General features: G+C 43.9%; 6 protein-coding genes and 2 long non-coding RNA genes across 12 annotated transcripts; 5 read left to right on the top strand and 3 right to left on the bottom strand.

The window, feature by feature from the left end:
* The first annotated feature begins 9,358 nt into the window (after positions 1-9,358).
* LOC127344120 (metacaspase-4) lies at positions 9,359-11,785 on the top strand. Its single transcript, XM_051370338.2, has 2 exons — positions 9,359-9,857; positions 10,713-11,785. The coding sequence occupies exons 1-2, from the start codon at positions 9,509-9,511 to the stop codon at positions 11,597-11,599; spliced, it is 1,236 nt and encodes a 411-aa protein (XP_051226298.1). The 5' UTR covers positions 9,359-9,508; the 3' UTR covers positions 11,600-11,785.
* A 5,936-nt stretch (positions 11,786-17,721) lies between these two features.
* LOC127344122 (uncharacterized) lies at positions 17,722-19,123 on the bottom strand. The gene has a single exon (XM_051370341.1). The coding sequence runs from the start codon at positions 18,941-18,943 to the stop codon at positions 17,960-17,962; it is 984 nt and encodes a 327-aa protein (XP_051226301.1). The 5' UTR covers positions 18,944-19,123; the 3' UTR covers positions 17,722-17,959.
* Positions 19,124-21,389: 2,266 nt separating this feature from the next.
* LOC127344121 (protein MICRORCHIDIA 6) lies at positions 21,390-25,956 on the bottom strand. Of its 2 annotated transcripts, XM_051370340.2 has the most exons (18): positions 25,871-25,956; positions 25,362-25,727; positions 25,185-25,259; positions 25,054-25,088; positions 24,876-24,954; positions 24,673-24,762; positions 24,497-24,572; positions 24,319-24,397; positions 24,090-24,224; positions 23,704-23,802; positions 23,500-23,601; positions 23,280-23,429; positions 23,075-23,167; positions 22,773-22,936; positions 22,260-22,671; positions 21,974-22,050; positions 21,857-21,899; positions 21,390-21,755 (listed from the first exon to the last, which is right to left on the bottom strand). In XM_051370340.2, exons 2-18 carry the CDS (start codon positions 25,684-25,686, stop codon positions 21,651-21,653), a joined length of 2,139 nt encoding a protein of 712 aa, XP_051226300.1. In that variant the 5' UTR covers positions 25,687-25,727; positions 25,871-25,956; the 3' UTR covers positions 21,390-21,650. The 2 variants fall into 2 exon arrangements, with proteins under 2 accessions (XP_051226300.1, XP_071684570.1); XM_071828469.1 differs by lacking the exon at positions 25,871-25,956 and having other exon boundaries at positions 25,362-25,842.
* Positions 25,957-30,495: 4,539 nt separating this feature from the next.
* Positions 30,496-32,526, top strand: LOC127344124 (pentatricopeptide repeat-containing protein At1g33350). Its single transcript, XM_051370345.2, has 2 exons — positions 30,496-32,117; positions 32,303-32,526. The coding sequence occupies exon 1, from the start codon at positions 30,573-30,575 to the stop codon at positions 31,923-31,925; it is 1,353 nt and encodes a 450-aa protein (XP_051226305.1). The 5' UTR covers positions 30,496-30,572; the 3' UTR covers positions 31,926-32,117; positions 32,303-32,526.
* Positions 32,527-34,825: 2,299 nt separating this feature from the next.
* On the top strand, positions 34,826-37,134 carry LOC127344123 (beta-1,2-xylosyltransferease XAX1). Its single transcript, XM_051370342.2, has 3 exons — positions 34,826-35,115; positions 35,198-35,446; positions 35,717-37,134. Exons 1-3 carry the CDS (start codon positions 34,914-34,916, stop codon positions 36,925-36,927), a joined length of 1,662 nt encoding a protein of 553 aa, XP_051226302.1. The 5' UTR covers positions 34,826-34,913; the 3' UTR covers positions 36,928-37,134.
* Positions 37,135-47,015: 9,881 nt separating this feature from the next.
* On the top strand, positions 47,016-47,739 carry LOC139837651 (beta-1,2-xylosyltransferease XAX1-like). Its single transcript, XM_071826986.1, has one exon. The coding sequence runs from the start codon at positions 47,024-47,026 to the stop codon at positions 47,531-47,533; it is 510 nt and encodes a 169-aa protein (XP_071683087.1). The 5' UTR covers positions 47,016-47,023; the 3' UTR covers positions 47,534-47,739.
* A 2,566-nt stretch (positions 47,740-50,305) lies between these two features.
* Positions 50,306-52,479, top strand: LOC127344125 (uncharacterized). Its single transcript, XR_007877756.2, has 4 exons — positions 50,306-50,979; positions 51,164-51,286; positions 52,016-52,248; positions 52,392-52,479. It is a non-coding gene; the product is annotated as an uncharacterized lncRNA (long non-coding RNA).
* A 6,869-nt stretch (positions 52,480-59,348) lies between these two features.
* LOC127344126 (uncharacterized) lies at positions 59,349-64,339 on the bottom strand. 4 transcript variants are annotated; one of them, XR_011755982.1, is made up of 4 exons: positions 62,817-64,339; positions 62,023-62,101; positions 61,821-61,930; positions 59,349-59,369 (listed from the first exon to the last, which is right to left on the bottom strand). It is a non-coding gene; the product is annotated as an uncharacterized lncRNA (long non-coding RNA). The 4 variants fall into 4 exon arrangements; XR_011755983.1 differs by lacking the exon at positions 59,349-59,369 and adding an exon at positions 60,288-60,377; XR_007877760.2 differs by lacking the exon at positions 59,349-59,369 and having other exon boundaries at positions 61,480-61,930; positions 62,817-62,943; positions 63,061-64,339.
* Positions 64,340-70,409: the final 6,070 nt, after the last annotated feature.

Genomic DNA, 70,409 nt, shown 5'->3' with positions numbered 1-70,409 from the left:
GATGAATACTTGAAGGAAGTCAAACTATATTGAGGATCAAAGATTGCATAAAGATAATATGGTGAAGTGAGCTTCAACAAATAAAGGCAAGCAATCAAGGATCCAATTGGACAAACAAAGATATCATGATAAGAGAGATATGGTGCTCTAAAGAAGATAAGAAATCTCCCCAAGGTTCATGCACAATTTATAATGGTTGCATTTGAATACAATATGCACAAACATGGAATCCTCACTCCCTATATATCATTTAGAACACGACTAAGATAAAGAGAATATGCTTATCAAGAACAACTTGAGTCCAACAATTACGAGATATGAGTGCATGAAGAAAAACAAATAAACCAAGCACTCATAAATCTTCTTTACCAACAACACTAAAATCAAAAGGATAAGAAGATGGTTGGCAAAGAACAAAGATATCAAGGTGATGGATTAGCGCTCTCATGTATGTGAGTTTCTAAAGTGGACAAGATAATCGATAAAGAAACATGCACACACACAGGAGATTAATAAAATAAATAAGACAAGATATCCAAGATGAAGTCATAAAATATACCAAAGGATGTTTGCTTAAGAAGCATATATAGCCTATGGCGCCAATTTTCACTTATGGTATATGAATGAGCTTCAACCAAGAAAATCTCAAAAACATCACAACTAACGATAAGGGAAGTAAAGCTAGTTGGAATGTTTTGAGATAGGCAACAAGTATCACAAATAGGGATTTATTTCGCAATTTTTATCAAAATTGCACATAAGAATTCTTTGAGTAATTGATATGCAATAAATTGCTAGAGGGCATATTTGGGTAGGTGAATCATAACCATGATTTATATATATTCCCAACATATGCATCTTCTCAAATTACTCAAATGTACAATAAGAAGTTTTCTTTACAAAGGATTTTTCAAGAACCGCAATATTTTCTAAATAAATAATTCCATGCCAAGATGCAACCTACAAGAGGTTGGATGCTATATGAGTATGCATGAATAAGATACTTGTTACCGAGATAGCAATGGCATGATGTAATAGATAAGAGTTCATCGATCATCCTAGCTTGACTCCAATTCTCATATGGTGACAACACCTTCCTTATAGATGAGACAAGCCTTCATTGCATCTCCAATGTACCTAAAACATCATTCAAGTACATCTTGGTTCCCAAACTTATTGGGTCCAACATGGTTAGACTAACCACAATATATAGGACACACTCCATATAAATATGTGCATATTTGGATGGAATTTGAATTTCATGCACATCTTAGCCATTTAGGATTTGATGGAGTATATCCTATATAATGGATCAAAGAAAGCAAGCATGCTACAAATATAAACAAATTACATATAAGCACACATAAAGACTTTAAAGATCCAAGAAAGATATACTTTGGACAAAACACCAAATGAATTGAAGAAGGCATAAAGATGTGACAAAACAAATTTGTTGTCCAAATTATATCAAAGACGCAAATCACAAAAGATTTGTTCAACAAAGTTCAACCAATGAACTAAGAAGAAGCCATCGAGCATAAAAGATGAAATAAAGCAAACATGCTCAAAGATTTATCTCATTCAAGCAAATAAAATATGTAAGAAGGAATGAGATAGCAAACTCCCCAAAAGAGCAAGGTTCAAACAAATAAACCAAACCCTCTACACTTTTCACAATGGCACAATGTACCGTAAGGAAAAGGTTTGTCTTCCAAAACAAACACTTGATATGAATTAATAGAATTTATCAAAGGGACAAGGAAGACACATGGGAGCAACAAAGATTTCTTGGAAATAATATAAGGAAATAAGAAACAATCCAAGGTGAAGGTGATCCATAGATTCAACCACATATAAGATTATCAATTGTCAAAGATAATGAGTATATTGGAATTAATTTCCGGTGGAGTATTAACAATGGTGGTAAGGATCAACTTCACAATAAAAGGCATAGGATAAGTATATAGAATTAAGCACTATGCATGGATGAAGATTCTTGATAGCTTCAATTAGTCAAACAATCACGCACGGCAATGATTAGAATAACTTGAAGCAAACGGTGTCCCAAATAAGATATAGAGATATGTATTTGAGGAAAACCGTACCAAGAATTTCTTACTCAAACAAGAACCCATAAGATGAGTAATAAAAGATTTTTAATAAGAATGGAGCTTGTTTGAGCAAACATGCCACCTAGGATCAAGATAATTACGTGTATCAACACTAAGTGGCATAACCTCATATATTCACATTTTCTAGGCTTGTGATATGTACAAAACATATTACTCCCCCATAATGTGATAAGTCATTTCTTCTAAAACAAGAGGCAACTAAAATTCGACTAGATATGATTAATGTACATTAGAATTTGAATTTCTCATGAGTATGACACACCACATAGTGACTAGATAATCTTGCAATATCAATACTAAGTGGTGGTACCCATGTACACATATTTTAAAGAAAGAGAGATGCACAAAGCATATCACTCCCCCAAAATGGGATGTTCCATTAATCACTTCAAAGAGAGCCAAATAAGATATCATCAAGATGCATTAGGCTCAAAACAATACACAAGTATATGATGAGTCAAACACACATACTTGAATACTCAAGATAGGCAAGTAAGACACAACACATACAAACACATATTTGGTACAAAACCAAACATGCAAAGGGGCAAGTAACTTACAATAAATATGAGGAGTTGAAGTATAAGTTACCGCAAGGAGGAACAATGGATATAAGATATAGATGATAATCCATACAACTTGGCTTGGTAAAAATATAATATATGAAGATCCCTTAATTCTTCATGAAGTAGCCAAGTCTCCAATTACCTCCACATGCACCTATTGATCAAGTTTGAGATTGTTGGTCCCCAACCAAGTTGGGTCCTAAGAGGTTAGTCACAATAGGCTTGGCAACCCAAATGGTCCTTTTCTTGAGACCACTTTGAGTTCCAACAAACTTGGCAAACACATTGCCATTCTTATCCTTCCCTAGAGAATAATAATCATCAACAATTATAGGGTTAGATAAGGTACCACCTAAGCAAGAAGAAGCAAAGTGCCCCTTCTTACGACATAAGTAGCAAGTGTCCCCTTTTTCTTCTTTATTGATTTCTTCTCTTGGGGAACAATATCTTGATTCTTCTTGGGAAGTGGCCTATCTTCAACTTGAGGTCGAGCTTGACCTTGACCTTGACCTTGTGGCCGTTTCCCTTGTTGTTTCTCACTTAAGTGCTTCTTCTTCTTCAATGGGCATGATTTAACATGGTGCCCTTCAACTTTGCACTTGAAGCAAACAATCTTGGCCGAATCCTTGACTTTTTCTTGGCCCTTCTTCTTGTTGTTCTTGCTCTTGGACTTGTTCTTGTTATTGGAGTTGAATCCAAGTCCACTCTTGTCATTGGGGGATTGTTGCACACTTAGCATCTTGTCAAGTGCGGATCTCCCTTCATGACGCTTTTCCAAGTCTTTCTTTAAAGAAAGGACTTGAGCCTCGAGCTCTTTTATTTCCTCTACATGGTTAGTAGAAATACAAGTACTAGAGGAAGTAGAAGCTTCATTATTAGAGCAACAAGGCAAAGTGAGTAATCCAACACAAGGTGTATCACTAGTTTGACTAGATGGATTACAAGGACTAGCACATGGCAATATAGCATTTGTAGTAGAGATTGTGCTAATGTCCATATGAGGCTCACAAGATGTTACCTTAGTGATACTAGCCTCATGAGCTAACTTTAGCTCATCGTAGGAAGTTAGAAGATCCTCAAGAGAGTGTGAGAGCGTTTTATTGCTTTCTTCCAATTCCCTACAATTGCTAGTTAGCCAATCAAGTTGAGCCCTTAGCTCAACATTCTCCTTTAAGATAGATGCTTCACAAGAAGTAGAGTTAGTAGCACAAGCATCATCAATAGATTTTTCTTTTTCAAGCTCATAGGATTCAATTTTTTGTGTGAACATAGAATTAGTATGCTTCTCATCTTTTAGCTCTTGCTTGAGGAGATTGAATCTCATTCTCCCATTTTCAACATGGGACTCCAACTCCACTATGGTTTCCCTATATTTATTCAAGGTATCCATAGAGTGTTCGAGATAAGCACGAGCTTCTTTATCACCACGAAGAGAAGCATATACCATTGCCATATCATGCACCAAGGTATTATGTTCTTCATCATTATCATCATCATCACTCTCATCATTAGAGGATGTGTTAGGAGTCAAAGTAGGAGATACCTTTGATCCATTTGCCATAAGGCACATGTGCATACCGGAGGATGAAGATGAAGGTATTATTGAATCCTCATTTGAAATCATGTCTTGATCCATAGAGTGTTCGGTTTCCTCTACATTGTTAGTCAACAAGCAACTAGAGGAAATAGAAGCATTTTGATTATGGGAGCAAGACAAGGCAAGCATATCCTCATGAGATCTATGTAAGCAATTTACACAAGATATGCAAGGACTATCAACACAAGCATGTAGATTATTTTCAATGCTAGATGTGTTTAAGTCCAAAGAAGAAACATTGCAATGAGATAGAGATGAAGAGTCATCACTATTGAGCACAATATAAACATTGCAATTTCCTTCACCACTCACCATATCATTACCTTGTGTCTTGCAACACGTTGGTGTAGTGGAAAAAGATGATGACTCATCACGGCCGGAGGTGGAAGCAACTTGGAACTCTTCATGATGTGAAGGGGAAGAGAGCTCCTCGGAGTCACCACCGACCAAATGAGAAGTGGATCCACCAAACATTTCCTGAAGCTTGATCCACATCTCATGAGACGACTTTCGCTTTATATATATCAAGAACCTACGAAAATCGGGTCTCAAAGAGAATAAAAGCTCATTAGATACTTGAGCTTCAAGATGTAAGTTTTTCTCATCCTCTAAAGATAGATTTTGAGGATCCATCGGAGGAGAAAAACCTACATCTAGAAATTGCTCAATGTTTGGACACAAGGTCCGAAGTTTACAAAGCAAGCAATTTCGCCACAAATGATAATTTGTGCCAACAAAGATAATTGTGTCATTGTGCACTAAATTACTAGCCGACATCTTTACTCTCAAGGCGGTGAAGCCTTAAACAAGGAGAGACCTTGCTCTGATACCAATTGAAAGATCGAGATGTCGCCTAGAGGGGGGGGGGTGAATAGGCAATTAAAAACTCTTGCGGATTTGTCTTGTAAGAATGCGGAATTAAACTATCGTTTAGTCTACAAGCACAAACCCTAAATATGCTAAGCTCAACTAAGTGTAACAATAGCAACTAGAGCTAAGCAAGATAGGCACAAGATATATGTAGCACAAGTGATAGCAAGATATATGTACTTCAAGCACGATGGCTATCACAAGGAAAGAGAGCTCGGGTATAGAAATAACCGAGGCACGCGGAGACGAGGATGTATTCCCGTGTTCCCTTCCTTTGCAAGAAGGTACGTCACGTTTGGAGGAGTGGAGATCCCACGAAGGATTCCCCGCGCCACGAAGGCTCACCCTATTCTCCGAACCACACCCACGAAGGATAATGGCCCTTTCCTTATGGTTAGCTTTTCCTCCGCTCCGGAGATGGCAAGCTCCACAACCACTTCACAAGCTCCACGAAGGAGAAGCCCGGGGCCCCTTCACAATCTTCCACGAAGAGATCACCGGGACACCAACCAAGCCAACTAGGAGGTCACCCTCCAAGAGTAACAAGCTCACGGTCTCTCACTCGAACAAATCGTAGTGGAGAGCTCAACACTATGCAATGATGCAAAGCAAGAACACCGGAGGTGTTCAAGTCCTTCACACTCAAATCCCACCAAAGCAACGAATGCTAGGATGAGATTGGAGAGGAAGAACAAGGGGAAAAGTCAACCAAAGACTTCAAGATCTAGATCCCAAGAGATTCCCTCACTTAGAGAAGAAATGGATTGGTGGAAGTGTAGATCTAGATCCCCTCTCTCAAATCCTCAAATATGAGCAAGAAAGGTTGGAGGAATCAAGAGGGAGAGCAAGTTCTTCAAATAGCAACAATGGAGGTGAGAGAATGAGAAGAACTAACTTGCTCAAGGTGGAAGAAAAGGCTATTTATAGCTAGGAGGAAGAAATAACCGTTGGGGAGAAAAAGACAAAGAAAACGCAAGAAAAACAGGCTGAAAATCGCCCTAGCCGGCCTGGCGAGCGGCTGACCGGATCTGTGGCCGGACAGGCCGGTCTGGGGTCCGGCCCAACCGGACCAGCAGCCGGGCGGGGCGCGCGCTGCTCACGGGCGGCGGATAGCGCAAGGCCGCGCGGGGGGAGCAGGGCTGGCGCGGGGCGAGTGAGGCCCGGCCCGGCCAGGAGGCCGGTCGGCCGGCAGGAGCCGAGCAGCCGGCGGGCGCCGGCGCCGGGCCGGGTGAGGCGGCAGTCGGTTGGCTGGCCGGGTGGGCCGGCGCCTAGCCCGGTCCGGTTGGCGCCCGGTCATGGCCGGGTGGGCCGGCGCATGGCCCGGCAGGCTGGGTGGCCGACCGGCTGCCCCTCCTCCTTTTTTTCCTTTTCCTTTTTATTCTTTTCCCTTTTTCCTTTTTCTTTAATAACTAATGCTCCCGAACTCCGATTCGAATGAAACCAATTTTGTTGGAAAGATAACGACGAATAGAACCCCAACAAAAACTGGAAATATGGAGACTCCTCACTAAACATTTTTAGTAGAGAGGAAGTCTCCCACCGTCAAGAAACGGTGAAGACGTCCAAACTCGAAAACGCAATGAAAGATGCTTGCAGATTCCGTTTTCGATGAACTTGGGCTTGTTGTAAAGCTAGCAACAATCTCAAGAACCTCACACAGAGAAACACCAAGAAGCAATAAGGATATGCAAAGTATGCAAAGGATTGAGCTCCCTAAGACGATGTGATCAAGTTACCCAACCGAAAGCCCCTCTTGATAGTGCGGCTATCTATCCTATAATCCGGTCTCCCAACAACCACCTTGAGACCGGTAAAAGGAAAACCTAGCAAGGCCATACCTTTGCCTTGCGCATCCCGCTTGATCTTCATGATAGCTCTTCACGCTCCACTCAAGCCGGAATGCCTCACTTGATCATTGTTGCTTTGTGAAGACTCCCAAATGCTCCCCCATACACTATGATGGGAAAGCTTCATTGATGCGCATCTTCACAAGTCCATTATCACCAAATGGACGGCAAGCTTCAAGCATGTGATTCACTTGAGATGCTCATCTTGAACTTGCCCAACCCAACCTTGTATCTTCACATACTCACTTAAGATAGAGCATGGCTAATATTGAGTTCCACATAAGAACTCCATCTTCATTTCTTCTTCTTGATCATATCACATATATATATCTTTAAATCGATGATCTTGATGCCAATACACAAGGTGTATCTTTTATCCTCATGGCATCCATACTTGAATCCAACACACGGAATACAAAACCTATGGAATATTCCTTCATATAAACTCAATGAAAACATTAGTCCATAGGGGTTGTCATTGATTACCAAAACCACACATAGGGGCAATATACCCTTACAGTCTTCTTGGGAGGACAAGGGAGGACGCACGAATTATTCGACCCAACGCATCCGTGTCCCAAAGAAGCGGATGGATCGGTCCACGCGAGTCGATCTGTTTGCGTCGTCCCGACGAGTTAATCCATTTGCGTCGTCTCGCCGAAAAGTGCACGGGCTGTCCGGCGTGGACAGTTTAGTTGGCAAGATGGCCTAGCCATCCATCCTCACATTGGTTCTCAGGGCATCTCCAGCGGCGTGATGCAAACGGACGCTGAGCGACCGTTTTCGTCCATCGTGACCGAAAATGCGTCTGGGCCCTCCTCCAGCGGGGCGACGCAAAGTGACCGGGCCGCCCGCGGCAACGCAAACCTGGCCCAAATATGTGCCTCGGATGTGTCTCCGCGGACGCCGAAAGTGTCCGCTCGCGTCTGGCGGACGTTTCATCGGGCCCGCCTGGCAGCGACCCTGCGTCGATGCGTCTTCTCAGGCACGCCAGCGACTAGTGCCTCTGCGTCGCTTCGGCAGTCTGCGCCACGTTAATGGCGATGCCTCGGCTGCCGAGCGGCCGCCGCCCACCTCCGCCAACGAAGTTAATGGCGACGACACACGTCCCGTCGCCGTCTCCTACCTCCGGCCTATATAAAGAGGACGCACGTTCTTCTTCCTCATCCACTCCTCCAAGCAAACCCTAGCCACCACAAGCTCCACCGTAGCGCCACCTAGCTCTTCCTGCGACGCAGCCAGACCCACGAGGAAATCCATGGCGGGACCTGGTGGCCAGCGAGGCGGTCGAGGCCGCGGCCCTAGGCACCCCCGGAGCCATGGCCAGGGCAGGGGCCGCCGTGGTGGAGCATCTACGACACCACAGTCGCCGTCGCATGCGCCCTCCTCGTCTTCGCAGGAGGCCCGCTGCTTCGAGTTCCTCCTCCGCATCGACGACGATCCACTCGGCATCAAGCGGCTCCCGGACAAGTTCGCCGAGTTCGTCGATCACGTCGAGCCGGCGCAGTTGCAGCTACGGGAGGCCAGCTGCAACTTCTGTCGGTGGAATGTGGAGGTCTTGTTCGACGGGTAGGACAAGATGTACCAGCACACGGGGTGGGACAAGTTCGCCCGCGACCTCGAGCTCGAGCCCGGCTGCCAGCTCACCTTCCTCTACGAGGGTGATGGCGAGATGCTCGTCAAGGTGTTCGACGACACAGCGTGCCGAAGGCACTACCACACCGGCGAATCCGGCTCACATACCGATAGTTAGATCTTAGAATGTTCTTTCTTTGCAGCGAATATGGCTACGGGCTAGACGAAGCCAGTAGTCAAGGTTTCTGGATGTTCTTCCTCGAAAGAACCAACATGGCCACCGTTACCAGCTGGATTTTCCAGTTTGGGTGACTGGGTGTGCCCTCGAATGTTTTTTCTTGGCAGCGAACATACGGAAATCAACACAACTGGTTTCTTTTTTAAAATGTTTTATTTGTGTCAACTATGGTTCAAACTATGTATTAGTTTGTGTAAACCATGTTCCAAACTATGTATTAGCTTGTTTAAAATTATTTTTCAATATATAATATTTGGAACGATGTTTAAATGAAGAAGAGAAAAAATAATAAGTAAAAAAAATGCGTGGTTCCGCCAGACGCGAACGAACGAGGGGATAAAAAAATCCGCGGTGCGACGCAATAAAATACGCGGCTGCGCTGAAGATGCCCTCGGTGTATACAGATCTTGATCAACAACCTACACATCACGAGGAAATGTGTCGTCGTGTCATTCCTAGACGACGCACGTCGGCCAATCGTTCCGTTACCTCCTTCCAGGATTGCACATCTGCTCCAATCCAGACCCGGAGTCCCCACCAGTCAGATCCGAAACTCCAATAAACGCAGAGCACCTCCGAAACCTTCCCCCGGCCACCACCAGCAAGCAGCAACCGACGAAACCCGCACCCACTCCACCTCCCCCGGCCATCCGACCTCCGCCGCAGCCGGCGCATCCGCCGCGATGGGCCGCAAGCTCGCGCTCCTGGTCGGCATCAACTACCCGGGGACCAAGGCGGAGCTCAAGGGCTGCCACAACGACGTTGACCGCATGCACAAGTGCCTCGTCGACCGGTTCGGCTTCGACGAGGAAGACATCACCGTCCTCGTCGACCGCGACTCCTCCGGCCCGCAGCCCACCGGCGCCAACATCCGCCACGCGCTAGCGAAGCTCGTCGGGGACGCGCGCCCCGGGGACTTCCTCTTCTTCCACTACAGCGGCCACGGCACGCGCCTGCCGGCCGAGACCGGCCAGGACGACGACACCGGCTACGACGAGTGCATCGTGCCCAGCGACATGAATCTCATCACAGGTGCGATTGGGGGAAAAACTCAGATTTGCTTGCTCCCCCTTGTGTATTTCACTCCCTTTTCACTCAAGTAATCGCGAAACGGTAGGATTAGCAATCCTTCAGATGTGAAACTGATTTTGGAAGCGTCATCAACGCCTACGCGATGTGGATCTGATCCAGGATTGAGTGGAGACCTGTCCAAAAAATTTATGAACCATTATACTCAGGAACTCCAAATTAATTGGGCATTTTACTGCTCGTCGATTCATTTGTTTTGCACTGCAGTTACTTTAAAATGATATTGTTCCCGAAAAAAGTCGGGTTTCTTATTGTACTAGAATAATTTTGAGTTGCAGTTCAACTGCCGAAATTGGTTTGGGTAGGGAGGGGATAAATTGATGTAAAGAACAGCAACCATTTGCATGGAGTCAATAATGTGCACATGTTTTGCACAGAATTCTGGTTGTAGAAATCCCCAAGATCTTGGAGCTTAGTAAACTTAGCTCTTTCAGATTTGTTTTCTTTTAGGCAACATTGCAAACAACGCGGGCAGGATATTATTTTAGTTAAATTATCATTTCTACTCAACATTAATTAACTAGTATTTCTTATCACAAACATCATCTATCCTAACAGAAAAATGAGAAAATGCTTAAGGCATAGTATGCTAATCTGCTTGTTCTGCATTTCTGATTCACTATTTTATCTAGCTACTGCGCTGTTATTTTCTAGCTAGCGTAAGATTCATTGTTGCAAGTTTGATAGAGCAAACATTTTTACCCCTTTGCACTCTAGTTTCATACGCATTCCTGAACCATCAATGTGTCCAATCAATGACTGTCTCCTGACCAAGCCTAACGTTGTTGTTATCTGCAGACCAAGATTTCAGAGATCTCGTTATGAAGGTCCCTGATGGTTGCATATTTACCATCGTCTCTGATTCATGCCACAGTGGTGGCCTACTGGACCAGGCAAAGGAGCAGATAGGCAATAGCTATCAGACCCAGACCCAGTCCCGTGAACCCGAAGAACGATCTGAATCAGGCTCCGGCTTCCGGTCCTTTCTCAAAGAGACCGCTCGGGATATGTTCGATACTCATGTCCGCCATGGCAGAAGCCAGCATGGAGGCGAGGACCAGGATGAGGCAGACGAACAACCTACAGGGGATGGCCACACCAAGAACCGGTCCCTGCCACTCTCAACATTTATTGAGATGCTCAAGGATCAAACTGGGAAGGATGACATTGAGGAGGGCTCGATCCGGCTGACGCTGTTCAACGTGTTTGGGGAGGATTCCAGCCCAAAGATCAAGAAGTTCATGAAAGTCATGCTCGGTAAGTTCCATGAAGGAGGATCAGGTGAGCAGGGTGGTCTCATGGGCATGGTTGGTTCCCTTGCTCACGAGTTCCTAAAGGCTAAGCTTGAAGGTAACGAGGAAGAAACTTTCAAGCCAGCCTTAGAACAAAATGTTGGCAGCGTTGACGAGGTGTATGCTGGGACCAAGTCATGGGCACCTAACAACGGCATCCTCATTAGTGGGTGCCAAACTAACCAGACATCAGCAGATGCAACCACAGCGCAGGGATCTTCGTTTGGCGCTCTGAGCAATGCCATCCAGACCATTCTTGCAGGTAAGCACGGAAAGGTGACGAACAAGGATCTCGTTATGAAAGCGCGTGAGTCGCTGGCCAAGCAAGGATACACTCAGCAGCCTGGGCTTTACTGCAGCGATGAGAATGTTCATGTGGCCTTCATTTGCTGAAACATGGATTGCTATTGTGATTTGTTTCTTTTTGTGTTTTGCTGTGCACGAGAGACTGAAGTTTTCCCTTCTTCCCTGGTTTGCTGTGGTTATGTACTTATGTCAAAAATATGACTCGGACTATACCAATACTGAAATAAGGATTGCCTGATCCAAACTGCATACATAATAGATATACTTGCTTCATGAGTTCCGTCCAATTTCTCTTTTATGTTGTCTTTCCATATTCACCGTTCTGATCCTAATAGTCTTATTTATTTTATTTTTGAAACAGTTATCCCGGTAGCGTTATTTGCACAAATAACTGATGTTGGTTCAAGTTTTGCTTGTCAACATGCATTTCCATTTGTGCAAGCAAGATTGGTTGGATTGGCTCATTTTTCTGTGGCTTGTCATCCCCTGTAAGAATTCAACATATATCAAGAAGTTGAACATACAAGGAGTATACAAACCAAAGCTCTTTGGGACAGCTGAAATCAATCTCCTGGCATTTTATTTTATGACTAGATAACTGAGTACAATACCATGCCATAACCTTCCAGTCCATGTTAATGTTGGAAGCGCGAACTTGCACATCAGGCGACGCCCTAGACTAATGCATGCCTTGGTGTGTATCTGGGCCGCACAAAAATGAACGTGGCCTATGTGTCCGAGACTCCGAATCGTGCCTCATTGTCGGAAATCAGCAGATTCCTTGTTTCTGGTTTTGAACAAGGGGACTGAGAACATAAGGGCAAAACATTAGATGACTCGCTGCTTGCCCAGTTGTCCTATAATGAAATATTTACACCGATTGCACCGTGGTGCGGTTGTGTAAGCTTCAGTTGTTTTTTCGCTTCTCTCGCGTAGAATTAGCAATAGGCATAATCCTATTTGTTTTTTTTTTTGTTATTCCAGAGGAGCTCTCATATATATCTGATGTTGACCGTTCTAGTTTTGTTTGTAGATGCATGTCCTCATAAAATTTGAATACATCAGTTATGGTACCTGAAGATCTTGGCGAAATCTGAAAAAATCTCCTCCCTTTTTATTTAATTGAGTAATGAAGTACAATATAGCACATACATAAACACACAACATTACAAAGCTTCAGAATTAACACACTTATAACGAAACAAAGACAGATCTAGGAAAAGACACATAGGTGAACACTTGCTCTATGATGGCAAATTACTAGACGGGAGGAGACCAGCACAGGCCACCTACATGTGGCACTACCCATGCATGGGTTAGGGTTTCAATGGTATGTTGGGGCCAGAGGCCACACAACACTCGAGGGACCGAGGGCAGCAATAAGCCGGAGGAGGAGGATATGTACTCATAGGCCTGCCTTGCACTATCCATGGAGTTGCCATCATCCCCAGTATGCACACTTGGACAATAAGGAAGACCATGGCTACGCGAAGACTATCGGTCAACATCACTTCAGTATTGGAAGAGATCTAGAATACCAATGTAGTTCTACCTCAAATATACTTTTTGTGGTAGTAGCGGAACATCATATATATACAACATTGGTGTATGTCAATCTCACGTGAAACCATACCCACACTGAAGAATGGCAGGCACGCAATTAATGTTGTTTCCACAAGTGGCCGTTCCAGCAACACAAGTGGCATGCATGCCATGTTAAGTGTCAGTTCAAACAAAACAGGTGTCAGCTCAAGCAACACAGGTGGCATGCATGCCATGTTAAGTGGCAGTTCAAGCAACACAAGTGGCAGTTCAAATAGCACAAGTGGCGTGCATGCCATGTTAACTGTTAAGTGGTAGAATAAGGATTGAATATAATTAATACACCCTCTGTTAGATGGCACTCCCTCTTTTCCATAACAGGATGAATATAGTTTTTAGGAAAAGTCGAATTACTTGAAGTTTGACTAACTATATAGAAAAAATATGAACATTTACCATACGCAATACACACAATATGAAAGTATATTTCACGATAATTCTAAGAATATTGGTTCAAGATTAAACTCACACCCATTCGTGTCTGTATAAAATCCATTCGCTGACATGGAGATACTTTTGTACTTAAAACTTCAAAAAACTTTAGTTTGACTCATACTTTAAAAAGTTTAACTTTAATATAAAAACTATGCGTCCTATTATGGGAAGGAGGGGGTAGAAATTAATTAAAGGGCATCACAAGCATAGCTAAGTGATATATCAGGATTGGAGATTATTAATATACTCCTTCTGGTTCAAAATAATTGCTTAAAACATAATGTATCTACACACTAAAAAAATATCTAGATACATCTATTTTTATGCATCTATTTTAAACCGGAGGGAGTACATGATTTTAGTTGGTAGAAATTAATTAAAGGGTATCAAAAGAATAACAGACGACAGAGCCAACAAGAAACTTATGCCACCACCACTGGTTCGCATGGTTAAGAGGCATGAAACCTGGATGAAATATATAAAAAATAATGGAACTTTACACATCTTATATCATTACCTGTTCTATATACACTAATTTTGGATATACATAGGAAAATGATGTGTTCAACACCTGGTCTACTAGAGTTTCGACAACAGACTAGAGAATGGAAACTTCACAATTTCTATAACATTACAGGTCATTAGTTTGGAGCAGTACATACACAGGGACAAGTAATATTCAACAATTTGGCCAAAAAAATGTTAGAGAGTAGCACTAACAACATAATGTGATTACCATGATGATGTCGCAACCCTGAATTGCATCTCACAAAGAAAAATAGAAACAGAATAGACCGTTTGTTGACAAGGTTCATTGTGATCACTGACTTTATGCCTGACGCAGGACTACAAGCACATATCTCATATATTGTGGAAGGCAAGACGTCAGCAAGCTTACCCGATCAATCTAGCCACCCTCCACTCTCGTGTTCCGCCTCAGGATCCTTGTATCTGCTAACAATATTCCAATCAACATATAAGCTGTGTTGTTCTACTCTTCTTTATAGCACCAGAAAAAAGAGCAACAACGTACGTACGCTCTCACTCACTTGGCTCGCCACACAACACGCACGCCATGTTTCATGAATTGAGTTGGAAGAGCTTGAGTTGGAGAGTGTTTTATGCAAGTTTTATTTTTTACCTACTTGCACAAAATCTGTATGTACGTGTCGAAACGTTAGCGTGTGTTTGACACGTTCTCTGTTTGCAGAAACTTGTTCCACTGCCTGACTGCGTGAGATGCACCTGGGCATAGAAACGCATTCCTAAGCAGTAATTGCATAAAATAAAGTATAGATATAGCTCAAACTAAAAAGATGCCATAAAAAATGATCAGCAATTTATCTCTACTGTGACATGTAGAGGCACACACCATTTACATGTGCCAACCTTAATAAAAGTTCTATTTTCTGCTCGCGTCGATAGATTCTGCTTGCTTCTATGTATATCTGTATCGCGGTGCAAGAACTGTGTTCTAACATAAAACAATTCAGAGAACATGAATCACTTTGTATGGAACTTGACTAGCTTGAATTCATGGCACAAATTGCTAGTCCTGAAACAGCAAAAGTTGGTACAACAAAAACGCAGCGCCCCAATCCTTGTCAGTTGCTCTAGCTCATCGTCCTGCATGTTCTTTGCTTCAGCCAACTTAAATATTGGCCGTTGGAGGGTAGTAGTTGAATCTGGTTCAGACCATATAATACGGCAGTAAATGAGGCCCTCCCAAAATGTATTAACGAGTACTAGTAGTTTGCACTTGGGTTTGAGCAGTCGGTTCGAGACGCTAGCTCCAGTGAGCTCCTCAGCATTCCCCACCAACAGCGGCAGTATACAAGTGACTAACAATATAATGAATTTATTCAAATAGAAGCAGAAATAATTAAACATAGCCATTCACAAATCCTTCATAGCAAAGAAAATAACGCTTCATCATAGACATATATTGTAAAATGCCATTTATTAAAATAGAGAAGTTAACTAACACAGAGGAAATGCATGATTCACATAACAAATTCTACCATCAAACGGTGCCCATGTTGCTAAAAAGGTACATTTCGAGAAAAAATACCTGCAATATGTATCTACAATCTTGCAATGCATAAAAATCAGAACATATACAGCATGGGCATACACTAAACTCCAGCACCATCATGATTGAGAATCAAGTTTACAAACCACTCTCCAATGTGCACACTTTATGGAATGGAGTTTGAAGCTCCCACAGGGAGCGTAAGTTCAATCATTCTAATAAAACGAAACAAATATGAAGAACAAAAGGAAAGCACAATAAACCATTATCGGTTTCATCAAATTCAGTGGCAAACTGGCAATTGAGCGCAATTACAACTTTCCAGGACCCTGCCGTGTACTTGTGTAAGCCACTGATATCCCATTCGGCCATTGGGCAATGAAAATGACAGGAAACCCAAATGATGCATATAGATGTTGAAAAATTATAGAATTTTGACAATCATGTACTACTAATCAAGTAAATTTCTTCAACGAAAGATAAGGCATCAAAACCTTGTCAAATTGAGGTTTCTTCAGATATTTCAGCATACCAAAACAATCCTAGCAATTATACATATCAAGTACAAGGCATAATTGATTCAACACAATCAAGTAAGCAGCAGAGTGGCAATATTACATATACTTCACAAGGAGCAGTAACTATAGATTCTATTTTTCATTGCAACAAGCTTTGTTTCGCAACAAAGTGATAGAGAAAACATTATAACGAGGATGGCTTTCTATTGTTGCAATTTGCAAAAGTATATCAAATTAAAACAACAAGATCACTGTAATAAGGTTTTTGGCAAAACCGAAAGATGCTGATTTTCACCACTCCTTTAGAAACGTATTCCAACACAATTAAGTATATGAACTGGAGGTATTGCTTTCACACTCCATCATGGTGTCATCAAATTCAGTGTCAAACTGCCAATTAAGCGTAATTACAACTTCCCAATACCCTGTTATAAAATTGCGTAAGCCATGCTCACTCATTCCTAAATACCAGTCTATACTCAATTTGTTCCATTGCCATCACATTCAGCCATTGAGTAATGAAAATCACAAGAAAGCCCTAGTGATACCTATAGAGCTTGTAAAATTATAGAAATTTAAGAATCATGCAATCAAATATATTGTGCAATAAAAGTGTACTCCCTCCGACCCATATACTTGATGCTAAAATGGATGTATCTACAACTAAAATGTGTCTAGATACAACTATATTAAAATCAAAGTAATATGAATCGGAGGGAGTACAACATCAACTTGAGATTTCTTCAGGAATCCAAAACAATCATAGCCATAACACATAGATCAATTGCAACATTGCATATTTTACTAAGGGCCGGGCAAAAACAATAGATCCTACTTTTCATTTCAAACAAAGCTTTCCTCCGCAGGAAAGTGATAGAAAAAGCAGTACTATGAGGACGCCTTTGGAAGAAGTATAACCAATTAAAACAACAAGAACACTGATAAAAGATTAAGACAAATTGTGTAAGGTTTGGCAGTACAGAAAGGTGCTGATTTTCACCACTCCTTCCGAAACGTATTCCAACACAATAAGTACAGAAACTGGAAGTATTGCTTTTGTACTGGTCTCGCTCTACATTATTCCTCAAATTTTGTCCCTCTGCCCTCCTCTCTAAAAACCGAACTCACTGTGTTGTCTGTCCATAAAGAATACTAGTAGAGAATTCTCTTTCCAAATTAAAACTTTCTAATAGTGACCAATTCTTTTTTGACATAAATATAATAATGCAATTTACCTCCCCAGTCCTCTAAAGAAAATCTGATAATGTCCAACCCCCTTCTCAAGAGAATTGGTTTTGAATTCTGAGATGATCCGCAAGTGTGCATAGTATATTGAAGAACAAGCTCACACAACGATCACATCAATTTTTACATGAAAATCATCATCAGTTTTACACTATTGCATTTTCTAAGTGTCGCTAAACCCCCTCGCGTTAATATTTTTGGAAGAGCAAGAATACGAGCAGCACCCATCGCTAACTCCTTCTCACACTACAACACCAGTAACGAATACATTGATCAATCAATGCCAACTTCCACTAAATCACTAATCATATGCAGATGTGCCCATAATCATAACATGGAACCCACAACGCAGAAAGGCAAGGAAAACAAGAACAGGATTTTGCAAAAAGAAAGATAACTCTCTTTATTTTCCATACAACAGATCAGTTCATACCGCGCATTATTATTAGATACAGATTGCAACAGAGCAGTACATTATACTAGGAGAAGACAAAGGTAAATCCTAGTAGCACCATCCATACTCAGATACTCTTCTTTTAGAGCAAGTTCCAACAACAACACAGCTACTAGTAAGGGGCGAGCGAGTTTACCCTCTCCACCATGAATGCGGCAATCTCAGAGGTTCTCCATCTGGACGTTGCTCTTGAGCGGCACATACTCGCCAAGGTATCCGCCGAGGTGCTCGTAGAGCGCGGTCCTGTCGATCTCCTGGTTGTGGTAGGCCTTGCAGGCGTAGTAGAATACGCTCTGCACTAGGAGACCCAGCAGATTGACAATGACGAGAAGCGAGACCATCACTGCGCCGACAAGTATCTTGACAGGCAAGGTGAGGCCGAGGCTGCCCTCCTCGCCCCGGCCCTTGACGACGGCTGAATGGAAGAGACCGGCTGTGACGCCGCAGGCGGCGAAGTAGGAGACAACGAGCACGGCGGCGGTGCGGGTGCGGCCCTTGAGGAGCTGCCTGCTCTTGGACATGGCGGCGAGGCCGCAGACGGGCTCGAGCACGGAGAGGACGCTGGCGAGGTGCCAGAGCGCGGAGATGTAGACGTGGACGGCGAGGAAGCCGAAGACGAAGAGGAGGGCGAAGAAGAGGAAGGAGAGGGCCATGAGCGTGGAGCGGGCGGGGTCGGGCGCGTAGGCGGTGAGGAGGAGGAGGAGGGTGAGGACGAAGAGGGCGTGGTAGGCGAGCATGAGGAGCGAGACCCAGAGGAAGGTCCGGAGGAGGCGCGGGAGGATGGTGGGGAGAGCCGAGAGCGAGGCGGCGATGGAGGCCGGCTTGGCGGCGTAGAGCGAGGCGACGGTGAAGACGGCGGCGGCGGTGGAGAGGAGCGAGAAGGTGAAGAGGAAGATGAGGTAGAGGAACTGGTAGGCGAAGAGGGTCACCCACTGCCCGGCGCCGGCGGTGTAGGCGGAGGCCTTGAGGCGGAGCAGGATGGGGTGGGTGAAGAGGGAGTGCGCGAGGACCGCGAAGGAGAGCGGGAAGACGAGGCAGGCCGTGAGCAGCGCGAAGGTGCGCGGCGCGGCGCGCGGGATCGTGGCGGAGACCCGGATTAGGTCGCCGGCGCCCAGCGCGGCCAGGTCGTGCGTGGCCAGCTCCATCGGGGATTTGCCGGGGCGGCGGCGGCGGTGTGGTAGGGGTGAGCGGCGAGGAAGGCCGGTGCCGGGAATCAGATCGGAGAAGGGAAAAGCTCTGCGATGTGAGAATGAGATGGGGATGGCAGTGGCACGCGTGTCAGGCGCAGGAGGTCCGACGATGTCATGTGGCAATCGTGACGCAGCACGGGGAGGGAGGAAGAGGCCGCGGCCCGCGGCGGATGACTTCGAACCGAAGTAATCCAGTTTGATCAATCCCAATTCAATGATCAATCTGGTACAATTGCAGCTCAGATAGACAACTCGTGTGACATACACTTGTATTTTTGTTTCAAGTTCAAAATCGGTTCAAAACATCGCAAAAAGGAAACCAGTAAACCAGATATATCTCAAACACCAATCTCCTAACTTTTCTAGATCAAACTGAAATGTCATCCAGCAAAACCTTGTCCATTTTTTTTTGTTTCATGTTCAAAATAACAAAATGTTGAACTGAACCGGGGATTCAAAATTCAGACTGCAACTACGGTAAATCAAGCACAACTCGTTGACTAATCTGGCAAAATTAGAGTTCAAGTTGAAGAACGGTTGGAGAGAGACGGCAACTGCACTTTTAGCTACAAGGAGAAAGAGAGTGAGAGAGAAACTATGATGTGGTAGGTAGGGGAGAGATGAATTGGTGTAGCATTAATGAATACGATGAAACTAGTGCAAAATCAGACTAAAGATGTTTAGGCGAGAATGGTTTTTTATGGCTGAGGGTGGTGTTGGGGATAAATTCAGAGTTTAAGGGTGAAACTTGAACGGAACGAGAGCTCAGCTCGGGCTAGTGAGGTGAACTTTGAGACAGGCTCAAGGAGGAGCAGGTATTGAGTTCTCTCAAATTACACACCTTCATGGCCATGCTTCATGTGCATATACAAAATTTCATCAAAGAACACATTTATGATCACCTTGTTACGGTGTGACGGTTAATGCAGTCAAGGCAGCCTCCGGTCATAGTGATTAGACATGATCTCACGGTCTAAGGAGTAGGTTACTACGCTTTCATAATTATAGCAACGATGAACTTTATGACTTGCTCGTGTTGCAATACTTATATTGGATACGTCCATCATATCATTCATCTAATGATATGATCTCATTGTCAATTGGCACAACTGTCCATGATCGGGAAACATCGATCATCGGATGACCAACCAGTGTCAATTGACAATTTGGAATGTTGGTAGGTTTTGTCTGAAGAAATGCTAGAAAGTGGCACGTTTCTGCTAATTAAAATATTGTGGCAATTTTCAATTTTTAGATTGTTTTTTGATATATGTAATTCTTCCAAAAATTACTTGATACATTTATATTATAAAACATGTTTTCCTAATTCACATCAGTTGCATCAAGGGCTTAATATTTTATTTCGCACAGGACCTCCATTTTCTCAGGTAGGCCTCTGACCTAGAAGACCAAAACCTGGAGCACCTTGACCAATAACTTATGCACAATCGGCTAACGCATGATCTGTCGATCCAACTAAAAAGGGACCTGCACAACGTCGTCGAGCTGCGTGCCCATTGGCTCGCACGCCTACTTCATAGCGCTTGCACAACCTAACGATGTTGTGTTGCCTCCGCTCGCGCTCCGCCGCCGCGAAGTAACATCAGAGGAGTCGCCATACGCTAGGTTGCTACGCTACGGATCCATTGCCGTAATGCCGAGGAGCTTATGCGTCTCCATCCGCCACACATCCTCAGGTCATCACCACATGGCCCACTCTATGTGGTGGTGGTGGTGGGGCCGGGGGGGCATGGGCAAATTTAGCATGCCTATTGCTCGGATAATCGCCCAATCTTCCCAATGATGCCTTTGCTTGCTTCATATGACTATCCACACCAATTTTCCCGAAAACTGGCATCTTAAGCCTGTTTACGTAGGTTTTGAAAAATTTCAAGGTTCGCTATTTGCTCCCAGGTAACTCGAGAGCTGTGACCTTGTATATATTGTCTTTTCTTTGTGGAACTTTACAGTCCATAAAAGACCGTAAAAGACGCAAATATATGTGTTTTGTCGTCTATAAAAAAATAGACTTTTTAATTTTTCAGATAGTCTCTCCAAATTCAGCCTCATCTGACATAAAGAAGCTTGTGAAAGAGTGGTGTGGTTCTCGAGGATGGGGATCTTCGGATTATCATGGAGCTTCATCAACAATTGTTTCTTCTTGCTCAGAGATGGATGTAGATCTTTTTACCTGTTCGATAAGTTTCCATTCGCATACAAACAATATCAGGCTGGCTCAGCGAGAAGCGGCAGCGGCGACACAGTTTGCAAGGTTGAAGACAAATGGCATCTTAAGAATTTTTATTGTAACTTCCCTTTTCTGTTTGGGTGCTTTGCTTTGTACTTTTCGTAATCTTAGTACTTCACTGTTCACTGTGCATCAGCGAGCAAATCCAAAACATCATCTACCAACATACTCCGCACTCTAAATTCAATCAATTAAACACATGTATACATTATACACGGGTACACATTACAAAACCCAATGTTGTCTGCAAATGACAACAGGGGAGATGAAACATCGTCCGACCTATCTATCTTTACGGCGCTCCTCGTGACGGGTAAATTCGTTTCGCTCCGTCCTTCAAGGTCACTCTTGCACACCCAACTCTTTGGAATGTTGCACCTATGTCCTCGTTTGTGAAGAAAGCTAAGGCCCACATCAAGGCCGTCTCTGTGTCCTCACGGGAGTAGCCGAAATGTATTCGTTCAGCAAGCTCTTGTATTGTGCCTCCGCCTGCTGAATTTCGAGCCTTAACTTCTCTTCCTGTACATACAAGAAATTATTTTCGAATTTCCATCTGCTAAGTGAGCAAAATGCAATGAACTATTGTAACTGATGATCATCGGTCATGCCACCAAAATTACCTTGAGTAAAAGCTCCTTCTCGGCCATCTCGAATTCCAAGCACCTGCAAATAAAACAAAATTAGAGTTCTTCAAATATAGGAAAGAAATAACTGAGAAAAGTTGGTGTCGGACTTACTCTTCGCGGAGCTGTTCATTCTCTAGCTTCAAATGGGAAAATTCATTCAGATCTCGTTCTGTCATATATTGGTAGACCTGTGGCATTGAAAGGCAGCTACACTCAATACAAAGCTCAGATTATCCATTAGAAAATGATTGTGGAATTATGGATGCATGCATCACGCTCCACATGTTAAGTTACATCAACTGCTATTGTAGTTGTAGGTGGTGAACATCTCTGTCGAGATTGATCATCCACTGAGGCACAAGGTGCAGTAAGGCAGTAACAATGCAACAAGACTAACCTGATTATTGCCCTCAAAATTGTGTGCAGCCTGCCTCTTGCATGAATCCATCTGAATAGCGTCCTCGTTTTTCCTCTTTCTTGTCTCTGCTAAATCAGTGTTGGGTGCCATATGATGCGAACTTGTCATGCCGGTCTGTACAATCTGTGTACCTGGCATGCAGTAGGATGTGGGCACTCTGGTTCTGGCAGGCACCGATGGATGAGGACGAGCAAAAGCTATAGGAATAGCACTTGTGGGGTTATCGCTTGTGCCGTGTCTCCCATGCGCCACCGAGAGAGCAGAAGAAACCGCATTGCTCCCGGATGGTTCAGCGATGGTGTGTTGTTCTGGAAGCATTGCAGGAGGGGTGAGGGAAACAGAAGATGCACGGGGCATTTTCTGGTATCCAATCAGGTGACTGTGCAAATCCCTATAAGCAAGTGGACCATTACATACCGAGTAAAGAACAGAAGCAAACTTGCTATACCAGGTAATGAACTTGGATGGAATAGAAAAGGAAACAGGACTTACCAGTACTCAGTTGTCATATCTTTCAGGCGGGTGATCAGCTTCTGATAGAGCTGCGACTTCTCAAAGTCCTGCTTGTCATGAGTAGGTTTGATAAAGTTCGCCTCTAGGACCCCGACGATGGCTCTGCCTTTACTACTCGCGGAACTCAAAACTCGATGAAAAGGCTGAAAGGCGTTCATGTTACAAACAAAGTTGAGTAATATTAAGATAAGAAGGATGTGACTGGGTTGAGCTTTGTTCTGCTATTTATGCCTATTGACCATCCTCAAAGAAAGTAAACACAGAGGTAATGGGAGGCTCACCAATATAAGGCGATTCCTGTAGTAGATATTAAATCCATGCACACTGATTGTTGGGGCACCTTTTATGAATCCGATACTCGTAAGAACCTCACCCTGAATGGAGCAAAGTGGATGTAAGAGGCTGCGGTTTCAGCATGTGGATGCAAAAAGGAGTAAGTTCAGAAATTTGATTATACGCAAAAATAATTTTGTGTTAAACACGGACCTCCTTTGTTCTCAAGAGTTGTTGAGGCGTATAACTAATACATTGCCGATATATGAGGTCAGAGGCAATGCTGTGGCGCTTCACTTCTTGTCCCCGAAGAACGATCTTGAAGTACTCGGGCAACTGCAAATATAAGACAGAAGTGTACACCTGCAACACGCTAATTCAGCAACCTTTATAAGAGTTATAGAAGATAAATGGTTAGCCATGTGTCACTCACCCTAAGAGAATAGCGCAGTTGATTTGCCATATGGTTTTCGTTCATTCTCTTGACATCATTTTTTGTTTCTGCCGGATTTGGCGCACCACTAATCATAATATCCTGGTTAAAGGAAAATAAAATTTCATTATTATGAATGCTACTTCAACAAGTCGAACAATTACACAAAGTAGTTGAAGAAATATATAAGCAGCTGATGCTTACTTCCTCCCTGGAGTCAAAATCGAGCTCGAGAACACCATTGTCATTAGACCACAGATTGAACACTATAATCTTTGTGCCATGTGGACCAATGTCACTGAACTGTTCCTCAACCATACAAGTAAAACAATCATTAGTCTACTGAATTAGCAATAAGCTAGTAGTAACTACTAAAATGAAACATACAATATATAATTTTTGATTGAGCTTGATGGTTTCACACCTTGGCAACTAATTGCTACATCTAAATGGTGATACTTGTCTCAAAGACAAGCAGATGATTCTAATGCCTTTGAAAGGTCTAACTTTTGCAGAAAATGGTAAGACTACTGTCTTCTTTCAAGGGTGTGATGTAAAGACAGTATCTATAGGAAGCAGATCTAACTTACGTTTTCCATAAGCTCTTCTTCTGTTGCAAAAGGGGACCATTTTAACATCACTGAAAGATTTGAGCGGAACTGATGTGCGCCATGTCGCCCATCTGGTATAGCTTCCCCTGTCAATAAATTGTACTTGTAGTCGACCTAACGATAGCAACACATGTCATCAGAATCATCAAAGTACAATACAATTTCCATCAGTGGTCTGCCAAAGGAAACAACAGTTCACATAGCATACCACAGGAACTACGACATCCTTTTGACCCGTTTCCGCCAAGAAAGTGTAAGAGAGAAGACCAACTGATTGTGTAGGTCCGCTGGAAACCAGAAGTAGTTTGGTGTTAATTCAACATAAAGTAAATTAGAAAGATAACATGTTGTTAGACCGACGAAACAAATTAGAAGCGAGTCGAGACCTGCTCTTCATGCAGCGACTGAAGACGATAGCATCTGCCCCTAGCCGCATTGTGCTAGTCTTGAATCCGTTGCCATCTGTCAAATAGTCAAACGCCAATATATATTAGACAGAATGTACTTTGGGGTACACGATAAAGAATATGTGAAACTAAGTTGGTGACACACTGGCACATACATTGTCCAATTGAAGTTCCTGATTGCTTATCAGAAAACCCGAAGCTCATGCAACACCTCATGGAGTCAGGATCCATGCCTCCACCGTCATCTTTAAGACAAGCAAATACAGTTTTGTAAGAAATCTCATAAGATTGTGCTGCATGTCATTTCTCGTGCTGAAACAAAAGAAGAAACAGCAACATGGGTAATAGCAATCAGAACCTTGAACAAGTAAAGCTGGCGACCCGTTCCGCTTGTCAACGATTTTGTCTACCACGATTCTAGTAGCACCAGTTTTTATCTGTTTCGCATCAAAAAGTTTCAGTCAGATATACGACCATAACTCCAAACGGTGCTGCAATGCATCCCTGAAATGTGACTGAAAGTTGTTGGTTTTTACCTCGTCGACCGCATTATCGAGTAACTCTGCCAGGGCTGCAAAGTAGGCGAAAAGGAAGTGTAAAGACGCGAAGGATTAAGCAGTTTCTCATGGCAGCAAGAAGAAATTACGGCAACCACGTAACCGCTTACCTCCGAAAGGCCATTTATGCGAGGTCGCATTCGAGTGGAGGAATTTGGGATGGACGCACATGCGATTTCCCACATCTGCCGAGTAGTAAATTGAAGGCAAAAACCAGGGTAAGAATCAAGCAAATTCAGCCAGCAGAATCGGCAGGCAAAAAAGTCATTAGGCAAATTCTTGCGTACTTCGAGGCGGTTGCGCGGGCTTCTCGCTGGATGCTTCGTAGTCGCCGGCGCTCCAGAACTTCCTGCTAATCTGCACGGCGGAGACGGGAGCGGGACGATAGCTCGTGACGCCCTCGGGCCCGACCCTCTCACGGCCGCAACTCCGGCCGTCTTCCGGCACCTCGGACGAGGCTCGATTCAGCACGCAGGCGGCCTGCTGCGGTGCCGCGACTCGCGCGCTGCGCCCCAACGGCGTCGGCGCCGCCTGGCAGATGCTAAAACCGGGCACGCCTCGCTGGCTGGCGATCGAGGGCAAGAAGGGCTTGATGTCTCGCCGCGTGTCCATGGCGGTGCGGTGTCCGTCGTCTCTGGCTGGTGTGGCGGTTCCTGTACACATGAGTGACACGATGGATCGGTTAGCGATACCAAGAGATTGGAGATGGAAAAACAACATAAAAGAACAAGAAGACCTAATGATTTTGAGGGTTAAATGGTGGAATCTGAAAGGATCCACCAAGCAAAGTTCTAACCTAATTTTAGGTTCTTTCAAGAACCAGGTAGTCAAACAAAAGTGTGTCTTCCCCTCTTGGGTGTCCTTAAATAGATGGTGAGGGAATCTGATTTGTGTTGGAGTTGGTTTTGGACTCCTAGAAGGAAACGGATCTATCTATACTTACCTATTCCTTTGCCTATTTTCTTGGGAGAGAAGTTCAGATTTGGTGTTGGTAGTTATCCTTTCTTCTTTTTTGTTTTCCAAAAGGATAATGCTAGGAAAACTCCTTCAAGATCTCTAACAAATAGATAGGAACAACAAACAAATCTCTAAACAAATTTTCTCCTAAGAAGTTCTTTCTAGAGAATTATTTCCCGTATTGTTTGGACCAGATCTCATAAACTTATTTTCCTCCCAATATTACCAAATTTGATGTCTTTCTAAAAAAATGTAATTGTTCGTTTTAGTTTCCTATTTGCATCCATGATAATTAATGTTGGATTTAGTTATACATTATTGCCTTTTTAACTTTTCATGTCACAACGAATGCCACAAAAAGTGATATATTGATTTTTTTTCTTTCGAACTTATGGACATATAAATTAAGCCGATGGAGGAAAAACAAAGTTAATACAATAGTGAAAAAATGTAATTTTAAACACTCAACAAGTTAATGGAGGGAGGTTCTTCTTATAGAATTTTTTCATGTTATGGATGATTTTTATGAATAATACTCTATTTCTAAATTTTGATAAATCCCAGACAACCTTCGTGGGACGAAGGGAGTATTACATATATAGTTTTGTATTAAAAATATTACCTATTAAATTTTTGTTGATTGTTGCAACACATTATGGACAAACACTACTGGTTTTGTTGTGACATGGTCAAAGATAACACATGCACAATGACGTCCACAAAATAGAAAACTTAATTAAACAATTTCTCCTTACACAATTTATATGCACGGGCATAGTTGGGTATAGATAGACCGATCCAAAGCCTGGTCCGACGGTCGGCCTAGGCTAGGTCTGAGTAGTGCAGGTTAGGGATTTAACAAAGCGGCCCCGCCCGCCAGACTTTCAAGATTTTTAACTAGGCCGGGCCTGGGCTTTTGGCCCTGCCCGAATACTGGTGGCCTGGAGATGCCTAGATTTATGCACGAGTATAAGGATTACAATTCAGATCATAATTTAATTAACATAACAATTCTAGATACAATCACACCCACCAAGTGTTCTATTTTGTAAGGTTTCCAAGACGTAAAGACCTAATTTATTCCATATTGAATTGTTCTAAATTGAAAAGGTTTTCTATTTGATTGCCGTAGAAACATATACGACCATCTCTAATGGAACGTGCATGCCTAGAAAAGTTCTTATAAAAATAAATCGGTCCTTATCTTAAGCAAGAGTGGTTATTTTGGCAGAGATGACTTATTAAGTATCTGCCATGTAAAATACAGTGCTTATGGGAAACATATTGTTTTCCTAAGCACCTCTTTTTAACACCTTGCGTTGATGATGATGTATGAATCGGTCAAATAGGTTATGATCCTTAAAAAATACTATGAAATACTTGTGAGTTGAACAAAGTTCTATTCCCTCTGTTCCATTCTACAGTGCCTATAGTTTTTTTTGGGAATATTTTCCTAACTTACCATAATAAATCCCACAAATCTCTCTTGTTGATTCTCCATATATGTGCAGCCAAGTTTAATCAAGGAAAATAAAACATTGCTGCCTAATTTTAAGAAATCATTGGGCCATGCATTAGGAATCTCAATTAATTGTTTCCAATTTTGTATAGATTTTTTCTTACGCATATTGTGTGGGAGCTAAACGTGAGAGGCGGTAATTGAAAAAAAGCCAAGCTACAACCTTATATTCTGAAATAAATACCAAAAATCTATAGACACTATAGAAAGGAACGGAGAGAGTAGTATATATGGATACAATTTTTTAAAAGAAGGTGATGTATAAACACCAACAACAACAAAAAGCAGCGAAAACAATTCCAATAGGGGAGCCTTTGAATTGTATATTCATGTAAGAACATGGAGATAGTAAAGCACAGATGCACTAGAAGCTGATGATACTTACGTATGCCCCTGGTTTCACAAGTCGAGTTGCTTTTCTCTTCTTGCCTATCCACTCTCGGGGTGCTCATCTTGGATCAGATCAAGCGATTTCAAGGGTTGGTATTCTGCAATTGAAGAGCCTCTTAATTCCTCAATAACTTCTGCTGCAAGTTGCTTCAACTTCAGAAGCTTTTGCTGTCTGCCCTTGATGACAGTGCCAAAACCCTAGCACCTGGAGTTCTGCAATCCTAAGGTAGCAGTACAATTAATCCTTAATCACATATTTATATGCCAAGAGACCCATGAGCCTTTAGGGTCTGGTCCAAACAGAGTCCAGGAATACAATGGACCATGTACAGTCCGACTCCAACTGATGACACCAGGTTAAAATCTGAACTATCAGAGTGCTTTTAGGATAAGGCTTTCTTATTAATTTGCTACCGTTCCTCTCTCTCCTCTAGGAGTTGGGACAGCATAACCCACCATAGATTAGGATACATAACCAGACAAATAGAAACCATACAATGTAAAGTTGGAAACCTCATATGAAAAGGACTCGTATATATCGGTTCTAATGTTCTATAGACACGATATGAAAGGTAGAGTCGGACTAGAAATAAGAGGACTGAGCATACCAAACTCCAGATCGGACGTGATCGACAAGACTTAGAGCATCTTCAGCCGCGTCCTGGACGCCGGATAAAAAATCGTCCCAGTCGCGCGCTCCAAAGGACGCTTCGGTCCGAACGTGTCCCAAATATTGTCCAGCGTCGCTAGCCTATCCCCTGTGTATAGAGGCTCTATCAGGAACGCTGGACACGATTTTTACACTTGCTTTTCGTTTGGAGGTCACGTTTGGGGGACGCGGCTAGTAACGGGTGCCCCCCCCCCCCCCCCAAATGCGGTTTCGATCCAGATGTCCCCAAAACGACTAATCCGGCGCTTTTGCCAGACGTCGTTTGGGGGATGCGACTGGAGATGCTCTTACATCAAGGGCCAAAACGGAGCGTTGTCTTGGACTTGTCTAAATATACATATATTTACACAGTAAATAGTATTCTCTCCGTCTAAAAATAGATGTCTCACTTTTGTCTTAAACGTACATATGTACCTAGATAAAGTTAAGACACCTAATTTTAGACGAACGTCTAAATTTAGACAAATCTAAAATAACTTTCATGAAACTGAGGGAGTAATATACCTTATCTATTCTTTTTTATGCATCTTGACTCTAGATCTGACGTCACATGGCACGACTTCCAATCATACAATACAACTTATGCCGACTAAAGACCTACTCAATATGTTTGTAAAACTAGTGCAGGTCCTGCATCAAACACTTTAGCTACCTCGTGAAAACGATGTGTATGTAGCACATGCTGACGCCGGTGGCGGTGGCGCAAGAAGTACTTCGGATGGTGGCATGGTGCGGCTGAATCGGCAAGGGGCTTAGGGCATGTACAATGGTTTACGGACCTGCCTCGGGCTCTGCTGACCAAGATTTAAGCTAGCTGTCTGTCCGTGGCACCGCCGTCCCCGCAACCACCCCCAATCTAACTGCCGTCATCCCCTCCCATGGCCGGCAATCATATCATACCTTCGCATATGAGTCACGGGTTTTATTCCTATTCTCTGCGAAATACCAATAGATCTAGATCTAGGTTTGATGGGACCCTTGGCTTAGGATTTGTGGTTGATAATAACAGAAAAGCGGTGGTACAAAGGCGAGTTCACACAAGACTAGTGGATTAGGTGTTATGGCGGGTAGCACAAAAGATGAATAATGGGCTAAGATGAAATTGTTTACGCAATGGTAGAAAAGGCATCTCGCCCCTCGACTAGAAAAGTATATCAACTCGATATAAGAGGAGAACAAATAAGGGAGAGCGCCATCAAAAGTAAAGAGATGGTGTAGATAGAATGTGTGTTGATTTTTACAAATAGGAAAAAACAAATCTAAGACATAATTTCATGAAGAATTAACCATAAGATCATCATAACATCATACCGTGGCACCTCCGTCGCAATCCACACGCTTCCTATGAGGCGACCCCAAAACTGAAGGCCGCCAATTTAGATCTGGTTTTAAGGGGACCCTCGCTCAGATCTGGGTTGGACAACAAGGAACAAGGGTAAGTAAATTAAGGAGGCAGCCCTATATATGACTTGTGGGCTAGGTGTCGGGACGACGCGAATTAGACCTTATATTAATAAATCTGCGGAGAAAAAAGTTATCACACGGAGAGAAGAAGGCGGCGCAATGAGTAAGGAAGAGAAGCCCTATGAAGAAAGATATGATCTTGGGCGAATTTTAGAGCGTTTTCTTCTTCGTTTGCTCCTTCTAAAAATGAAAAGTTCCGAGCGTTTCTTTCCTTATATTTTCCCGTTTTCTGTAGAGATCCACATTTTCCGGTTAAGAAGTTGCTACTTTTCTGAGGAACCGGTCAAGCTGGTTGGGCCTTATCCTAAAAAACGGCGAAAGAGCCCATCTAAGAATTTAGCAGGCCTTTGTGCAGTGCAGCCTGTTGACTGCATTTCCCGATCGATGCAGCCCAACTTACCCGAAGCAGGTCACGGTCCGGGTCAATTCCAAATCGAAGCGACCGCGCCAGCGTGGCAGCGCTCACATCGCGGCGACGCCGCCGCCCAACTACTCCCCATGTCCCTTCCTCAACACCTCGCCGTCGGCGAACTCCTCACCGCCCTCCACGGCACCGGCGAGCTCCTCACGGCCCTCCGCGGCGCCACCTGCCCCTCCTCGGCCATCCGCCTGTACTCCCTCCTCCGCATCCGCCTCCGCGCCTCAGATCCTCCACATTGCGCCGGGCGCGCCGCCGTCTTCGCCCTCAAGCCCCTCTCCGCCGCCGCCTCCCTCCCTCTCCTCTCCCACTTCCACGGGCACCTCCTCAGGTCCAACCTCCTCGCGCACCCGCACGTCGCATCCTCCCTCCTCCGCTCCTACTCGCTCCTCTCCCCCGCCGTCGCCCGCCACCTGTTCGATGAAATACCCCCCGCCACCTGCAACACGTTCGTCGTCAACGTCATGCTCTCCTCCCTCTGCCGGTCCTCCGACCTCGCCTCCGCGCGCCTGTTCTTCGACGGCATCCCCGACAAGGACATCGTCTCCTGGTCCACTATGCTGGCCTGCTATTTCTCCCGCGGCCGCGTAGCCGACGGCCTCGCCTTCTTCCGGGCCATGACGCTCACCGCCGACCTTGCTGCAGACTCTGCGATGGTCGTCGCTATCCTCACGGGCTGTGCGTCGGCTGGCTTGCTGCCGCTGTTCTGCAGGTCCATCCATGGGTATATTGTGCGGCGCCGCGTCCCAGCCAGTATGCACCTCGGGACGTCGCTCATTGACTGCTATGCGAAGGCAAACCGCATCGATTATGCTTCCCGCGTGTTTGCACGTGTGCCTTCCAGGTGCGTAATGCACTGGACTGCGATGATTTGCGGGATGACTATGCATCTGCAAAGCGAAGAAGCTATCCGGCTGTTTGAGGAGATGTGTCGGCGAGGAGTGCGCCCGAATGCGATGACATTCACAGCCGTGCTCAGGGCGTGTGGGCATGCTGGGCTGGTGGAGCAAGGGAGGGAGTTCTTTAAACTTATGGTTGAGAAGTATGACATTGAGCCAAGTATACATCACTATGGCTGCATGGTTGATATCTTTGCAAAGGCAGGGCAGCTGGAGGGTGCTTATGATGTCATCAAGACCATGAGACTGGAGCCAAATCTCATCATCTGGACCTCATTGCTAGTGGCGTGCAAGAGGTTTAAGAATTTTGACATTGCGGTGGAGGGAATAGAGAAAGTCCTCGAAATGGAGATATCTGATGAAAATCTTGGATTATACATGCTTATGTCTGACCTGTATGCTATGGGTGGGCGGTGGGATGATGTTGTAAAGGTTAGAAGATTGATGGAGGAACATATTGTGCGGAAGAGTAGAGGGTTGAGCCCCATCAAGGCAGGTGAACTGCGGGCCTTGACTGTTCCTGCAACCACTTGATCTTTTGCAAGATTCGGCATCTACAAAGTTTTTGATCCAATTGTAGAATGATCATCTTTTGATTAGACTCACCACAGATTTATTCAGCGGATAAGTCCACACGTTGCATGATGCAATCCAGTTTGAGGCCTTGTGGGAATCAGCGGAATGAAAACAAATTTCTGCTCCGACCTCTTGCAATATTATATTGAGGTAAAGCATTGTTAACCTGGATACTGTTTAATAAGGGTTATGAGCTGAGATATCTGAACAACGATTTTGTTGAGACAGGAGATTACACAGATATGAATATGTGATCAAGTGTTATGAGCCAAATTCACCGCTGGATATCCTTGTGATCCTGTACTGATATCTTTCATTCTTCATTGTTCCCATAGGCCTGGAGATAACAGATAAGGATTTGTTCAAATACGTTGCTGATCATGGTGAACTCCTTTGTTGCATTTTGGCATTTCAGAGAGAATGCGGACTAACAGTAGGGTGTCAGGTCAGGATTCAGAAAAATTCATTTAACTCTGTACTATATATTGAGGCGGTTTTGCCGCTAACAGTGTGCAGCTACAGTGTCTCAAATAAAATCCGCAACCCTCAACTTTTTTGATCTCTGTTCTTTTGGTGAATGGCTGGGTAGGTGAAATCTTTGCAGTGCTACATTCATAGGCATTCCTGGTGTGCATGTTGAAATTCTTTCAAAATCTCCTGTATTTATGTGGGAACCTGTGTCCTATTGTTGATGGACCTTCTATGCAAAAGATGTTGCTTGGATCATGGAACTAATTTTTGTACCTTTGGCCTATTACAATATTTATTTTGCGTGCATATCAGCATCCTTAATTATTTTATGGGAAAGCGTCTGGATCGTTTGATTTCATTCTGTACCACACACATAAGGCTTACACTATGACATGACTCCCTAGTCTTGTTGTAGCCCAGTTCATGCATCAGTTGGACAGCTGATAAGAACTGATAGAAATCTATCACACTAAGTGACACTTTACTCTAGATGTTACCAACATCACCAAAAGCCCTCTGTTTTAATTATCTTGTGTTTTGGATTTGTCAAAGTAAAACTTTGTAAAGTTTGGCCAAGTACGTAGAAGAAATATCAACTTCTAGAATACCAAATGCATATAATGTGAAAATTATTTTATGATAATTCTTCAATGTTGATTTTATATTATAGTTTTGGAGCTTCTCTTGCTATCGGCTCAGCGAATGCAAGATATTTTGAAAGAAAAAATATTTGTGGCTAGAAGTAAATAGTGAGATGTGTGTGACTGTATGTGTAGAATGTATTCAATGGAAAATTTAGAATTTGAGATGAATGAGTTCGTTCAGTGACCCAGAGAATTTTCAGTGAAACTGGGAGTATAATGTGAGCCGAATGTCTTTGTTCAGAGATTCAGAAAATGTGATATATAGGGAATGTAAGCTGCCAAAACATTTTTTATTTAGTTTGCAATATTCAGTTGAAGACGAAGTTAACTTCATGCAGCATCTATGTCACGCTGTCTCCCGTTTGGCATTGTACAGTGGGAAAGAAGTAAATTTGCAGCTCTTCTGTTTCTAGTTTGCCTTGTTTAGTGAATCTATTTCCGGCAGCATGTTTGCAAATTTAGCTTCGATATGCGTTGTGCAGTGAAAAGAAGTAAAAACTTTGCAGCATTTCTATTTCCTGGTCTGCAGCTTGCACAGCATCTCTGAATTTATTCAGTGGAGGAAAAAAAAAAGCATTTGGAGGCAACAGGTATGTTCTTTTACTGTGGGAGTACAATTTCAGTTCATGTGATTTCCTGAATTTACTACTAGTATAATGTCATTTACTGAAGCTAAATGTACATACCTGCTGTTTTTTTTTTCCCAGTGACCTATGCAAACTGAACCATGAACATTCACAAATGCTGCGATTTTCTTTTGAATCTTTCACTGATAAACAGTGCAAACCTAACCTTATCACAAACAGTTTTCTTCTTTTCACTGAAGAAACAGTGCAAACTGAACCCAAACATACAACAAGTGCTGCAAAAAATGATCACATAGCATGCACTTAAACTAGAATTCACACAATGCTAGCTACAGTTCGCATTCTCTGAATCCTGGATACATTCAAACAATGGAATCATCATGGCCTCATGCCATGGGGATTAAAACAAGCTAAACTAATTAGCTCATGCTAGCACATTTCTCACAAGTTGTTTTATACCTGCATCCAGTTATCGCACATCGACCGACAAGCGCCGCGCGGAATCCTCGTTTTGGTAAAATTAAATTAATCAAAGCTTAGCTTTGGCTGAAGTTGACGGCCCTATTCATCCAACTACTGGTTGGTCCTGAATTATCTTTGCTTGGAGCTCACTGCTGTTTGGTCCTGGAAAGCAAGAGAGGAACGCCGTTTCTGCTTGCTTGGAACATACGTGCTGTCTGCTCGTTTGCAAAACCCATCAAGTTCTCCTGTCATTCACCTAACGTTTATGGCAAATATTGAAATGGAGAAGCGTTAGTTTCATGCCATAACACTGTTAACAGTAACATGCCATCCGTTTCAAACGAATATTTTTATATTGCATAGATTGAATTATTTCTTGTTGAATAAAAAAGGAAACAGTCACATGGTTGTTTGTTGCCGGAAAGGAGTGAGAAAAAGTTGGTACACGTATTGTTCATGTCTCGTTGTCAAAGGGATCGGGACAGCTCTCACCCTCGAGGTCGGTGGAAAATCTAAGTCCACCCTGGTGTGTGAATTAGGTGCAACTAAACGGAAAGGCTATGGTTGCCACGTCACACTCGCAGATGGAGTTTGGTAGGCAGGCCTAAAACAAACTTGGAGCAACGCGCAGCTGTGTCGCTCTTCTTCTCCTTTCTCGTCACTCACCCCACTTTCCTCAGCTGCTTCTCTACCACACGGAGACACCGAGTCCACCGCAACCCCACAACACACTCTCTCTCTCTGTTCTGCTTTGACCCCCGCATTTGCTCCCTAGCTCTGAGATGTCGTCGACGGCGTACTCGCGGCCGTCGAAGCTCCCGGGCGGGGCCGGCGAGCGGAGGCTGCCGCCGCGGCTCATGAGGAGCTTCACCGGCAAGATCGAGCCCAAGAAGCTCGGCCTCGGCCTCCTCGCCGGCGGATGCCTCGCGCTCCTCACCTACGTCTCCCTCGCCAAGCTCTTCGCCATCTACTCGCCTGTGTTCGGTGAGTACTCATTCCAATCCGATCCACTCCCCAAGCTTTTCTTTCGATCTGGTCTAATTTGAGCTTGCTGCTGCTGCCTCAGCTAGCACGGCCAACGCGTCAGGCCTGCTGCAGAACGCGCCGCCGGGCTCGTCATCCGCTCCGCAGAAGGAGGCCGTTCCGCCGCTGGAAGACACAACATTTGCTGGCCGCAAGAACGACGACCCCGCGGATCCCGTCGATTTCCCGGAGGAGGGCCCGGCGGTCGCGGTCACCGAGGAGCCCGGCTTGCCGGAGGCGCTAGTCTCGAAAAAGGAGAAGGAGGCGCCGCTGCCCTCCGAGCGTAATCCATGTAAGGAATCTTTGCCTCTTTCCCCGCTCCTTTTCTTGCGAATCTACCATCAAACTGTCAAAGGAAAGCGGGCACCCCCAAACCAAAACTGAGCACCTCGGCAACTACTTTTATCTCCTCGGAGTGAATTTAAAGCTCTGCACTCTGCATTCTCGGCAAAATTTGTCGCGCGCGTCCCCACATTTTCTTTGATTTGGGTAGACTTAGTTGAAATGTACTGCGAGATCTGCCGCGTAGAGTGATTGGGATCTTTCTTGTGCAATCTCGCAGCTGAGAAGGATCAGGACAAGAGCATTGGGGATGCCAAGATGGCGTGCGACGAGAACGGCGTCGACGAGGGCTTCCCGTACGCGCGGCCGGCGGTGTGCGAGCTGTCCGGCGACATCCGCGTCAGCCCCAAGCAGAAGACCATGTATCTCGTGAACCCGTCCGGCGCCGCCGCCGGCTTCGACGAGAAGGGCGAGAAGAAGGTCCGCCCGTACGCCCGCAACGACGACTTCCTCCTCCCGGCCGTCGTGGAGGTCACCGTCAAGTCCCTCCCGTCCGCGGAGGCCGCGCCGCAGTGCACGAAGCGGCACCCCGTGCCCGCCGTGGTGTTCTCCGTCGCCGGATACACGGACAACTTCTTCCATGACAACACGGACGTGATGATCCCGCTCTTCCTCACGGCGGGCCACCTCAAGGGCGAGGTGCAGCTGCTCATCACCAACTACAAGCCGTGGTGGGTGCAGAAGTACACGCCGCTCCTCAGCAAGCTCTCCAACTACCCCGTCATCAACTTCGACGAGGACGCCGGCGTGCACTGCTTCACGCAGGGGTTCCTCGGCATGTACCGCGACCGCGACCTCATCCTCTCCCCGCACCCGACCCGCAACCCGCGCAACGTCACCATGCTCGACTACAACCGCTTTGTGCGCGCCGCATACGGGCTGCGCCGCGAGCAGCCCGCCGTGCTCGGGGAGGAGCCCGGGATGCGGCCGCAGATGCTCATCATCTCCCGCAGCGGCACGCGCAAGCTGCTCAACCTGGACGAGGTGGCCGCGGCCGCAACAGCCCTCGGGTTCAACGTGACGGTGGCCGAGGCCGGCGCGGACGTGCCGGCGTTCGCCGCGCTGGTGAACTCCGCGGACGTCCTCCTGGCGGTCCATGGTGCTGGCCTCACCAACCAGATCTTCCTGCCAACCAACGCCGTCGTGCTGCAGATCGTGCCTTGGGGGAACATGAACTGGCAGGCCACCAACTTCTACGGCCAGCCGGCGCGGGACATGCAGCTCCGGTACCTCGAGTACTTCGTCGACGAGGAGGAGACCAGCCTCAAGGACAAGTACCCCAGGGACCACGTCGTCTTCAAGGACCCCAAGGCGCTCCACACTCAGGGCTGGCAGGTGCTCGCCGAGACTATCATGAAGCAGGATGTCAAGGTCAACCTCACCAGGTTCCAGCCGTTCCTGCTGCAGACCATCGACAAGCTACAAGAGTAACAGCCCCCATGATGCTGTCCTAACACAAGGCGGGCTTAAAGCATTGACATTCTTTTTGTACACCTATGAGTTATTTTCCTATCATGAATGTGCCTTGGAATGGCACTCCAGATAGTGTATTTGTTCAAATGTCACAGAGTATGTGTTGCTGTTTATACAAAAGATTGTCCGCACATCTGAAATCCAAAGAGTTTCTTGTTGCCTACGGAGTTTGTTTGCATATCCCAAATCCCTAGCCTTGTTCCATGAATTCCCTTACAGTTTATTGAACATTTGAACAATGGCTTGACAATGACATGTTCAATGTGCCTTCCTCTTCTGTAGTTAGGTGGAAGTTCTGGGGATCCCGCTACTGTATTTCTTTGCCATCAGCTACTGTAGTTCTCAACTTCTGATGCTTTTGTTTAAATTAATGTGAATGTTAAGGTTGTCTCTGGATCTCCTTCCGATGTGGTGGCCACTGAATCCGACGCGAGCTGCATACTGGTGCTAGAGATGTAAATGTGGTACAATACCTCAGTTTCTTCAGCATTGACAATCTTGTGTTGTCTTCAGTACTGACAAAAACTTTCTACAGTATTGCATAATCCCTTAACCAGTAGTATTGTTACCTTGGCACTCAAGGAGGTAAATCCTGAGGAGGAATGTTGCATCGAAGAACTGCATTATGATATTGTCGTTATGACTTATAAACTGTTCTCGGCCCAAAATTCTGGGGCTGAATTTGGCGAAATTTCTGAAAGAGATTCAGAAGCAACTCGGCTGCTACTACAGCGTGAGGAGCCGATTGCTAATTGAGTTGGTGAAACTGAATGTAAAAGAGCTGCGGGTTCTTATTCGAGCCATTGCCGTGACACCAAGAAGCAGTCCAGGGTCAGAGACACCATTTTGTACGGTCAGCATCGACGTTATAACATCTTGGCATGTCTCCATTCTCCATTCTGTGCTTCATAAACAAACAGATTTTTGAAGAAAAAGGCGATTAAGGACAATTTCCAGCAGTCATATGTCAATGTACCTGATCCAAATAGTGGAACTTTTTTTTCTGAGAGCATGCCAAGGGCATACCATACTTTTATAGAAGAGAAGCATACAAGAAAGCAAGCCTTGGTTGCAAACAACAGAAGTGGCCCAAACCCCCACTCACATGCTCACACTCCTACTCTTCCTAGGCCTACTCTCTCGACTTTTAGATCCTTTTGGACTTGTCCTGAATCCTCACAAAGTCCTTCCGACAAATTTGGAGTTGCACACACATCACATACATGCAACACGATCATACTTAGCTCGACTTCACACGAAGACAGACGCTGAAATCATTGTCAGGTTAAGGCACACAACATGAACAATTGCAGGAACTATCCTATTCTTCTGGATGACCAAATAAAACAGAGGCAAAAGCAGACCAACTTAAGTCAAGTTGCATCACAGCCTCTGCACCATATCCCGATCTTCAATACATGACCTCCAGAATTTGCGTCAGGAACGACTATGATAAGCCTATCTAGTATGGAACCCCCTCGCGTCGCTCCCCCAGGCGACGCCAGGGGCGAAACCTAGCGCCGCCAAAGCTCCGCCCCGCCTGGGCCTCCCCCGCCGCTGCCGCCGGCGGCCTCCTCCGCGGCGGTGGCGGCACCCCGCTGCCGAAGGTGGTCGGGGAGTTCCTGGGCGCGCGGTGGAGGGCCGGCTCGTGGGGGCGATGGCGGTCGGGGCTTGAGGATGCGAGCCGGCGGGCTCGGGCGGGGGGCTGCGGTGGTGGCTGCTCGCCGGCGCTGCGGAGGTCGCGGCTGCTCTGGCGGCGGTTGCCCTCGGCGCGGGGCCCTGCGCGGGGCGGCTGGTCGGTGTCCTCCCGCATCGAGATCCGCTCGATTTGGGGGATTGCAGGTCGGCCTCGCTCAAGGAGGCCAGGCATGGGCGGCCCCCGGGGACGCCCGGATGGCGTTGGTGGTGTCGGGGCCGTGCCCCGACAACGGGCAGCCGGCAGGGAGGCCGGTCTGCATCTTCGGCGCTGCGGCCGGGCCGAAGAAGAGGATGCCGGGGCAGCGGCCCCGGGGACGCGGTGGCGACGGGAATGTGTCGGCCCAGCTCCTCCTTGGCGTGGCGGTCGCGTGGAGGTCGGAGTTCGGGGCGGCTGCGGAGGGCCACCGTGTGTGGCAGGCTGGCTGGGGTGCGGCGGCCCTTGCCAGTCCTGCAGGCCTGTGGCAGAGGTGAGCCACAGTGCAAGGATGGCGGCGCGGCGGCGCGGCTCTGGGCGGGCGGGGCGCTGATCCCAGCGTCTCGGGACGGCGACAGGTTGACGCGAGGGGTCGGCCTGTTGCGCGTGGAAGCCGGAGCGGCGGCTCCGGGAGCGAGGTGGTGTTGCTGCTATGCCTCTGGCCGCGTGGGCGGCAGGGCATGCTTCCGTTGGCGTGGGCGGCGTCCCTGTGGCTGGTGGTCTGTGCTCGTCCGGCATTTTGGGTTGTCCTCGCGATAGCCCAGTGGAGGTGGCTGTCTTGGGTCTCCGGATGAAAATCTTGCCCGACTTGGTCGGTGCCGACAACGGCGTCGCCTTCGGGCGTCGCTTTCCTTCTTGAAGGCGTTGTCGTGGAGTCCAGGCACCCCTCCGCCCATCATTCCAGGGTGAATACCCAAATCCGGCTTGCCGGATTGGATGACGGCGGCGTCTTTGGATGTCGTGACCTCGTTGGAGGCGTCATTTTTTGGAGTCTTGGTAGCCTCTTGTTGTCGATGCTTGCACCACTGGTTTGGGTCGCGGTCTTCGGGTACCGTCGGTGTGCGAGTGCCGCTGGCTTGCTTCTTGCGGCCTGCCTCTCCCCGCGAAGCTTGAAAGGCCTAGCCGTTCCCTTCGGCTCTGACTTCCTTTCCAGGGACGTGGACCGGGCAGTCGCGGTGCTTGCCGTTGCCGTCGCGCTGGTGTCATTCGACGGCGCTCCATACCTAGTTGACCTAGGTCGTGTGGCCAAGTGTGGTTTTCGCCGGTTTTCCTTAAAACTGTGCCGTGTAGGTTTTTCTTTGTCTGGTCTTCCTTATAAACCGGACACGGGTGTCGAGTTTGTATCGGTTTTCGGTCGGTTTCCCTTATAAACCGGCTAAATTTCCCTCTTCTTAATGAATAGGCAGAGCTCCTGCCGGTTGCTCCAAAAAAAGAATTTGCGTCAGCGCTTTTGTGGTCATGGCGAGTGACTATGCGCTTGAGCTAGCAACACAGCCTTGTTCCAGCATCTCCTCAGCCTCATCCTCACCACCTGTAGACTATCTAAGATTTAGGAGTACTCAACTTGTAGATATTCAAGAGCTTGTGACAATCAGGCAATATTATGTAAACTGTTTGCAGAGAAAACATTGGAAGCATCAAAATTGCTGAGATGGAATATATATCAGGAATTAAGAGAAACCTCACAAGGTATGAAACCAACCTTTGGAACTCTTTCTACATTAAGAAATTAAGACTCTTCGTTGCTACCACATTTGTTGAGTAGATTTATGTAAAATCGACATTATGAAATAACCTTATAAGAGTAAATATGACCCCAAGAAAGCTCTCTCCGTCTCCGTCATTCATTGAAAGAGAACAAGAAAATATTAAGGCACGCTTCATGAACGAGTGCTTCCAATGTGAAACAATCTAAATGTGAACTGACATAGACCTTGTATAAAACCTAGATGGAACCGTACCCTTGGACTCAGGTCGGGCTACGTGTTATATAGCATCGGAAGAGCCCCGAGCGTGGCGTGTTACAGAGGTTTTAGAGTCCGTATAGAACTCAACAGAAGAGATATAACAGGAGCTGTTTTATAACTCTAACATCCCCCTTAATCTAAACTTGGTACAAGATTTAGATTACGCCTAAACTCATAAAGATTTCTAACAGGAAGAGTCTTAGTAAAACCATCTGCAACCTGATCCTTGCTGGAAATAAACCTGACAGCCAACTTCTTTGCATCAACTCTTTCTCGAACAAAATGAAATTATATCTCAATGTGTTTAGTGCGAGCATGAAAAACTGGATTGGCAGATAAGAACGTAGCACCCAAATTATCACACCAAAGACATGGCTTGTCTCGTAGCTTAACTCCAAGTTCTCTAAGAAGAGCTTCAACCCATATCATCTCAGTTGTAGCATTAGCCAGTGACTTGTATTCTGCTTCAGTACTTGACCTTGAAACAGTGGCTTGTTTTCTGGCACTCCAAGAAATCAAGTTTGGTCCTAGAAAAACCGCAAAACCTCCGGTGGAGCGCCTATCATCCAAACATCCAGCCCAGTCTGCATCTGAAAAAGCACTAAGAAGTGTAGAAGTAGAGGGCTGAAAAGTTATACCAATGCTGATTGTATCCTTGACATAGCGCATTATTCTCTTTACTGCAGTCCAATGAGCAGTAGTTGGAGCATGAAGAAATTGACATACTTTGTTAACTGAGAAGGCCAAATCTGGTTTGGTAAGAGTAAGATATTGCAAACCTCCAACAATACTTTTGTATTTTGTACTGTCTTCTGAGCCAAGAGGATCCCCAATAACAAGAGAAAGAGGATCAGTAGTAGACAATGGCGTGGGAGCAGGCTTGCAATCTATCATACCAAGCTTACTAAGCAGATCAGAAGCATACTTTTCTTGTGTTAACAACAAGCCATTAGAAGACCTCTTTACTTCAATGCCTAGAAAATAATGTAGCTCACCAAGATCTTTAATAGCAAAATTCTCATTCAACTCTCTAAGCAAAGCAGAGATAGCACCATCAGAGGAACTGGTGACTATTATGTCATCAACATAAATCAGAATATAAATAGTAACACCTCCTCTATGAAAGATAAACAAGGAAGTATCTGCTTTGGAAGGAACAAAACCAAGATCATGCAGTTTTGAACTGAGACGAGAGTACCATGCTCGAGGGACTTGCTTCAAACCATACAAGGCTTTGTCAAGTTTGCCAACATAATCAGGGGCATTTGGATCTTCAAACCCAGGTGCTTGTTTCATATAGACTTCCTCCTCCAGAACACCATGTAGAAACGCGTTCTTGACATCTAGCTGTCGCAAATTCCAACCCCTAGAGACCGAAACAGCCAACACTGTTCTAATAGTAGCTGCTTTTACCACAGGACTAAATGTGTCTTCATAGTCAATCCCATACTGTTGTTTAAAACCTTTTGCAACAAGACGAGCTTTGTACCTGTCAATAGTGCCATCTGCTCTTTTCTTGATACGATAAACCCATTTGCAATCTATTAGATTTCGACTAGAACTTGAAGGAACTAAGTGCCATGTATTATTTTTCCTTAGAGCATCATGTTCTTCTTCCATTCCTTTACGCCAGTGAGGATCTCCAAAAGCCTCAGATAAAGAGCGTGGTTCATCTGTAGACACAAGTAAACCATATCGCACAATACCATCCGTATGGGGTGTTTGATTCCTTTTTGTAGCCTAGTTTGCATGCGGGACACATGCGGTGCAGCATGAGAAGAAGGCTCAGAAGATCCGGCTGAGTTTGCACCAGAATCATGGGCGGCAGAAATGTCCTCGGGATCATCAGGAGGCAATGATTGCCCTGAAATTGTCGGCGAAGTGGTAGCTGCAGATTTGGGGCTGTCGTTGCTTTCCCCGCTGACGCTGTTTTGGCTGACGCGGCCAGGAGCTGCGCTGCTGCTGCCCACCTGGCCTGTCGGAGGCGTGCTGGTGCGGTCGTGGGCTGGTGGCAGGTCCCGCGACGGAGACCGAGGCCGACGTGTGTACACACGCAACACGCGGGAACGCACCGGAGTGGGCAGCGGGGCGTTGGGAGCCGCGAGAAGATCCTCCTCGGGATCAACCTGCACAGCAAACGAGGTCCGAGGTAGATCCTCATGAGAGTGTGTGCCCACTTCGTCTTTTTCTCCAGAATTTGAATCTTGCTCATTTGAAGCCAATTCTTCACTGTTTTCACTCGATTTTTTTTTCAGTTTCTTCATCTGCATGTAAGGCATCAGTAACAGGCACAATAGAAAACACATGATCATTAGTTTGTGGCACACCCTCAGATAAAACATATGAGTTAGAAGGAAGAAGAATTTCCTTTCGAAGGAGTGCACCGGCATTAGGATGTAGGGAAGCAAAAGGAAACACATTTTCATCAAAGACAACATCGCGGGAGATGTAGACACGGCATGCAGATATGTCAAGACATTTTACACCTATGTGAAGATGACTATAACCAAGAAAGACACATCGCTTTGAACGAAAAGCAAGTTTGCGTGTGTTGTTTGGTCTAAGATTTGGCCAACATGCACAACCAACCATTCGAAAAGCATCATAGTTGGAAGTAACATGAAGAAGCCTTTCAACAGGAGTATCAGAATCAATGACTTTACTAGGAAGAAGATTAATAAGAAATGTGGCTGTGAGAAAAGCTTCATCCCAGTATTTTAATGGCATGGTTGCATTGGCAAGTAATGCAAGACCAACTTCAACTACGTGGCGGTGTTTTCTTTCAGCTGAGTCATTTTATTGATGGGCATGAGGACATGAAACATGATGAAAGATACCAACTTGCTTAAAGAAGGTGTTACGTTTTTCACATTCTCTCTCCCCCCCCCCCAATCAGATTGCATAGTAATGATTTTTCTATCAAATTTTCGCTCAACGTATTTCTGAAATTAAAGAAAAGCTTGATGAACATCAGAACTTTTTTTAAGCAAATATATCCAAGTAAATTTGCTAAAATCATCGATAAAGCTTACATAATAGGTATGTTTCCCAACAGAGAGAGGAGCAGGGCCCCATACATTAGAGAAAACTTGTTCTAATGGAACAGTAGATCTACTGGGGTAATCTCTGGGGTGTAAGCTATTTTATCTATACATAATAAAGAGAGGATTGTTTCCGTCGTCCAATACTTTTTTGGACCAAAGTACCCTCCCACCAAAGGTACGAACGGCCACCACCTCTCAAAATCAGATGGAAATCCTATCATATCATAACAGTACCGACAATGAAGACTTCTACGCCGCCGAGCTCTCATCGTACGTGGCAACAACTGATGGAAGTCCATCCAAATCCCAGATCGGAAGTACCATGGGGAGTCAAGGCAGGTGGCAGGCGTCGGGATTGATGCGGAGCAGGGCCCGTGGCGCCGAAGTCTAGGGAGGTGGCGGGCGTCGGGATGGATCCGGTCTCGTCAGAGGAGGCCGCTAGCGGCTGCGCGCGGCGGCCGTGATCACGATGGCGCGCCGTGTCCGCCGTTTCCGCAGGAGAATCTGGTAGGGCGATCGTCGGGTGCTGTTCTGTGCCCATGTGAGAAGGGCGGCCACGAGAGGGGGAGCTCCAGCGCTAGACATGGCTAGGTGCTGAGGCGCTAGGTCACTGCTTTGCCGACATCGGCGGTTTGAAGGCAGACGATGATGGCTGCTTTGATCCCGGCATCAGCAGTCCAACCAATTTGCATTGATCTTTCTGGCCAGGACGCACATGTAAAGGTCTTCTTTATATACTATCAGATTTCCGCGGATCGAGTCACTAATATTGCCGCAAAGCTCGATGCTTTGGTATTGATAACTTGTTGCTTATATCTCTTCTAGATCAGTGGTGCACCCCTGTTGTTTGATGCTCTGTAGCTTCTTTTGACTAGCAGCAGATGCATACCACTATGTCATTCAGTAGTGTGTCACGTACCTGCTACTATTGCAATTTGGGCTAGGAGGGGCTGAGCTCTTGGTGCGTTTTGGTCAGGGAAGAGATAAATTACTGCTACTCAAGTAGGGAGATGTCATAGACAGTGGCTTGGCTCACCTGATTTGAGACAGAAGAGAGAGCCGGAATGAGATTCATTGGTATTCATAATTAACAGATAAGGAGTCAGAAGATTAACGGTGCATTGCTACTAATCATTATTACTATTTCTGCTACTTTTTGCTGCTGCCAGTACGGTCAACCGACTATCATTATTGTGTAAAGGAGCACCAAGGTGTGGTCATCGGCTTCGACCGAGGAGCGGCGTTTGCAGCTTGAATTTTGCAAAAGAAGCAAGCCAGTCTTTATAGGGAGTGGCTGGGTCTCAGTCGACTGAGAAATCGGCAGGTCGCACTCGACGAGACGAATAGGCTATCCATAGTAGAGTTCATCTCTTGTTTCTTCTAGCACCTTAGCTGACCGTTCTCGCTTTTGTCTGTGGGCTTTTTTCTATTGTGTGTTGCATGTCTCCGGTCAGAACGGCCCATACAAAACTAATCAGCCTGTGTTAATCCCAATTAAGCGGACAACTTGAAAATTATTGTAGGTACGTGTCTCTTTGAAACAGAGGAAACTTGGAAAAATATGCAACTCCTAGATCGAAAACCCAAAAAATATTTTGATGATATAGTTGCACAATTTTTTTTAAATGTAACTATGGTGTGATAAAATAGTGCAACCTATAAATAATTAAAAAAACCTGAAAAAATTACAAATAGGATAGTGTTTGCACTTTTTCATCAAATAGCTGCATATTTCTAAAAAAGTGCAACTTGTACTGAAAATCGGTTTGAGTTGCACATTTCTTGAGAAAATGTGCATCTCGTATCGAAAAACCGGTTTGATTTGCATATATTCAAAAAAAGTGCAACTTGTACAGAAAACCGGTTTGAGGTGCACATTTTTTTAGAAAAGTGCAACTCATACTACAACTCGCACCGAAACCAGTTTGAGTTGCACATTTCTCAAGAAAAGTGCAACTCACAGCTCACACCGAAAATCTATTTGCGTTGCACATTTTTAAAGAAAAGTGCAACTTATACAGAAAACCGCATTGAGTTGCACATTTCTTGAAAAAAATGCAACTTGCACCGAAAACCTCTTTGAGTTGTACATTTTTCCAGAAAAGTGCAACTCATACTGAAAACCTATTTGAGTTGCACATTTCTCGAAAAAAGTGCAACTCGTACTAAAAGCCAGTTTGAGTTACACATTTCTCAAGAAACGTGCAACTCACTCCGCAAATTGATTGTGATTTTTTTAGAAATGTGCATCTCATAGTGAAAACCTGTTTAAGTTGCATATTTCTAAAAAAAAAATGTGCAACTCATATTAAAACCGGTTTGAGTTGCACATTTCTTGAGAATAGTGTAACTCATACCAAAAACTAGTTTGGGCTGCACATTTCTAACCTATTGCAAGTTGAATCTTTGTTTTTCAAAAAGTGCCACTCGTATCTAAACCGGTTAAAGTAACGTAAAACCCGTTAAATACATACATTTAATAAGACATATTAAGAAAATAAAGTAAAAGGGGAGATAAGATAAATAACATACATAAAGACAAGAATAGATCACAAAAGAAAAAATAAAATGACAAATGATAAAAGATACTAGTTCGGCCATTTGCAACAAAGTTTTTTCAAGTTGATAACTAAACATGATGACGTGTAATGTGCGCGTAATATATGTAGAGAGACGGTGGAATCTATACAACTAATAATATATCCCAGCGGTAATTAATGGTGCGAAGCTATCCGAACGTTGAGAGTTCGAACGACATCTTCCACACATGTTTTTTCCTCTACCCGAGCCTGTACGTACATCGACTGAGACATAAATTAATCTCAGTCGCCTGAGGATTAGCAAATCCGGTCTTTATAAAGGGTCAGCAAAAAAAGATAGGAGACGCGGCAGTGACAATCGTCAACTTTTAATCTCTTCAGGTTGCAAGTTACAACCACGCTGCATTAGCATATTTCCCCCCTTTAAATTAGTGAATCAATCTCATCATTGCTGACGCAAGTGTGTAAGAGGTGTGCCTCTGCCAATTCTCAGTAAAATTCATGATGAAGCCGTGATCGTCTTGATCTGATCTCTATCTTTTATTCACAACAATATCAACACTGTACATGTGTATTTCTGTATCGATTATCTGTTATGGTGGCCTCATGCAACATCAAAGAGCACATAAAGTGACTTTTTGCGACATGCCGCAGATTTACCTTATATTAATTAATTGTAAGTTTTATTATAAAATAATTTTTTGTCCCGATGCAACGCACGGGCAAATGTCCTAGTTTCTCCTAAAAACTTGTTGAACAATAAACGAAGACGGATGTCCTAGACAACGATACCATGTAGAGGATGACGACTTTATTGTGGAGGAGCCCGGGATGCGGCCGCAGATGCTCATCATCTCCGGCAGCGGCACGCGCAAGCTGCTCAACCTGGACGAGGTTGCCGCGGCCGCGACGGCCCTTGGGTTCAACGTGACGGTGGCCGAGGCCGGTGCGGACGTGCCGGCGTTCGCCGCACTCGTGAACTCGGCGGACGTGCTCCTGGCGGTCCACGGTGCTGGCCTCACTAACCAGATCTTCATGCCCACCAACGCCGTCGTGCTGCAGATCGTGCCATGGGGGAACATGAACTGGCATGCCACAAACTTCTACGGCCAGCCGGCGCGGGACATGCAGCTCCGGTACCTCGAGTACTTCGTCGACGAGGAGGAGACCAGCCTCAAGGACAAGTACCCCAGGGATCACGTCGTCTTCAAGGACCCCAAGGCGCTCCACACTCAGGGCTGGCAGGTGCTCGCCGAGACTATCATGAAGCAGGATGTCAAGGTCAACCTCACCAGGTTCCAGCTGTTCCTGCTGCAGACCATCGACAAGCTACAAGAGTAACAGCCCCCATGATGCTGTCCTAACACAAGGCGGGCTTAAAGCATTGACATTCTTTTTGTACACCTATGAGTTATTTTCCTATCATGAATGTGCCTTGGAATGGCACTCCAGATAGTGTATTTGTTCAAATGTCACAGAGTATGTGTTGCTGTTTATACAAAAAAATTGTCTGCATATCTGAAATCCCAAGTGTTTCTTGTTGCCTACGAATTTTGTTTGCATATCCCAAATCCCTAGCCTTGTTCCATGAATCCCCCTTCAGTTTATTCAACATTTGAACAATGGCTTGACAATGACATGTTCAATGTGGAAGTTCTGGAGATCGCGCTACTGTATTTCTTTGCCATCAGCTACTGTAGTTCTTTTAACTTCTGATGCTTTTGTTTAAATTAATGTGAATGTTAACGTTGTCTCTGGATTTCCTTCCGATGTGGTGGCCAGTGAATCCGACGCGAGCTGCATATTAGTGCTAGAGAAGTAATGTGGTACAATACCTAAGTTTCTTCAGCATTGACAATCTTGTGTTGTCTTCTGACAAAAACTTTCTACCGTATTGCATAACCCCTTAACCAGTAGTATTGTTAGAGCATGTCTAACAGACCTCTTAAAAGGGTCAAACCCGTATAATAACCGCCGAAATAAGGGGTTGGGCGCTACCCGGCCGTCTAACAGACCCCGTAAAACAGGCCCCGCATCAATTTTTACAGTTTTGGCTACGGGACGGTTCTTCGCCCCTAACTTGTACCGGGCGGGAGGCTGAATACATGGCCAACCCCTCATCCCATTTCACTAGGGTGCGCGGACATTTCAGAATTCCCAACCGTTTTCCCCGCGCCGCCATAGCCACCCGCACGTCGCTGCTGAAAACAGAATATTCCGCAGGATTCTGTTTTACGGGTTGGGGATACAGAGTCTGCTAGCTCGGACGAGTTTTCGGCCGATGGAAAGTGAATACAGGGCCCTCTACTCGTGTTTTAAGGGGAAAAAAATAAGGGGTCTTTTAGACATGCTCTTACCTTAGCACTTAAGGAGGTAAATCCTGAGGAGGAATGTTGCATCAAAGTACTGCATTGTGATATTGTCGTTATGACTTATAAACTGTTCTCGGCCCAAAATTCTGCGGCTGAATTTCGTGAAATTTTTGAAAGAGATTCAGAAGCAACTCGCCTGCTACTACAGCGTGAGGAGCCGATTGCTAATTGAGTTGGTGAAACTGAATGTAAAAGAGCTGCGGGTTCTTATTCGAGCCATTGCCGTGACACCAAGAAGCAGCCCAGGGTCAGAGACACCATTTTGTACGGTCAGCATCGACGTTATAACATACTAGAGTCTGCCAGTAGCTTCTAGTTGAGTTTTCGAATCAAGATTTACCTATTGATATTGATCTCTCCCCAATCATGTGTCTCCATGTGTCTCCGTCTTAGTGTGACAGTGTGTGTTTAGGAAAATAGGGTCTAGGGATTTCAGGGGTGGTGTGGGGCGAGGGATCCGAGGCGACAGAGGAGGAACTCCATGAGTGATTCGATCGAGGGAAAGGAAACATCAATCGCGAGTTGTGTTTCGTTTCCTGGACGCCTGACCTTGCTGTGCGATACATCAAAATATGGATCTTTTTTTCCCTTGTACTATGCCCTATACAGTACATAGCAGGTTTGAGCTCCTGTATTGGATGGGCCTCCGGATGGGCCTCAGGCCGTTGCACTACTTGCCCTAGGCTAGAGCCGGCCTTGCATGTGATCCATGACGTGTAATTTTTGGTGGGCGCATTTTAACAATGTAATAAAATGCCCACATGCATCAATCGGTGCAGCGGCTTACCCCATTTTAGAAAAAGGTTCCACTATGTCGGTAAAAGGGACCTTATCAACAACTACTCTTGACCTGAATTAAAATTTCAAAATATATTACAAGAGTTAAGACAAGATCCTCAAGATTCATTTCTTAAACCTTCTTTTGTAGCGATGAACTTTGGCTTAAACTTCATTTTGTATTCGACTATGATACGCTTGATGAATACATTAGTCCGTTAATAAATTTATTATTAAAAATCAATACCCAAGGAACTAAACACTTGCAATCTAAAGATACCTTCTCTTGCACACATAGAAGCCGACACAAGGCCGGCTTGCTTCTTGACCAATCGATTTCTCACTCTTACGGACCTTGCTCCTATATATGTAAGCATAAGGACCATCATTTATGCAAGCATCACATCTCAACACACATGCCTTATTTAAAAAAACACACACATATATAGTTGGTTCTTTAGTGTAAACCATTGCGACCTCCTGTTGCACCCATGTCCACTTTAAGGATAGCCAGCGCCACCCGATCCTCCACCACCACCGTACCCGCTGCCGTATCCGCCACCTCCACCATATCCGGCACCACCACCGTAACCTCCACCATAATTTCCGCCATATCCACCATTGCCTGAATGACCATGCCCTCCACCATATCCAGGTCCATAGCCTCCGCCACCATAGCCAGGCCCATGACCTCTATTGTGCACATAGTTTCCATATCCTCCACCATACCCACCACCATAGTTTCCGTGTCCTCCACCGTGATGGTATCCACCACCATTTCCATATCCTCGACCATAGTTATATATATAGAGAGAGAAACTCTATTAGACACCCTGGGTGCAGAATAGTAATTCTGCTCCCGGACCGGTCGACCGAGCCGAACAGGTGCCTGCTTCAGGCCAAACCTTCTTGGTACCCACCACCAAACGAACAGTCGTAATTTCCTCTTTTTTTTTTATCCCGACGATTTTTTTCCCAATTCGGTCGTAGGTGGAGCTGCCCACTAACCCCGTCACCCCATTATTTTCTTTCCAATTCAACCCAGACGACGGCGAGCGGTTGGGATTGGGCGAGGCAGCGGCGATGCGGGTGAGCGGCCGGCGGCGATGCGGGTGACTGGCCGGCGGCGAGCGGCGGATGCGCTATGCGTTGTGGGTGTCCTTCGCTCTGTTGTGGTCTGCCGACGAATCGACGGCGACCGGCTGTAGGTGTGATTGCGGCCGGCAGCGGGCGGTTGTACGCAGGGTTGCTCCGAGCGGCTGCAGCTGGGGATCTTATCGGCTTGAGGCTTGGTGAGTGGCAGATCCTCCTCTCCGCCTCCAACATCAGTTCGGCCGTCTGTTCGTCCACGTTCCTCACCGCCGGCTAGCCGTCAACTTCGCCCCGTCGTCAGCCGACCGTCTTCTCCCCCGAGCGCCGGCAGCGCCCCATACTCTACGCTGGCACCGTCTGCTTCGCTCCAGCACTGGAAGCACCGTCCCCTTCGTACCTCTCTTCACCTCCCGACGCTGACGGCCGTCGTCCACGGATCCATTCCTCACTTCATTGAAGCACCTGCCGCCGTCCAGGCTCCTGCCACCGGGTTCCAGCAATCCAAGCCTGGAACGTCATCGAGGAGCCCCAATCGCCCGCTACCAGGTCAGGCTGCAGCTGTCCTCGTCTCGTCCCCATACCACCATCAGTTCATATCACTCCTGGTCCGGTAGATCAGCTTTTAGTTCTTCGTGATACCCTTGTTCAGTGTTGTTACTTTTCCTCTTATCAGATTTGGATGTGATGCCACCTGTTGTAGCCTAATGTTTGGTGACATTTTGCACTGCAGGTGTGAACTGTTATTGGCAGATTCACATTGGTTTCGTGTTGTCAAAGAGGTGGGGTAGAGGTATGTTGAAACAATTCAGAGGCACCGGACTGAGCTACTTGCTGGTGCGTGCTCCGGCGAACGGTATTTCTTTCTTCGCCCCTGGCACTCTTCAGCACCACCCCATTTCTGCCAATTTGGATGATTTTTTCTACAATTGTGCATCATCTTTGCTTTGTAATTGTTAAATTTTACTCGACGTAATTACTGCTGTAAAAATGAATATTGAGATAAGTAATTATGCATCTTATTTAATTTGCTGGCTGCAAGCGTATCTCCAATCTAGTGCTACTGGGCATGCTCAACTAGGTTCTATGTGAACATAATGAAAAATGATCTCATATTCAACACAATGATTCTTTATCAACTCAGTCACTATCTTTTATCTAACGTAAATCAGAACTAAATACAATTCATGTAGTTGGGTAAACATATCATGTGAGTAATGAGTTCAATGCTAGGAAACTATATGACCTGAATATATTAAGGTTGTTACATGGAATCACCTCTTCGTGGTCATTCTGGCGGAACATTTGTACTTCAGGTAAAGAAAAAACAATATTATAAATTTCTTGTTCCACAACTAAAGATGTTTATGTTGCTGTTGTAAGATTATTCCTCTATATGCATGTTCTTATCACTGAGTTCCTAGTCAAGTTCGCTTTAACAGTCACACTAAGCTAGCAGCGGCAGCTGTGGTTGGTACCAGGTCTTGCTCTTTTCGTAAAAGTCTGCTCTGTTAATAAAATTTAATGGCTCTTGTATGATTGGAAGATGTGAGGTGCATGATGTGTTTTCTGTTTCGTTGTGCAGCTAGCCACTGGCATGCTTGGGAAAGCATGTCATTGATCCGGATATTCCTTTCTCGGTCGTTGATCCAGATAGTCCCTTCTCGAATATCTTTTCCACGTTGTTGCCTTGTTGGGCATGGAAGAAACAGGGTATATTTATCATTGTATTGAACCCGCGGACTGCTGCACATCTTCCCCTCCATTGAATATCAAATTAATTCCATCTTTGTGCATCTGCTGATATGAAGGAAGAAGGTTACAACTCTATTTACAGCTTTATTATTTTGTTATTTCTTTTCTTTGGGCACATCCGAATTATTATTGTGTAATTAATGTTGTCTGATATATTTTCACGTGTATTATTCGAATGCCGACTTCATATATACATGTCTTTACAGATTCACATTCACTAGCGAGATCCACTTATACAGAAGGGCAAATTTTATATCACGGGCATCCTATATTTATATCATCGTCTGCCGACCCAGCCTGTTATGCAGTGGCGGAGCCAAAGCTAAGCTGTGTAGTCAAATGACTACACAGTTTTTCTAGAAAACAAGCTAAAAGTGTGTAAAAATTTACTCAAAAATTATGCAAATATATGTATTTGACTACACAACATCAAGCTGACAACACATGGTTATTGTTCTGGCTCCGCCACTGCTGTTATGTATGGCACATGAGCCTGCCGGCGGCTGGTGATCCAGTAATCGCTGCACACAAGGTATGGTATGGTGAGCTTCTATATCATTTCCTGCCTCATATGTGTATAGTTTGTGTGCTCAATCTGGTGATGATGAAGCCAGATTTACACTCCCGCTGTTTATTCCTGTTTGGCCTTCTAGGGACCTAAAAACTCCCAGGTGGCCATATCAATAGCCAAAATATGTCACCTTTCTGCAGTGTTCCTTGTGTTTGCCAATAGGTCTATGGCCTTCTTCAAAAAAAAATCAACTGATAGAATTAATTCTTTTTTACATTGCCCGTCCATAGTTCTGAACTATTGCGGGAGCCATGATGGATATGTGTCTTATTCTTTAGCTTTACAACCTTAGATGGTTGGTTTGTATGATAGCAACTCTTTCCTTTGTCTATACAAAGTAAAAGATTATAGAAATGTTGTACATCTGATGACTGTGTTGATACCCTATGAAGCACCGGTACGGCGATACGGATACGGGAACATGGGATACGGCAATATCTAGAAATAGCAATACGGCGATACGGCGAGTATACATATAAAAATTAATATAAATCCATTTGATTTAGACAAAGAATAATTGAATGCTGTGAAAATCTGCCCCATTTGTTGCCTCCGTGTCTGTTTTAAGTTCTTGATGGCTGAATGATCGTCTCATCAATTTCCTCAATCATTATATTGCCCATTCGTGCTTGCAAAATACATCGATGGCAAGAAATATCTTTGACTTGTGAGTGTAAGGCATGGCCACAGTGCCCAATTTTTAATGTCCCGTTTCATCTTCGAGAATATTGGGCAACTAAGGGTATGCATTTTTTTTTACGTTGGTTTCTTTGCACCAATTATGTTCATATCATCAGAACTGAATACTCTTGTTTCCTGAATGACTACAGTTAAAATCATCTTGAATTTGCTATATTCAGAATTATATAGCATGTTCTCTCTTTGTCTGATCGATTGCTGGCCTCTCCAGATGAAGAGGCATGTGTTTTCTTAAGAAGTTATTATTGAGTGCACTTCTTGCAGCACGTCGATGTCTGTCATTCGCTATTGTCCGCTTGATTTTTCTACTACGAAACATACTACCAATAGAAGACAGAAGTTGCCGTGGATGTTTTGGAGCGCATGTGGACACCCAAATCTATGGTGTCAATGATGTTGACCTTGGAGATATTTGGGACTTGTACAACTAATAACGTGCCTATGCGAAATTTTTCCAGAAGGGTGTTTTAAGGAACCTAATTATGGGATTCTGCTATAGTGCTATGTAATAAATTATTTCTGTACTTCCTATGTAAAAACAACAAGACCATATACATGTTTCTTTGCGCTGCATGATTTTATTATAACAGCAGGCAACAGGTACTCTTATGAGCCGTGATTTTATGGCAATGTAATAGTTCTTATATCCAGGGAGAGTGCGCTGATACTAGCTTCTAATGTTGCGACACTTTGCACAATTGCAGTTTTTTCCTTACAATGCCACTAAAGTTTCGTAAGTAACAATTAAAGCGTTCATACTGCAAGATTAATTTTAAATCCGTATTCAAGTTACGTCAGCACCAGAATTCTTACGGGGCCCATTTATATGGTAGTTGGAAGAATGGGTCGTGGGTTGGGAAAGTGCGGCAGTTATCAGATTTTTACGCCAAGCGAGCATTCTTACGTTGCATTCTGCCTTTCTTACGACGTGGTTTGCAGGAAAATCTACACGCGCGAACGTCCGAGCGTGGAAACACTGGTGCGCTTCGAGGTTGGGTGCGGTGGGGTGCAGAATAATATTCTGCCCCCAGGGAGTCAAATAGCGCGTCTCTCTCTCTATATATATATATATATATATATATATATATATATATATATATATCGAAAATTGGCAGCTACAAAGGAGGGTAGCTACGCACTTGTCCTACAGTCGACGCGTGTATAACGTCGTTTCACTAGGACTAACGTAAAGGTGCGCGACGCGGCCTGGAGCTAGCTCACACTTTCATCTCCTTTTTCTACTTTCCCAAGACTTTTTCTTCTCCCCGAAACAACATGTCTCTTATTTTCTCTCTCTTCGTCATCTGAATGCTTATCCCCTTCTCCACGTGAAGCACAACAATGGATTCCCTTGTCCTGTATTTTACCTTTCGTTTCAGCTCCATGGTGAGCCGTCGCTAACCCCAAGCCGCGCCGATCTCCAACCTATCCGGTCCGGCCTTGCCTCACCGAGCCTCCGTCAGCTAGATCTGGCGACCATTGTTGCATCTTCGACCACGACACACCATGGATCTGCTAGCCTCCACCCTGCCACAGCTGGAGCCCAGCTCCCAAAAACGTCATACACTCCTCCCTGCACATATTCATTGGAACAAGGAAAAGTACACATTGAATTTTTCCATCGTATATGGATTCAGAAAGGTAAGGCCTACAGCACTAAAGCGGTTTGATGTTTTACATGCTCTCTCTCTCTTGGTCTCTCTCTCTATGGAGATGTATCCATTTACTGAATTGATGTTTTGATTCATGATTTCTTCCGTCAGTTTCCTTCATGCTCTGACATGAACTAAAAAAATCTGTACTGGTCCATCTGTTGAGAAATGAGTTTTTTTTCTTTATAAAAAAGGTTGGTTGCATTGCTCAGAAAAATTGGTCATCAAGATAGAATTGGGCAGCTAGTGGTGATAAAGCACGAGCTTCTCCATCAACCAGAAGGCTCAACAGGGAAGACTGAGATTTGGTTCGTTCTATTTTTTCTTTGTGGTACATTCCCCTTCCTTTCTTGCTTTTTAAAAAAATCTGTACTTAGCATTTTTTTCTCATCTTACTCTATCAGATTGTGGAGTTGATGTGTGATTAGGCACATGGATTTGAGGTTGGATTTGCTTCCGCTTCCGGCATATGGATTAGGTAGGATTATGCAAGTTTTTGACCTAGCTTGATGGATCCGTGTCTACAAAAAAAGCTAGGATTTCTAGATGGGAGGATTTTATGCTGACCACGCTGAATCCAATTGCATGTTCTCCAAGTCTGTTTTTTTGGAAGTTTTTTTCCACCTCATTGAGTGGCAGATCATTAGTGGTTGTCACATCTGTAATTCACTTCAGCTTCCATAAGGAGCCATGCATATATCAGGTTGTGTGCTTCTGTTAGACTTATCTTATGTGGTAACATTTATCCAACAATTATTTTACTCCACACTAAAACAATCTAGAACCAGGAGTGCTAGTCAGCTTTGAATCTGCAAGCAGAAGGTAAAAGAAGGTACTCGTCCAGCTTTCTATAGTGATACTGTTTTTTTCACATAAATAGCTGCAACGACCGGTGGTACTAGTGAGTCCTCAAGCACCAATTTCTTTAGTCCATGCCTACAATCTGGGCCGTTGTATTTTAATCATTCAACTAAAATGTTGTGAAGAAAATATATAGCCTTATATCGACAACAAATTTTCTCTCTGCTGCACCCTTTTTGATGAAATATTAATGTAACTTTATTTGTTTATTTGATGTAGAGATGAAAAGTAGCATGGAGAGTCACGGAGCTACAAATATCTTATCTTGAAGCAACTGTACACTGTTTTAGGCTATTTTATTTGCTCTTAGATGCATGTATGGAGACCTACCTTTCTTTTTTTGTCAGGTGTGTTCACTTTATATACAGTGGAGCATACCCGACACCAACTTATAGTGGAGCCTAGCACCTTTTTGTCATGAGCTGGCACAAGGTATAAGCCAGGACCGTGAAGTGGCCGTTAATCATCAGTTCTAGATGCCCAACATCCAACGGCTCAAACCATAGGGGTAGCTACCACCCATTGCAGGAAATCCACATATATATATATATATATATATATATATATATATATATATATATATATATATATATATATATATATATATATATATATATATATATATATATATATATATATATATATATATATATATATATATATATATATATATATATATATATATATATATATATATATATATATATATATATATATATATATATATATATATATATATATATATATATATATAGGTTCTGTTATTCTCGAACCGGTTCGAGAATAACTATTCTCGAACCCTTTCGAACTTCCGTGTTTCACAAGTGAACTTCTCGACGGAATACCGTAATTGCATGTTCGTGCGGACGTATTTTCATGATGATTTTCAAACCGCTTATCGGATTGATGCGTATAATATACCGTTGGATTCGCACGGAAATTTCGCATCTTTTTCTTGTTCATTGTTTTCCCAAATTCTATAGTGATTAAAACTAATTTGAAATATACAAAACAACGTTTTCGCGGATTTCTCTATTGTTGTACGCTTTGGGGTTCCAGTTTTCAAACCGTTTATCGGAATGATGCGTATATACGCTCGTTGGAAAGGTACCGACTAGGCGCACCTTTTCATGAAGAACACTTTTCTAAATTCTTTATAGTTTAAGAGCAGATTTGAAAATACGTGATTACGTTCTTCGAACTTCTCGGTTTTTCGAATCGTTTTTGGGGCTTATTTCTCAACCACTCATCGGAATGTTCCAAATGATATTGCGTTGAAAATATATTGATTAGGAGAATCTTTTTCATGTTGAATGTTTTTCCAAATTCTAAATGGTTTTAGTTTAATTTCGTAAATACATAAAAGTGAAGATAACGCCGACACGAGAACATTTCGAAATTGGCTCATCTAGATTGATTAGGTGTGGCATTGCGATCTGTTGGAGTATTAGTAGAGTTATATTAGTGCTAATTGTACGTTGAGTTGGTCGATTTGCGCAATCGGTGGTTGTACGGACGATTTCTATGCGTATGATTTCCGTCCAGAAAAACATAGTGCATGAGGTGCTCGAATATAGAAGTGAACTTCCTTATATCTGTTAGTGAACTTCCGATCGCGGTATAAAAGTTTCAGGCATATAATAAAATTATAGCGAACTTCTGTGGATGTGAACTTCTTCTTCCATGAATCTGAACTTCCCGACGGACTTCAATATTGTACAGGGCGAACTTCCGAAACTTTAGTCCAGTTCGAAGTGAACTCCATTTTTAGAAGATTTATCGACATTCTTAACAATTTGAGAGCAGATTTAAAAATATAAAACTCCATTTTTAGAACTTGTCGTTGTTCTTTCAAACTATTGTTCATAGTGAACTTCAATATTATATGAACTGAACTACTAATATTCACTGAGAGAACTTTTGTGTATATTCTATGCGAGCTTCTAGAAGAATTTTGGTGTAATGTTCATGAAATGAACCATGCAACAACAAAATAATGAACTTCCTAGACCATTTTAAATTTATCATCTAATTTTCTAAAACAATATTGAGCTTCACAACCACGTTACACATTTCATATAAAAATGAACTTGGTGGATAGTTCGAAGCGAGCTTGTATAAGAATTTTGGTGAACTTCATGCTATAAAAAATGTGAACTTTCTTGAGAAGAGGATTAATTGAGTTTTTATGCGGACTAAAAAAGTTAATTCCTACGTCAGATAAGCTAAGCTTCTCCAAATAATAAATAGTGAATAGTGAACGGTTGATGTTTAGAGAGTGAACTTTTGGGAAAATACATAGTGACATTGTTGATAAAAAATAAGTAGGAAGTGAACCTCAGGGCGGTAAAAACATCACCATTGTCATATCAAAGTGAAATTATTACAACAAAAAAATGAAAGAAAACTCCCACAATGACATTGTTTTGATGCATATTTGGAAGTACCATTAGGTTGCCAAGTAACATAATCATTATTTTGTAAATACTTGCATGTCCAAGGCTGTGGCGCATGCCTCCATCAATGTGCCGTGGTGGAGATCACGCCATAATGTAAAAATAAAAATTAAAGAGAGGTCAAACTAGAACAGATGCGTAACTCTTGGCGAAGTACTCGATGAGCCACGCTCAGTCATCCCCTGAAGCTGGTAAGGCGCACATCTTGAAGGTGGTTCAGAGAGGTCAAACGCGATATACCTGCACTTCCAAATTGGCAAGAAATGAACTTCGAACCCAGGAGTGAATTTCATGGAATTACACATCTTAAAATACGGCAACAATAATTCTTTATTGTCGAAAGGAAGAACAAAAATCCAAGATTTACTAATCGCCGAAGTTCAATGAATTTCTCGGAAAATATACTTAATCGCTGTAAGTGTTTTTTATACTAAGCAACAAGGCACCAAAACGCTATTAATAGTAGAATAACTATGCCACTATGTTTTATCAAAAGATTACCTAGTATAGGGGAAGAGACTTACATGTTATTACTACGTCTCATGGTTACCATTCACGGCACTGCCACAAATCATACTTTCCTTGAAATTGCACGTCATCCTGCAGGCAACAAGTACAACACATAGCTTATGACAAGTGAACTTGACACATTATGATGAACTCGAACTTCAGAAAGGGAAAAACTGAACCGAGAAACAAATAAACTAAACTGAGAAAAATGGCGTAACTTAACTCCGTAACCTGGTGCATCACCCCTACTTCATCGTGTAAGTGAACTTCTGTCTTTGCCGAATGAGGCATTCCCACGATGAGCAAGTGAACTACCGCATATGTCTAATCCGGAGTTCCAACGAGCCTTGTGCAACACCTAAGCACAGGACTCTCTCCGCTCCACCTCATGCCCTGCAACATCCACACACGGCAGTCCATGGTGTCCTCACTTGCCTGCAACACAGGAGGAACTTCAGATATAATAACTGAACTTTCATCTACAAGCAACGTGAACTTGCCAGAAAATTGTTTACACTAGTCAATTCACGGAGCAGAACTTCAGAATAGAGCCAACCAAAAATAAAGAAGTGTATCGGTTACATTTTTCTCTGCTTTTTACAGAACGTGAAGTCCCTCCTTCGGCCTAATTGAACTGCTCAGTTGTCAAAAATTACCGTCTACTAAAACAAAATAAACTTCCTACAATTTTGAGTGCTGGCAGAGAAGGCTTAGTCTATGATACAAAAAAAGTATGTCAAGAACTGCCATTACCTATTAACCATAATAGTATAATACAACCGCAATGTTTCATTCCCGTGTTTTATCAAAACTCCACCGTTTTTCCACCTCTCTCAGATCTTATAGGCTTACAAATATCAAAAAATGGAGTATCCAAAAGCATTCGTAAAATGTATTTTGTGAAGATACACCTGCACATACGAGATGCAATGAAGTAACTTCTTGAAATCGGAAAGTTAACTTTAAACGAATGTTGTGTGTTGCAATTATCCAAACTTTGCCTAAACAGAATGCTACTACTCCCTACATATAATGTAAAAATCTAACACAATTCATAGACATCATTATTAGCTACGAGCTCCTCAACAAACGAAATGTATAAATATACTAGTAGACAAGTGGTAGATGGTCAAGAGCAAACGAAATACTAGATAATGCTTTATACATCAAAACAAGATTGCTCGAGCTCCTCAAGCAATATGCATTTTTTTTCAAATGAACTTCATTTTATTTGCGGAGTGAACTTCACTTTTACAAAAGTGAACTCACCATTACCATTTAGTTTGTTTCATAATAAAATGAAATGAACTTTCACGGTGTGCAAATTGAGCTTCCCATTATGTCCGAAGTGAACTTCCCAAAAAAGTGAAGATGGTTTGATTATATTTGAACCCCAATGCGGCAGCCAGGTGCTCGGTCAGCCCCAAGAAGACCTACACTGATCTGCTACGGAATGAAGTGTGAACTTCCAGAAATGAAGATAAATTATCACTAATATTGAACAGAAATATCAAATTTATCCATCTGCACTTCCCGAATGCAAATAATGCACTTGCAAGAAAGAAAATAAAAATATGGAGGCGAGCTATACTTTTTATTTAATTCATGTTTGTGGTTTTAACTAAAAAGGTAGACAAAATAAACTTCCTGATAATAAAGATGAACTTCCCTTTCTGAATAATGTGAACTATACTAGTCCATACTTAGGTTCGACAAGCGAACTTGCATTTTAAATAAAAGCGAACTTCACAGTCTATGAAACAATAAATTTCCAAAAAACAAATGAGTAAACTTCATATGTGAAATAGGTTAAATTGTTTTATGTGCTGCAATCGTCTAACATTTGCTCAAATACAAAGCTAGCAAACAATCTTTATGTGAAAATTCATACAAGGCAGCAGTTAATAAATATAGTGCAACACCAACAGTAGTTCAGAAGCATTACAACCTCACCAACAATTCTAAAATCAACCAGCAGCAAAATCAATCCAAACATGAAGTGAAATTATAGCCCGAACGAGAGTGTTGCCACCATGGAAATAGATTAAGGGAGACGGAAGCCGAACTAGCAGTTGTGGATGCACTAATTAAGAAGAAATAAAAGAGAAACATGGGACAACATAAGCGAACTTCCTCCATGTTGCCCCTGTAGTATCGCTGTTGTCTCCGAGCGAAAATGGACCGGCGACGTACGTTGTATCGGTGTAATTATTATATTTGGACCAGTATGGGAAGGCTATGGTCAGGACTAGAAGAGACATAAAACAAATACAAAGACCACAACACGTTTCTACTTACTCTCACTAGGTATTCACTTCAATTATTTATCCTATAATAATACCATGTGTTGATTCAGTCAAAGAAAATGAAGTTATTGGAGCTGCCTACTGCTCCATGTGTTGTTTTGGCCATCTATCCAGCTATGCATATTAGAGGAGGCAACGTCCCATGTCGCATCAATGTTTTTATGCTAAACTTTTTAATGTGGGCTTTAACAAAAAAATTGGACAAAGCGAACTTCCATTAAAAAAACAAGTAAACTTCATGTGTGGACGAGGTAATTAACTTGGAATGAACCCTGCCAACAATAGAGCAGAACTTCTATTAAATATTTAATGTTAAGATGAAAATAAATGGCAAGTGCACTGTATAAACCAAACGAATGAACTTCCTAAAACTAACAAGTGACCCGAGAGCATTTTCTGCTATCTTTTTTAACAGGAAAGTGAACTCCCTATTTTGGCCTAATTGAGCTGCTCATAATTAACATGTGAACCGCTCAATGCTGTAAATAAACAAGCAAGTATGACCAAGAATAAAACCACATGCAGCAATAGAATTTCGCATAGCAAGAACCATAGTCGACAATGCGAGGAGCAGGCTGACCTGGGCATGAGAGTCCAGCTATTCTTCACACTTCAAATGGTTAGGACTCCCTGCGGCTGCATGGAAGCCTTCCTAGTCGTGGGCCGCACATCACAGATGGAGGCTTCAAACTACAGAAGTAAAAAGAAAGACGTCATAGTTATAAGTCTATTTGGTTCAGGTCTTTCTCTGGTAAGAAACTACACAAATCGAGGAATAACACCTGACTAGATAACTTCTTCAATTGGAGGGCTCCATGTGCGTCCTGATAGAACTATTTTTCAATCCAAAGTGAACTTCCTCTATTATTTGGACGGAAGAAGGTAAAGTTACAAAAAGAAGAGCACATCTTTTATTTTACATACAATGAACTACCTATTTTATCCTATGTGCACTTCCAGACATATACTTTGTATTATTACATGGCACTGCATAACAATCATTTTTTAGTGTAATAATCCTTGAGAATAATAGATGCAGATTCATGCTGCTCCTCTTGCTAAAGAGGTTCATTTTAATGTGCGGCATACTTCAGACCCTAGATAGGTTGTTCCAATGTTGTTAAATCAAATTATCGCACATAAATTTTAGAAGAAAATATATGACAGTCACATGGGGGAATTTGCTCGTGCACCTGCCATGTAACCATCTACATATGAATTCAAACAGGGGCACTTTTGAGTGCCTACCGGCAGCATAACATCAAAAAGCTTTTAGCAAGACATCAAAGAGCAGGTAACCAAACTTGGTCAGGAACGTTGTGGTTGCACTTCCCGGCAAAAAGAATTGAACATCACAACCGCACATGCATTTTTCATCTTACAAAAATGAACTTCGTGCAAGTACCAAGTGAGCTTCCGAACGAAGTTTCAGTGAAGTTCAAAAATATTTTCGCGAAATGGGCTTCATATATGTATAAATAGAACTTCCGCGCAATTAAAGTTCAAGTACTCTTAGTGAATTAATATTCAGAATAGTACCTTGATCATATAGTAACCATAAGAACTAGAAAGCTACCTCGAGAATCAGAATAGTACCCACAACCTGCGGGTGCTGCGCTTCAAGTTGGACTCCCGCCATGGTTCCTGGCGAAATCTAGCGATGAGCGCTAGTGAACTCCCCATAGGTGTCATAAGTGCACTGCCTGTAATTAATTTTAGAGATGATTTATTTGTAACATAAAATAAATGGAGATAACTCCTTGCATAACAATTGTTAAACTATCCAAAATAGCAGCAGTTAATTCATATCAGCAGGTCACCAGTTCAGTTCAGCAGCTGGAGCAAGTCAGAAATAGCACCCAACGGTGCAGGCACTCCTAGCGGTGGCTCTCTTGGTGGACCAGATGCAAAAAAATTATGAAATTAGTTTGTGTGATGTAATTATCTAAACTTTGGCGAATATAAATCACGAATACACCATTTGTATAAAAATCTCAGCACACCTGCAGCTGTATTCAGAAGTTTAAGCATCGCCGACAATTCTACATCAACTAGCAGGAAATGGTTTTATCCAAAAAAAAGTAACTAAAGCAATCCTACAGAGAGGCGAACTCCCTCACGAAAGAAATGCACACCGTGCAGTGCACCCATGATATACCGGCTAAAAGAAAAGGAACAGAGTCATCCATCCAACAGTGTAAGAAGTGAATAACCTGAAGTATTTAAAAGCCAACTACAGGCATTAGGACGAGCTGAACTTCTAGACTTCACGCATTAGTTCAGGGAAAGAAGGAAGTGAAACAGCGTGCCGGGATAGGAGCCGCACCCACGGCCCAAAAGCAGAATAGGGGCAGCCACAAAGGCAGGCGTCGTGCATCCAGCAACAACACAGATGGCCAGGGATGGTCGTTGCTCGCGCAAGTACCACGGGGGTTCAGAAAGGCTCCGGGGCATGTGGACGAGGAGGGAAGGGTGGGCTATGCCGGTGTGCTCCAGATCGGGCCAGGGGAAGGTGAACTCCTAGCAGTGGAGGGGCGCCAGCGGCAGTGGCGTGGAGGTAATCCGGCCAGAGATCCATCGGATCCATCAGGGAAGAAGGGGGCGGGGGGGCTACCAGGGAAGGGGAGCGCATGAGGCAGAGTGGAGAACCTATCGGTGCGCGCGGCAGGGCATCGCCGGGCGGGATGCGCGCGATTTGGAGGCGAATTTGGCGGCGCCGGGACGGATGCCCTCATCCTAGAAGGGGAGGGCGGCGCGGGGTGCACGGTGGCCTGCCAACGCAGCGCAGAAGGTGGTTGAGGGAGTGTGGCCCGCCGCGGGGCATGGGAGGTCGGGGAGGTGGCTCGCTGACCCGCCGGCGGCACGCCGGAGCTCGTGGAAGGGGCACAGGCGGGCGACTGGGTCGCGTGGGGGTTGACGAGCGATGGGGGGCGTTTGGGTCAGCCCGAGGTGGTTCCGCGTGGGCGGTGGTACCTGCTTTTCTCGGGCGTTCAGATGGGGCGGTTTTGGGATAAGAAACTAAAGCGGGAATAGGGGGTTTGAGAATAGCTATTCTACAACCCCTCTTAAGGGGGGTTCGAGAATAGTCCAGCTCTATATATATATATATATATATATATATATATATATATATATATATATATATATATATATATATATATATATATATATATATATATATATATATATATATATATAGAGCCCAACTATTCTCGAACCCCCCTTAAGAGGGGTTCTAGAATAGCTATTCTCGAACCCCCCTCTTCTAACCGAACCAACCCGAGAAAACCCACCTACCCACAGTCACCACGCTCGTGCGGCACCTGTATCTGAACTTCCCCACGCCCCACCTTCTTCCCTATCAGTAGGACCTCGCCGCCCGTCCCCAAATCCCGCCCCGCCTTCCTCCGCGGCGACGGCGCCCAATCCAACCTCGCCTTCTTCCCTGGCGGCGGCGCCTAATCCCGCCCCGCTTTCTTCCTGGCGGCACCACCGCAAGACAAATAGCCGCCGCCCGGCGGCCCAAAGCCCAAACCCGCGCTGCTGTGATTCCCTCGTGCGACTTCGCGCGACCCCCTGTGCTGTCGTCCCGATTGCGGCGCGACCCGTCTCCTCGTCCCGATTGCGGCGCGACTGTGAGCGCGCGGAGCTCGCCGACGTCGACCGCCGTCCCGCCAGATCCGGCTCCTCCATGGCGAGGGACCCGTCCTGCTCCGTCTACGTAGGTGAGCCCGCCTTCGCTTCTTGCTCCCACCCTGCTTGCGGAATCGTCGCGTGTACCCTAGATTTTGGAACTATCTAAGTAGTTCAGATTGTATTAGATGCGTCGCCTAAGCGAGGTGTTTATGTTGTTAGAACAGTGTGCTTGCGATTCATCCCCTTTCGGGCTGGCTTTTGTTTCGAGCTTTGTTCCGTGTCTGTTTTGTTTATTGAGGCGCGCCGTCTGCTAGTATTACAGTCAGTGCATTTTATTCTCTCTGCCAAGGAAATTAGTTTTAGTACTTCTGGTTGTCAGTTTGTTTGGCGTCAGCGTGGCTAGTTATAAATTTGCCGGCCAAAGGATTCCTGATGTTTCAGTTTTGTAACTCAATAGTATAGACCACGGCATAATAATTCTTTACAATAGCAGTAGTTTCATTTCACGCCATGATAGAGTAGCTTAAGAGTTTGACATTATCGTGCTTTGGCTGCATTATTGCTTGCGATTAGATTAATTTAATCATGGTTATGCATTTTCAGCAAAAGCTGACTGTTTTCATTTGGATTACAGATAAAGATCCTGACCATGACCATCCAATGGAGTCTAATCGCCTTCATCGGGGTGCACCTGGTGTGTGCTAATATTTTTGTCCTTTGCCATGCACAAAAGCTCGTGGCCGGGAGAGCTGCAGTATACGAGCGGGCAGTCGAGTCCTCAGCAAAAGGCAGTACCGTGATGTGAAGCAGGTTAGTCAAGTCTCCTATGAAACAAATTAAAGGATCACAGTGAGTTGGTGTAAAAGTGAAGTTTGCTTCTCTATGTTTTTGTCGGAACAAGCAGCCAACATAATCAAAGAATAGGAAGTTTGCGCCTCCTGGACCCCGCCGCCGCGCGCCTCCTAGACCCGCCGACGCGCGCCTCCTGTACTCGATGCTTCGCGCCTCCTGTATCCCCGCCGCCCCGCGGTCACCCCTATCCACCGCGCCGTCCAGCCTGACTGCCGCGGTCACACAAAGGGCGGAGCGAGGGACGCGTGAAGTTCAGTTCTCCCAATCTTTAGAGTTCAGTTCTCCTGATCCGTGGATTTCAAATCCGTGCTAGCTGAACTGCTACGTTGCTGCTGTTGGTACGTACTAGACTGTACTGTACTATCTCTCCCTTTACTGTCCATTTGTTGTTCTCTGTTATTTAGGCAAAAGCTAACAAAGCCTGGGCAGAAATACAGTACATTTATGTCTTCTCATGCGTGTCTGACTATAAGAAAATGTTAAATATGTTCACAAAGAGAAAGTTCACTTTGGATTTTGTCTTTTTTATCCATAGGCAGCGATGATTGAAGAAAACATTCAGCTATAAAAATACATGAAGTTCATCTCGAATTTGCCAGAAGTTCAGTGTCAGCCCAATCTAGAAATATTAGCATCTCCATCAGTACACAGAGAAATCAATTCATCTGTGGCGGTTGTTTGTTGTGGAGAGGTTCACTTATTTGTTTTTAGAAAGTTCAGTCGGCTTCTCCGAAAAATGTCCTGCTGCAACAAGAGTGAGCTTCTCTCAATGTTGTACCAAGGATATCTTTCATTGCAGAATAGGGTGCAGAATGATGTTGTTATGGTTCTGAAGTAATGGTGTTTTAGATCAGAACCACCACTAGTTCATAGTTGACCTACTGATTCTTGCCTTGGCAACATGCTTGGCCAGCCCTCCTCACTTTTTAGAACCTCCGCCGAATGCTGCCACTGATGCAGTCGTTGTCTATGTTTGAGCAGTCCACTTCAACTATGAAAAACAAAGTAGAAGGTCACTTAAAAAGAAAGAATACGGCATATGCATGTGTTTATTTGTGCCTGACTATAACAAAGTAGATGTTCAATTTGTTTGTGAGGAGTTATCATTTTTGTAGAACTTATCTTTTTCATATAGTAGTTCACTTAGTATGCATATAAAAGTTCACTGAAGTTTTTCTGTCAGTTCACTTGGTATGCATCTAAAAAGTTCACTTAATTTAACGTAGGGATACATGTCCATTAATCTGCATTGCCTATGAAGCATGTACAATCTGATTGTGTGTTAGTTATTTGTTTTGGCAATGAATTTCCGCAAAAGTTGCATTGGAAAACCAAGCAAAAAAAATGGCTTGGCAAAAGCCGCCAGGTGCTAAGATCTCTAAACACAAAAGAAATATAGCCGGTATGAAGCTAGCCCTTTAGTACACCCTCTTGTTCACGGCAAGCTTCCTTAAGAGACAGGAGCAACTTTTGTAGACTCGTAGTCGTGTGCCCCAGCCCCCAGCCATCCATGATGGGTGCCTCCGGACTCCAAAGCATGCCTCCTCTGGTTTGTGCTGCTCTGAACTCATGTTTGTGTAACTGTGAACTGCACGAGCTGTAGCCTGCAGTACATGGCAATTTCATTTAATTAAAAACAGTGTGTTTGGAGGTTCACTTTTTTATTTAATAAAAGTTCTGCTCCTCTATGAGTAGAAGCTCACTTGTTTTTTTATCATGTGTTAAAACTCAAATATATCTTGTGAATCAATTTCTATAACAATGATGTTGTGCTGCCCGTGTAACGTTGTATCTAGGTTTTATGCTATTCTATTTTTGTAGGTCACTACAATAAGCTCTAGATAATAAACATCTTCTGTGTGGCAGGACCTTTGAGGCTCCTGATGACAAGCATGTTTTGTATTTTCTAGAAAAATAAGTGTATGAACATGAAGACCAATTTGTTTGGTATGCTTGTGAATTTGGGTTGATGCTGCATTCCAATGATATTTTATTTTCTTCTTTGAAATTTAGACGCAACTAATAGACTTGATCCTTGTAATCTATTTGTGTAGAATGAATCATACATGTTAATCTAGAAAATGCATTATTGCTTGTGGATGATCTATTTCTTGTGATTTTTATGCTGATAAGATATGTGGAATTTCTTTTTTGAAGTTCACATTACTTGATTGGCGTAGTACACATTTTGCAGTAATAGAAATGGTAGTAAGCATCAAGATAATTAAGAAGTTCTGAACTTTTAAAAAAGTGAAGTCCAGTTCGTCTCATGCTAGAAGTTCATCTTGTGTTTGTCTCGCTGCAATTTGTCATCTGGTAGTGTGCATGGATGAACTATCTTTATTCTACTAGCTGTCCTGATATTCAGTATTCACAAGCTATAGGATGTCATGTGTGTGTGCCAATTCATCTATTATTACTTATGTATGAAAAAATCACCTTCACAGGGCATGAGCACTCAAATTATTCCTGTTTTACCTCAGGTGATTTCATCCGGGAAGTTCACCGCGCCCCCATCGGGAGTCCACCATGCTAAGAGCTCGCGCGCCGCCCCTGCGTACGCCCGAGTCCTACCCCCTTCCTGGAAGTGCAGGTGCGTATAAACGGGCAGAACACTGTTCAAATATCAGAATCACATGGTGTTAGACATATATTGTGGAAACATCGATACATAGTGAAGTTTAGATGATGAACATCTGAAGTTCACTTGATGAACATCTGGTCATTCACTAACAAAATTTTTAAACATCACACTTGCAGTATTTGGCTAGCACCTCCCTGCGGTAACCACCGTGCTGAGCTAGGAAGTCCACTGTGAGCATCCTGGGAGTTAACCTTACACAGTTTGGTTCTGTTGCAGATCAATTGTTTGACATGAGTAGTGTGGCGGTGCATACTCGTCTAGATCTTGGTGTTGTTGAGCTGAGAATGCAGTAGGCGTTGCTGTAGCAGCGCGAGGCCTTTCCAGCGGTACGTGTTCTTACTGTAGGTGCTAAAACTAAATTCATTTTGTTGGGTTGCAAGGTTCATTTCTGCTTGAGAAATTTATATTTTTGTAAGGACGTTCACTTCATTGATATAGGATGTTCTGTACAAAAAAACAATGCAAGGTGCAGCTATAGAAACCAAACAATGTGCAACAATTATTAGATTGAGAAAGTTCATTTTATTCATTTATGAAACAAACTAAAAGTGAAGTTCACTCTGCAAATAAAATGAAGTTCGCTAGGCATAAAAACTGAAGTTTGTTTCAGAAATTGTAAAAAGAATTCAGTATAATAGAATCCTTGCTTGCTTCCGCTCTGAAATATTTTATATTTCAGTCCAAGGTCAACACTAGCATTTGCTGGTGAAAGTGGAAATCTCATTTATTATGGAAGCGGTGATAATATGTGCAAAGTAGCTCGCTCTTACAAACTATTATTATGCTAGACAATATATATATATATGACCGAATTTCTTTTAGATTTATTCACCATTTGAAACATATGAAGTGTGAAGTCTTTTTATGTAGCAACCTACAATTTTTAAAAGACAGTAAACGCTGATTCTGGATGATTTTTTTTTTTCAAGTAGAGTGGCAGTTGACATGTCATGATTCCTGACAAAAAAGAAAGTTTGAAATATCAGGAAACGGATGATGCATTAGCTAATTTTCTGTAGCATTTGTTTGGTAGTTTGTTTGGTATTCACGGGATTTCATTCTATATAGTAAATTCAGTTTTGATTGAAAAACGGTTTGATCACCAGTGAACTTCTATTTAATAGACATGGAGAGAAGTGAGTTCACTTGTGATTTTTTAGCAGTTTGATTAGTCCCAGGAAGAGTTCACATTCCTGTAAAAAAATAGAGTAAAAATACTGGCAGACGCTCATTTATTTTTGGCAGTTGATTCGCTTGATTTTGGCGGTGTAATTTCTCACCAGTTTTCATTTCTTTTACACTGGAAAAAACGCTGGCCTCCGTCGCTCCTACTAGCTTTGCCCGGGCTTCGGCAGCTGGCTGGCTCCGCCCATGGTCAGGAGTTCACTTAAAACACGCCAGGAATTCAGCTTTATATGTAGAAGTTCATTTAAATTTGGTGAGTATGTAACTGCTGTTTGTGTGGACTATGAACTGCACGAGGTGCATCTAGGAGTGCTTGTTCTATAATTAATAAAGACTAGAGCCTAGATAGAGGCAAGGTATTATCATTTAGGAGTACATGCTTGTCATTGCAGGCACTGCAATTATCATATTTCTGTAGGTTATTGTATAATAAAACAGAAGTTCACTCCGTTAGTGCAGGAAGTTCAGTTCTTCCCTTTTTCTATCTAAGAGTTCATCATTTCTTATTCTCAACCTTTTTTTATGTGGAAGTTCAGCTGACAACCATTTGGAACAAAATTCTAATAAGCAACATGAGCTAAAACAATCTTGCTGGTGGAATTTCCGCAAGATGAAGTTACACAATTGCTATTTTCCCCCTCAATTATTCTAGCGCTTTGGTTGTTTAAGAATTCTTCTTTTACATCGTACTTAACTAAGTTGGTCAAGTGATTTTTTCTTAATCCAAACATGGTGCGTTTATCTGATCTTTTTCTTTTTCTCAGGTTCTAGCGAGTAGTTGTGCGCTGCTTCGCTCGGCTGCTGACGCCCTTGAGATGCTCTTAGCTACTGTGCCCCAGACCGGACCGTACA

The sequence above is a fragment of the Lolium perenne genome, chromosome 3 (genome assembly GCF_019359855.2).
Source record: "Lolium perenne isolate Kyuss_39 chromosome 3, Kyuss_2.0, whole genome shotgun sequence".
NCBI lineage: Eukaryota > Viridiplantae > Streptophyta > Magnoliopsida > Poales > Poaceae > Lolium > Lolium perenne.
Note: the sequence above shows the minus strand (reverse complement) of the source record. Positions and strands in the feature narration are given on the sequence as shown.

Excerpts from the sequence above, each read along its gene's own strand:
- LOC127344121 (XM_071828469.1), bottom strand. The coding sequence starts at position 25,794 with ATGTTGTTTTTCCATCTCCAATCTCTTGGTATCGCTAACCGATCCATC. Across the intron at positions 24,955-25,053 it reads TCGATAATGCGGTCGACGAG|ATAAAAACTGGTGCTACTAG; the intron begins GTAAAAACCAAC and ends GATGCGAAACAG. Across the intron at positions 24,225-24,318 it reads AGGATGTCGTAGTTCCTGTG|GTCGACTACAAGTACAATTT; the intron begins GTATGCTATGTG and ends TGCTATCGTTAG.
- LOC127344123 (XM_051370342.2), top strand. The coding sequence starts at position 34,914 with ATGTCGTCGACGGCGTACTCGCGGCCGTCGAAGCTCCCGGGCGGGGCC. Across the intron at positions 35,116-35,197 it reads CATCTACTCGCCTGTGTTCG|CTAGCACGGCCAACGCGTCA; the intron begins GTGAGTACTCAT and ends CTGCTGCCTCAG. Across the intron at positions 35,447-35,716 it reads GCCCTCCGAGCGTAATCCAT|CTGAGAAGGATCAGGACAAG; the intron begins GTAAGGAATCTT and ends GCAATCTCGCAG.
- LOC127344124 (XM_051370345.2), top strand. The coding sequence starts at position 30,573 with ATGTCCCTTCCTCAACACCTCGCCGTCGGCGAACTCCTCACCGCCCTC.
- LOC139837651 (XM_071826986.1), top strand. The coding sequence starts at position 47,024 with ATGCGGCCGCAGATGCTCATCATCTCCGGCAGCGGCACGCGCAAGCTG.
- LOC127344122 (XM_051370341.1), bottom strand. The coding sequence starts at position 18,943 with ATGGAGCTGGCCACGCACGACCTGGCCGCGCTGGGCGCCGGCGACCTA.
- LOC127344120 (XM_051370338.2), top strand. The coding sequence starts at position 9,509 with ATGGGCCGCAAGCTCGCGCTCCTGGTCGGCATCAACTACCCGGGGACC. Across the intron at positions 9,858-10,712 it reads CGACATGAATCTCATCACAG|ACCAAGATTTCAGAGATCTC; the intron begins GTGCGATTGGGG and ends TGTTATCTGCAG.